The 72,089-nt window shown below is 34.4% G+C and overlaps 4 protein-coding genes and 1 pseudogene across 20 annotated transcripts in view; 3 read left to right on the top strand and 2 right to left on the bottom strand.

Annotated features, from left to right (window-relative positions):
- Positions 1-2,175, top strand: part of LOC113762072 — a 2,259-nt gene extending 84 nt beyond the window's left edge. Inside the window, exons 1-3 of the mRNA XM_027305324.1 lie at positions 1-223; positions 934-1,245; positions 1,966-2,175. The exon at positions 1-223 is cut by the window's left edge and continues 84 nt beyond it. Of these exons, the coding sequence (XP_027161125.1) occupies positions 27-223; positions 934-1,245; positions 1,966-2,035 (579 nt within the window). The 5' untranslated portion in view covers positions 1-26 and the 3' untranslated portion in view covers positions 2,036-2,175. The remainder of the gene's footprint in view (positions 224-933; positions 1,246-1,965) is intronic.
- A 1,196-nt stretch (positions 2,176-3,371) lies between these two features.
- On the bottom strand, positions 3,372-8,280 carry LOC113763057 (annotated as a pseudogene).
- A 10,894-nt stretch (positions 8,281-19,174) lies between these two features.
- LOC113762341 (chromatin-remodeling complex subunit ies6-like) lies at positions 19,175-23,478 on the top strand. The gene is made up of 3 exons (XM_027305740.1): positions 19,175-19,366; positions 20,636-20,703; positions 23,099-23,478. Exons 1-3 carry the CDS (start codon positions 19,192-19,194, stop codon positions 23,228-23,230), a joined length of 375 nt encoding a protein of 124 aa, XP_027161541.1. The 5' UTR covers positions 19,175-19,191; the 3' UTR covers positions 23,231-23,478.
- Positions 23,479-24,890: 1,412 nt separating this feature from the next.
- Positions 24,891-26,665, top strand: LOC113762718 (basic leucine zipper 23-like). Of its 2 annotated transcripts, none has more exons than XM_027306284.1 (2): positions 24,891-25,133; positions 25,348-26,665. In XM_027306284.1, exon 2 carries the CDS (start codon positions 25,388-25,390, stop codon positions 26,183-26,185), a length of 798 nt encoding a protein of 265 aa, XP_027162085.1. In that variant the 5' UTR covers positions 24,891-25,133; positions 25,348-25,387; the 3' UTR covers positions 26,186-26,665. The 2 variants fall into 2 exon arrangements, with proteins under 2 accessions (XP_027162085.1, XP_027162086.1); XM_027306285.1 differs by having other exon boundaries at positions 25,338-26,665.
- A 963-nt stretch (positions 26,666-27,628) lies between these two features.
- LOC113762598 (putative disease resistance RPP13-like protein 1) lies at positions 27,629-51,597 on the bottom strand. Of its 16 annotated transcripts, none has more exons than XM_027306117.1 (10): positions 51,360-51,597; positions 45,604-45,759; positions 39,187-39,306; positions 33,542-37,528; positions 32,549-32,709; positions 32,358-32,407; positions 32,144-32,220; positions 31,730-31,892; positions 28,579-30,372; positions 27,629-28,509 (listed from the first exon to the last, which is right to left on the bottom strand). In XM_027306117.1, the coding sequence occupies exon 4, from the start codon at positions 37,464-37,466 to the stop codon at positions 33,615-33,617; it is 3,852 nt and encodes a 1,283-aa protein (XP_027161918.1). In that variant the 5' UTR covers positions 37,467-37,528; positions 39,187-39,306; positions 45,604-45,759; positions 51,360-51,597; the 3' UTR covers positions 27,629-28,509; positions 28,579-30,372; positions 31,730-31,892; positions 32,144-32,220; positions 32,358-32,407; positions 32,549-32,709; positions 33,542-33,614. The 16 variants fall into 16 exon arrangements, 15 of the variants coding, with proteins under 15 accessions (XP_027161918.1, XP_027161924.1, XP_027161926.1 ...); XM_027306123.1 differs by having other exon boundaries at positions 27,629-28,746; positions 30,224-30,372; XM_027306125.1 differs by having other exon boundaries at positions 27,629-28,660; positions 30,224-30,372.
- Positions 51,598-72,089: the final 20,492 nt, after the last annotated feature.

Raw genomic sequence — 72,089 nt, 5'->3', positions numbered from 1 at the left:
ACAGGGAGAGTGAGGGATTATCAGCCATGTCGCTGGTGGACTACGCATCCTCATCAGATGAAGAAGAAGAAGCTGAAGCAGAAGAACAAGAACCCAAAGTTTCTGCTTCTGAACAACCTCCAGAAACAGATACAGTTGTTGCAGACGATGTAAAACGACGCCGTCCTGAGGCTACAGTTAGTCAAATTCCAGCTCCAAGTTCTACTGAAGATCACAACAACAGGTAAGTTTTTTTTTCTTGTTCTCAATTTCCTTTTTTCCTCAGCTTAGGGTTTCTATTTCCTTCTTTTTCTTAATGGGCCTTTTTCCAGTGATTTATTTTTGAATATGTTTCAATTTTCAATCCCGAAAGTTTCTTTCTTGATAATTAATTCATTTGATTTTTAGGTCTAGGGTTTTTTTAACTTTAAAATTAGCTGCTAGTTTTTTAGGGCCTGTTTGGCAAGATCTGGCCGAGAATAACAGTTGGGATGAAATGCTGAGTTTCACATTGTATTAGAAACTACGATACTCCCAGCTTCTGGTTTTAGCGGAGAGATTATTGACAGGGAAGGAAATTAGGGGTTGTTTGATGGGTGCCAAATAGGCACTGGTGAAGAGGGGTTCAGGTGTTAGTTTTTGGAAAAGTGAAGTTAATTTGGGAATGGATCACAATGCAAGACGGCAATGAATGGGAGTGTGTGAATTTAAATGGTAAATTAGGTGTAGATGAGGTGTATTAACTGGTGCCTGTTGGGCAATTGTTAGAAAACTTTAAAGACGTATTAGGGAATGTGCAATAACCCTTCCTCTGTCATTTAGGCTGAAACTTGTACTTTTCTTTTGGGGAAACTTAGAATATGGTGTTTGACATGTTATAATGATGTTAAAAAGATCAGACTCCAACTTGTGTAGTGGCTGTTTTTGAATGAAAGTTTTGTTTTCGATGTGTAGGAGATCAGGGTCAAGTGTAAATCAGAGAGGGGAAGAAGTTCCAGAACGGTTGGAGACTCCGCTGCTTGTACTCCCTGATGCTTCTCTTCTCTTAAATTCACCTGCTTTGCCATCTCACATGGGCAATCATAGCGATCATTCTTCCAGAGTTGCAGCTGCAATGGCGGAAAGTGAGTCTAGAAAGAGAGACTTAAATGGTTCATCGTCATCTAATCATACTCGAAATAAAGTACCAAGAGGGAACCTGCCCAGTTCGAGAAGAGTTCCAGATACAGTAGGTGGTCATTTGCTGCCACCTCAACTTGCCGGAAGGTGAATTTTTCTTGCTTTGGAAGTTTACTTCTTTTTCTCCGACCAATGCTGTGCCTTTTGTCAGAATGTTCCAAATTTGGCCTTTATTTAGCATTTTGGAATAGCAAGTCGCTAAGGCTGATGTAACTTCATTCGTGGAACTTTGTGAATGTGTGACATTAGTACATTCCGTCATCTCCAAAAGCTACACTTGCCATCTGGACTCCCAAGAAGAAAGCTTCCTAAGTGCTCTGAATTGTACAAGCTTTTCATTTTTTGAAAATGTTTAGATGCTATTAACTCTCTTTTTCTTTTAGAGACAATTTTTGCTGCAATATTTGTGTATTCTTGCATGTTTATAAATAGTTAGTTAATTCAAGAAATGTCATAGGATGTTTGGTTCGGTTCATTAGTGATAATTCTGTGAAAAACTATGTTACTGTGGAACATGAACTAGTTTTCGCTGAAGAACCAATGAATGATAGGCACTGATATTGCATTGACATTAAATTCACCTTTTTGTATGAATCTGAAATTATCTTTTCCTTCGGTGGACGATCGAAGCGTGTGTATGGCAGGAGATACAAGACTAAGAAGAACAGAACTGTTGACTTATTGAAACCGTTATTTTCTGCTGATACCAAATTTATGTTCTTTTGCTGCTCTGGGCCTAGACGTACTATCTATTTTTTATTCCTTTTGGTGAAGACTTCTAATCATCTTCTAATTTATATTTTACAGGAGCAACATTGTAACTGAAGACATGACCAAGCTTTTCGTCAAAAAGCATGTCAACTCCTCATCTGAATAGAATTTTGCCAATTTTAATTTTGATTCAGGATGTAAAATTTGTAGCATGTTAGAGAATAGTTATTACACTTCAGTGCATGTCACATTAACCTTCAAGAGATGTAAGATTGCATATTTGGAGACCTTGATAGAATTGATGAATGTGTTGTTTCACTTGCCATATTTGGGTGACATAAGCTCACTTAACTGTTTTGACTTTAATGGATAAGAAATAAGAATCAAGTGTTTGCTTTGCAAGAGTTGATAAATTCTCTGGGGAAAGTCTATGTATGCCTACTGGCTATCGTCTTCTGGCGCATTTGTTGCATATTTTCATGCTAATATCTGTTGCACACTACCGGCTACAGGTGAACTAGCCTACCAGTTCCGGAATTTTATTTACCAGGAGGAATTTGTACCCCCTCGAATCACTCAAATTTTGGAGGGAAAGCATTTGGCTTTAGAATCTACACTCCTCTCCAGTCCAAACTGGACGACACTTATTTAAAGATGTCCGAGTTCGTGGCCAGACAGAAATAGAGAAGTTTCTCTGCAGCTTTTATTGTACTGTTCGATTAACAAGGCTCAAAATTTATTACCTTATGGTATGAAGAACAAGAAAATTTGATTATACAGTGAATAATAAATGTAATGAATGAGCAACAAGATCTGAAGTTTTTGCAAACAAATGAGCTTTATAGGCAGCTTTATCTCTTCTTCGGCTTATAGGTGGTTGTGGAGTTGAAGTTTTTATTGAGATCTTTTCTTGCATTTTGTGTCTTATTAAGTCTGCTAGATTTTACAGCTAGGTAAATACGACAATCTTTCACCACCCTTTATTATAGTTAGCTACTTGGTTGTTCCAACAAAATTTCTGTCAAGCATTCCCTTCCCAACATAACTCTTTTCTTGTACGACCTTCATTCTATTTATCGATGCTTTAAGATGAATGAGAATGATATTGTTACTTCTACCCAAACTGAATCTTTCTTATACTAGACTTAAATTTTTTTGCAACCATTTGATTCACTGGAAAAAGTGAACCTTAAACTTCAGCCAAACAAGAATGCATTTAAACTGCAGGCTGGATGGTTCATTTGGTTACATAAACATTGAAAAGTAAGAAAATAGTGCATGAAATATCTGCAACAGAAACATATGTCAAATTTCAGCCTGAGGTCTTAAAAATGATCTAAACAGCATTAGTTCTTCAATCTTAAAAAACTAGTTGCTCGCATTCTGACATGAAATGAATCAGCAAGAAATGGAATTACATTGAGTGTACATCCAGGTCCCAACCACTGCATCTGTATGCTCTGTCCCAAATTGATCTTCTTACTTACATTTTCCCTCAAATTCAAAAAATAAAGAATACTTTTGAACAATGAAAATGTAGCTCCTAGTTTAAAATTGGAGCTCTAATCTCCTTGTAATTGAGAATATCTGGCTCAGGCTGCCACTCAAACTTTGCATTTGGATTATGTCTTTTTCATGCCAGTTCTGGTCCTGTGGGTAGTGCTTCATAGCCATCATGATGGCTGCTAGCAGTGGCCGTAGTCTTCTTCTCCAACGAAACAGGGATGCACTTGAGTACAACTCCAACGAACAAACCAGCAGCTCCAAAAAAGATGCTGGCCAACCACAAATTCCAGCTTAAAGGTACCGTATCTGCAAATGTTCCCAAGAATTCTACTATGACAACTTGGAAAGCCACTGTAGAGACAATTATCCACATGAAAATCCAGCACCCAAAAATGCCACGCAGCACATTTAGTTTTTCCATGTCGCGGCTGTTTATTTCGTTGAATATCTGGTGGTGAATGCATGGATATTCAAAACAACATTAGCAATTGGGAAGCATGACAATGAATGCAAACGCATATGTACAAGAAGTGCGAGAATAGCTTTCAGGCGAGTACTACATCAAAATGGAAGCTCATAAATGGCTTTACAAATAGGATAAGCTTCCATGTTCATTGCCTTCGTTAATCAGTGGAGAAATATGATTCTAGATGCAAGAAGAGATTACAATCGGTTGAATCTGCAGTGAGACATGGAAGCTAACAAGTAGCAAAAATTTGAGGATTTGAGGCCTCAACTGATTGGTCCTGACTGACTCTTCTGTGAAGTTTGTGGCTCAAATCTTGACAATTTGAAGAGCTTGTAAACCAAAACACTTGAAAGTAACCCAATGGATTCATGTTCTAATGGAGATTAACAAATATGTACTCTCTCTAAAGATGGACAAATTTTTTAGATGGCAACTGGCCTGAACCATGTTTTCTGCAGAAATTAAATTCAAGATCAACAGCTTCTGTAGAATGCAGAAGACTATCCTCTACGGGTTGAAGAAACAAATACGTAAAAAGGTTTTAGGAAGTACCTGGCAGAACACAAAAGTGTTAAAGATTAAGGTATTGAGAGTAGAGGTGGAATCTGGACCACTAAGATTGAAAAGCTTCTTTCCCTGAAACTGTAATACTCCAAGGACAGCCAATTGGTAGACACTCTGACCAATTATGTTCCTCCACATAATCTTTGTAATGAAGTTAACATTCCGGCCAATTGGTGTTTTCTCATTAGCCCGTCATGTGGAGGCTCTGTTGCAAGTGCTAGGGCTCCAAGAGTATCCATGATCATGTTCACCCAAAGCAATTGAACAGCAGTGAGAGGAGCAGAACCTGCATTAAAAAATTGAATTTACTATGTTATATAGTTTGGTAGATGGAAAATCTGTGAATATATGAATATTTTATGAGATTAAAGCCTAAAATTGAATGCAACCTGTGATGCAAGCAGAAACGAAATTTGTTATCAGAGCAACCACGTTTACTGTCAACTGGAATTGTACAAACTTTTGAATGTTGAAGTAAACAGAACGACCCCATTTGGCAACATTCACTATGGTTGCGAAATTGTCATCCATTATGACTACATCAGCATTTTCTTTAGCAACCTGCAATTAGAAAGGAGGTGCCAAGTCATTAAGGGAAAGCATGAAGAGGCACCATAGAATCTAGACTGAATGCATCTTTAACAGGTTAATAGATATTCCATTTTCCATTACTTCGGTCGAGCAATGAATGGTACTGCAAAACAGTGCTCATGCTATGAAAATCAAAGGTTAGGCACCTTTGGCAGTTTAGGCAAGTAAACATGCTTTCATTTTTTTTTTGACCTTGTGAATTCTTTCTTTCTTTAGCTAGTTATTGGAGCATTATGGATCTTGCAGAAATGCAAACACACAGGTACACATTTATTACTTGCTGTAAGCAAAAATCTATAACCTTGGGTACCTTTTTTTAAATTTATAAGAAAAACAAAAGTTTAGGAAGCTTATATAGACATCACATTAACTATAAGATATCAGCATAAGGGTTTGTGTTAGAAATGTGGTCAAAAGAACTAAAAATAATGCAGAAATGAAATGGTTTTACATTGGACATTGACAGAGCAAGAAAGTAATTGAGGGAATGTAAACATCAAATAGTTGTAAGGTTATCATGTATGAAGAAAGAAACTATAGACCAAAAACTTGAAAGAACTTTATCAGCTATATATACTTCTCTAATGGACCAATGAGTCTTTAAGTTTTTGTCATAGTAGTCTCATTAGATTGAACTCCTACATTAGTTGCATTAAGAAGAGTTAACAAGGGGATGAAACATGCTGCAGGAACATTTCTGCTTAGTTGTAATAACGTAACATAATAGATGGCAGCCTCAAAATAAAAAAAAAAAATAAAAGACTAAGACTGCATAATCAACATACCTCAGTTCCTGCTATGCCCATGGCTAGTCCAATATCTGCCTCATGCAAAGCTGGAGCATCGTTAGTTCCATCACCAGTCACTGCCACCACTTCTCTCAATTCTTTCCTCAAGAAGGTCACCAATTTGTGCTTGTCCAGAGGTAAAGATCTTGCCATCACCTGCAAAAGAAGAAAAAAAAACATATAGCATTTAGAGAAGTGCTTCTTTTCATACAAAGACAAAGCAATCTTGGAGATCCTTCTAACCTGCAGCTTTGGTACTATCTTTTTTATTTCCTGCAGATTCTTTTCGCGAAACTCTGGGCCTTCTATGGCTATGCCGTCATCAGTCAGTATTCCGCATTCTCTAGCTATGGCCTTTGCTGTATGAATATTATCACCGGTTACCATCCGGACAATAATTCCAGCATCTAAACAAGTCTGAACTGCTTCTCTTACACCTGGGCGGACAGGATCCTTGATTCCAACAATTGCTATGAGTGTGTAAGAGTTTTCAGGAATATCATCTGTAGAAGAATTTCCTTCTATATCTTTGAAAGCGAAGCATAGGGTTCTAAGAGCTTCACAGGCAAAGCCATTTATGACATCTGTTAGGCTTTTTCTCTGATCTACAGTCAGAAGGACAGACTGGCCATCCTTGTCAATTAATTTATCACACATACCCAGTACAATTTCTGATGCACCTTTACAAAATGCTCGAACCCCACCACCTGGAAGAGACACTGTCACAGACATTTTCTTTTTGTTTGAATTGAAAGGCTCAACCTTTAGTATTTTGGACTCACGAAATATTGGAGCCCTGTTGCCATAAAAAAGCATGCCAAACTCTAATAAGGCTGTCTCTGTTGGAGAACCTAGAACGCTTGGTTTTCCATCTTTTCCTTTCACAACCTCACCACTGGTGTTCTGAAATATAGATTGCAAAAGCGTGTGTAGTACTTCCTCTGATGCAGTAGACATCAAAGCATTTTGAGAGCTGTTACTTCCTATAATCTTACATTCTCCACATATCCATAGTCTTGTAACTATCATATGATTGGTTGTTAATGTTCCTGTTTTATCAGTGCAAATGCAATTTGCGGAACCCATGGTTTCACATGCAGAGAGATGTCTCACTAGCGCCCTATCATTCATCAGCTTCTTCATTGCAAAAGCAAGACTCAGTGTTACAGCTAAAGGCAGCCCTTCAGGTACAGCAACTACAAGAATCGTCACTGCAATAGCAAAGAAGTTAAGCAGATCCAGTGCATCATTGGTAGACCATTTTCTGATTTGACCAAGTATTGCCTTTTTTGCTATAAGCCTAAATGTGAGCACCAAAAATGTCAAAATAGCAAAAGTCAGACCAATCTTTCCTATAATAGTTGCAACCCCATTCAGCTTCACCTGCAATGGTGTCTCATCTTCTCCCCCTTCATTTAAAGTATCCATCAATCTTCCCCATTCAGTCATCATCCCAACTGACGTCACAATCATTTTACCAGATCCATCTTGCACTTTAGTACCAGATAGAAGAAAAGGATTCTCTTTTCTTATATCAACTGGTTCACTTTCACCTGAAAGGCTTGATTCATCAACTGACAAGCTATAACCTGATAAAAACATCCCATCTGCAGGAACTAGATCTCCAATGGACAGGTGAACTATGTCTCCCACCACCAAGTCATGTATAGATACCTTCTGTCTGCTTCCATTTCTGGTAACCTGAACAATTACATTTTTCTTTTCCCTATCCAGATCCTTGAATTGCAACGACTGCTTGTAATCACTGATTGCAGTGACTAAAACTACCAAGAAGATACACAAGATTATTCCTAAACCATCATACATACCTCCTGGCCATCCTTCAGTAGCAAGTCCAACTCCTACAGAGATCACAGCACATACCATGAGAATTATCAGAGTCATATCTTGCAAGGCATCCCATACAAACATCCAAAAGGGTCTTGCAGGTTTCTCAACAAATTGATTTACTCCAAATATCTTCTGTCTGTGATGAATTTCGTTGGAGGATACCCCATTTTGGATGGAAACAGATAACTTTTTTGCACACCCTTCAACTCCTCCATGTTGTTCCAAGCGTTTGAAATCATGGTTCCGCACAATAGTAGCGAGTTCTTCCGGATCAATGCCATAACCTGCTTGCTTAATCTCTTCAGATGTCCTGTATTGCTCGCCTCGACTAACCCCTGCCCAACGTAAATGAGAATAAGAAACAAAATGGAAACAGAAAAACTGAATTAAACAGAACAATGCAAGGGGCAGTTAGTAAAGACCATACCACTAATAAAATGGAATGCTGCTTTTTGAACGTACAAAGCTACCCGTATCTTTTCCTGAAGAAAAAAAGCGTATCAGAGTAAAGCCAAGGAAACTCAAGCTAGGAAGTCAGAAATTAAACATTTTATTAAACAAATATTTCAATCTTGACAAAAATAACCATATTGTTCCAAATGTTGCAAGATACTCAACCAAATATCTCAGTTGCTGATTCATCCTGCAAGTTCTGTTTATGATATGTCAAGGTCCACATTTTGGGAGATAGATCAAGCCCAACTCATGAAGTACAAGCACCCAAGTATAATCTTTTTGATGTTGGGGACTAGATCACTTTACTTCTGAAACTCCACCAAATTTACGGTAACAACTCACGGGGAGTTATGGTCACCTCCAACTTTGACCCTTCAACTTATTTCTTGACTCTTTACACCTCAAAAAGGTCGAGGGGAACAATTTCATGCAATTACGTATGCATCCCAAGTCTTGACAATAACAGAGCTGGAGGGACATTTATGGCGGCATAAGGAGGTCGGTTAACTATTAAATTTTCAGACACTTGGATTGCGTTTCCAACACGAATAATTTCCCCAGACAAAAGGGACTGATCACGATGATTTAGTGTGTGTTTTTTGAACAACAAGAGCAGTGCTACTTGGTCTTTCTGGCACTCTGTAAAATGTTTCAGAAACTCAACACCATCTTACCTCCTGACTAGTTGAGGCCAGCATAGATTAAAAATGACGAAAATTTAGCAGCAGAAAAAATTTGAGAAAAACTATTTTCTCTTCAAACCTCAGACGGATTTTGCTTCATTTTCTTGAATGAAAACAGTAAGAAGGAAAGAAAATGGGAGCCATAATCAATGGTTAGAATTTGACTCAAGTTAAATATCGTAAGGAGTGAGCTCAGAAAATTGACAATTTATTCCATCTAGATGACATAGAGATTAAATTGAATGAAATTTCCTGGGTAAATCACCCCTAGATATGAGCACTAGTTATTGTCAGTTTGATATAGGGAAATTCCTCGTGAAATCAGTAGACAGCGACTAAGAGAAATTGACAGAAAGACAGAAAATAAGTGGAAAACACAATCAAAGGAGGAAAGAAAAACCGACGAATTTTCAGTTAATAAATACTATGCATCTAAATCAAAAGGTCCCAAGTAGAAAAGTGTAAATTCAAAGAAGCTTAAGGCACTCTAGTAAATTACTCCTAATTACATAATTCATAAATGGTGTTCAAAAAACTTTAGATAGGACTCCGTTTTTGCTACAATGAATTGTTTGGATTGCAATTTTTCAAAAAAAATTTTGTATCTTTTCCGTAAATATATTTTTGAATCACCATTTTACCTTATATACATTAAATCGCTATAGTTCATTTTTTTTAAAAAAAAAACTGCAGAAAATAGCAATCCAAATAGACTCTTAATTTCTCAAGTCAAAATTTACTAGGCCCCCTCATTTCAAATCCAGCCAATTAAATGGGGTCTAGGGAGTAAGTGTCAAACTCATCTGTCTTTTTCAACAAATATTACTTGGTATATGGTACTAGAATTACAGAATGTATGACTTTTCCAACCCTTTACGGTGTCAATCTTGTATCCTTTCATGCAAAACCCGGATGTCAGTACAAAACTTCTAGTGCAAGGATCTTATTCATGGATAAGTTGTCAGAATTGATGTACACTTGCTAGGAATTCAAAGTTATTGAGTTTCCAAAGGACCAAATATGTGAAAAGTGCTACTTGCAAACTACAATTTGAATGGAGTATGATATTGCACTTCAATTTCAAATATGCGGCTCAAAATTTATCCAATTCATACCTGTCAATTCGTCAATACCGTGGGAGCCAGTACTATATATATATATATATATGCAAAGTACTTCAAAAGGTGAAACCATGATGAGTACAACTAAAAGGCAGATGCATATACTAATGGAATTAGCTCTCAAACTTTAGAAAGACAATTGATAATAGATTCAAGGTTTTAGAAATTAGCACTTGTAGAATAACAAAACAACAGAAAACATCCACAAAAAAATCAAAGCTCCATTTGTTTGCTTTTGTCCAACAAGAGAAAGAGAAATCAGATCGACTACATGTATTCTCTCTAGTACATACTTTGAGATTAATAAGAGAAAGTAAATAATCCGGCAGACGTAGTTTTTTAGGAGTGTTCGAAAAGAACTTCAAATTTCTTAGCACAACAAACTGAAAAAATGGCTACTTACTCGGGTTTTTGAAGATGTTCCCTGCATGACAGGCAAAGTTCTTCCATACCAAAGTGAAGTCTAAGGCTCTTTAATAAGCTTTGGGATTTTGTATTAATTAGGTGGAATCCTAAAGATCAGCTTTGGGTTTTGCAGGACTCATGGCAAAACTGCATGGACAAACAATTATTGGTATGATAACCAAAAATCTGTTGTTGTCCTCGTCATTCTGCTTTTGCCGTGTCCAAAAAGGCTGCTTGCATACTTCACTAAGGACCCCCCCAGAAAGCATTTTGCTAATTAAGGACAACAGTCCAAATTCTGAAATTGTAGGCCTTGCCTAAAAAAACAATTCCATGTTTTAACCTTTAGCTTTAGAAGGTTTATGTATTCTAACATTTGTTATAGACCTGCTGAAGTCTGACGCTCAGATTAACCAGATTTTCACTACCTTTTTTTTTTCGTTTCCTTTTCTTGATTTTGGTTATTAACAATTGACTTTCCTAGCTCTCAATGTTCAAGAAATTTACCAAAAGTTTCTACTCTTCTCTTCTTCTCATGTGAAATTGTGAAGTGGAAATTGCAAGGAGATTTACAAATGGACCAAAGGCTTAAAATTTTGTTGCTTACTGTTTGGACTTTCCAATTTCCATAACAACAACAAAGTGAAATCAGAGTAATCAAACTAAGGTCAAAAGGAAGAGGGCAAAAAACACAGAAAAAAGCATAAAAATCATAACAAAGAAAAAGTCAGTCCAAAAATTCATGACACAGAAGAAGATAGACAGTGAATAGTTCTCAATTTGATACGTTATGTAGTTGCAGCTAAAAAACACTCATACTCACACCCACAAAAAACACGTAAACAAGCATTTCAGAAGTGGAGCAAGAAGAAAGACAAGGAAAGGGTTCTGTAATTATATATTGAGTAAGAAAGAAAAGGGATTAAATTAAAATAAAGATAATTGTAGAAAGTAATTAAAATTGAGAAAAGATCAAATGCAGAGCAAGAAATGTTTTAAATCAACTTGAATTCAAGATAATAAGCAATTAGTACTCTAAAACGTGGCCCAAAAAAATCACACACATTACATCATGAAAAACAAGAAAACGATGTCATATAATCAAGAAGGTAAGAGGTAAAAAACCAGAAAAGTTAGTAGTGAAACCTGAAAATTTTCAAGCTTTCGCGCGTCTTCCGCACGTTTGGCAAGATCTGCAACCATTCGAAACCGCCTTCGAGGGTTTTTCACCAACCAAACAGCAGATCGCCATCTTCTTAAAGCTTCTTCAGATGGCCTCTTGGACTCTACATCAAAGTTCTTTCTCAAATACTTCTCCATTTAAAAAAAAAAATGCAGTTAAAGGCGCAAGGCAGCTAGCTTAAAGCTGATGGGTTTTTCTTTTTTCTTCTTTTTTGTTTTTTGGCTGGGATAATTGGATGGATATAAATCTTGATTTTTCAGGCATATATAGCTAATGATTGAGCTGGTGATTGATGTCTGCGTGATGCCGCGTGTGCTTGGATGGATATAAATCTTGATTTTTCAGGGCTGGACAGGTATATATAGCTATTGAGCTGGAGATTGACGTCTGCTTGATGATGCGTGTGATTGAATTCAGGAAAGTTTCAAAGTTTCTGTCCGGAAAAGGCGCCAAATAAACTGAAAGATTCGAACAATCCATGCAGCTTTTATACATTTTCCCATTATGTTTGTTACCATTTATGTATAATAATGGGCTTATTGGGGAACGTATAGTTGCAATTTTTTATAGGTTTGTGCAGGACCTTTTGGAGAATTAAATTGGCTAGTAGCATATGGTTATGCTTGTTTACAGAGAAAACAACACTATATTAACTGCGTTGCAGTTATAGTACTTTATTTAAGTTTCGTGTGCCTCCTAAAGTTTGCCGATTCAATTTGAGTGACAATATGCTTGACAATTAGTTAAATGTTAATAAAAGCTTGGGAGAACCGCACAAATGTTCCCTCAGATTTGAGCTTTGTAATTAATTAGTCATTCACTTTTAAAATGATGCGTTTTGATCCCTTATATAGACAACTTCATATTTGTTTAGTCCCTTACTTTTATAATGGTATTTTTTTATCCTTCACACATCCAAAGTGCACCATGTTTTCATACATATTCTCATTTCCAGCTATAACTTCACTTTTAATTCTAAATTTGATCTAAATTGAACCAAAGCTAAAAAAACAATTCTTAAGATAACTAACTTCATTCAGATTTCATTTGGATTAAGGGATTCGGCAAAGGATTTGAAATGATTTCAAATCCCTCTAATTGTTTAGATTAAATATGGGGGTATTTAGATTTATAAATCACCAATTATTCTAGTACTTAAAATGTATTTTAGTAAAACCCAAATATCTTTAAAGTAATCCAAACAACTAGTGTGATTTGGGTGGATTTTAAATCCTTTATCAAAAATTTCAATCCAAATAAAGCCTCTGAATTCTAAAATATAATCGTAAAATTGAAAGTTTCCAATCTCAACTATTTTTTTAGATGTTCAAACTAGGTAAAGGTTGAATATTAGATTTCTATTTAAAATTTTGTTTGAGGTGTTTTCATTGTCCAACCAAAATGTTTTCTTCATAATATAATAACTTATTATGAGTGAATTTCCAGAGGGTTGTAACATTATTCTTAATTTTGCTATGTTATAATTCTGTCCAAATCATGTAGCACTTAAGCTAAGGTAGTTTCTACTACAATTTAGTTTCAAATAACATTTTTGCTATATTTTTTCATGATATTACACATATGATCATTATACTTTTGGCATATTGGTTTTCGTTATTTTAGATGAAAATTTTACTAAACCAAGTGCTACATGATTTTGACAAGAATTATAACATATTAAAAGAATGAGGTATGATTTACACAACTCTAGAAATTTACTCATAATAAGTTATTATATTATGAAGAAAACATTTTGGTTGGACCCTAAAAACACCTCAAATAAAAATTTAGAGTTTTATAGCAATCAAATTTTGATGATTTTTCTTGAGTTTTGAGTATGAGGAAACAAGAAAAAAATTTTCTTAAGAGTAAAATTATAAGATTTTCTTTAATCCAAAAAAAAAAAAAACTATAAGATGGTTTTACCCTTTAGCTTAATCATTCATGAAACTTTATCCTTATTAATATAATAGTTTTCTAAAAAAAATAATAATTGCAGAGCCAAAAAGTTGTATATTGTATACCAATTTTGGTATACAGATTTTAGTTTTTCAATGCCAAAAGGTTAAAAATGTCAAAGAAATAAGCACATAAGGGCATGACTGTCTTTTCATCATTTAGAGGGGGCAATTTGTGTATTTCATGAACACAAGGAGTGATTTGCCACTAAAGTACATTACAAGGGGCATTTTGGAATTAAGCCTAAGTAAAACACAAATGTCAAGTTTTAAATTAATTTGTTAATGGTTCTAAAGTTCAGATGTACGTTGTGATGAGCCTAAAATTTTTTAAGAGGATAAGTGCAGAACAACAGTGAGGCTTATTTGTACAAAATGCAAAAGCTAAAGTCGCATAGACAAATTATAAGAAAAAAAGAAGTTTGGTAGTATATTTTGGATTGTGTAAAAGATGGAGGGTCAAAACGAAATACTAGAAAAGTTCTAAACTTAGAAGGCAATTCCTCATCTTCTTCTGGGGCAGCCAAGTTGAATTATTAGAAAATTAAAGTGTAATTAATAACATGACACTTGGCGCAATACTATTGATGGCATTGGGTTGGCATAGAAAACATGTCACCGAGGATCCCAAGTGCTGTGGCAGTCATCATCACATAACGGTTTCCAGATTCCTCTGCATTTTTTTTTTTTTTATGATTCCCATTTTTATTCATTCTCTCTGAAGAGGCAAAGGCCGTTCTCCGGTGGCTCTCACCATCTTTCTCCAGATCAAGGGGTTCACAAGTTAAAAAAATTTCAATTCAAATCGGTTGCTTTAAATTTTTTTATAAACTCATACAACTTCGGTGTAAATTTGCATTTAGTGATAATACCAAAAACAGTGGTAGGTTTTACATCAATCGATTTTTATTAGAAACCTGTTACCTTGTGACGCCTAATTTGGCTTTCTCTTTTGTTATTATTATTATTTTTATTTAGATCTATAAATCTTTGGAAGATGACAATTCACGATTGATAGATCTATCTTTTCCTTTCCTTTTTCCAAAATTTTTGAACATTTTTCCTTGAGATTTCAAATGTGTTATCACTTGATTGTTCGAGAGATGGAATTAGGGCTTTAGAGATGAAGAAAATTTAGGAAGAACAGGAATCAGCAGCCAAAAAAAAGAAAAAAAAAATCCTGGCCAGCTGGACCTGCTTTTGGAGGAGATTTGGATCAAATACCTAACCCATTTTCAGTTTAACTAGTCGGACCGACTAACTAGTACTGTCCGAGTTTAAGAATTTTTTTTTTTTTTTTGGTTAAAGAAAGTTGTGTTGGAGGATATGAAGAGACGTAAGATGAAATTTAAAGCTATTCAGGGTCTGTTTGGTTGGAAGTGAAATGTTTTCCTTGGGAAAATATTTTCCGTGGAAGTAATTTTCCATGAAAATCATTTCCCTTTCATCATTTTCAAGTGTTTGGTTAGCTTATTGAAAATATTTTCTTACTTCATTTTTCTGGTGTGTTTGTTTAACTTTTGAAATATTTTCACTTTTATCTCTATCTTTACTTTCTACACATTATAACTACATACTTCTTCCCATGCAAAATAAGAAACTTTATCTCATTGTTTAACTTTAAAAAATCTTGGAGAAATGTATATATGAATAAAAAATATCTCCTTAAGCAATAAACAAATTGCTGGTCATTTAGTGTCAAATATCAATCACATGCAATGCTTATTGTGACATATATCTTGCACTCTCACTGCTAAAAGTTTCTCTAGAAAAGAATGTACCTATTATACATAATTAATTACTAGCATAGGATGAGCAGGATGAGTTTTTTTTTATTATTTTGAATATACTAGGGGCAGGGTTTGGTTGGGTTGGGTGGTACGGGGGAGGGAGTGTAAGGAAGAGATCTTGGGTTCGAGTCCTCCTGTTTACACTAAAAAAAAAAAAAAAAAAGAACATACTACAAGATGTTTTCAGTAAGTTTGGAACATACTACAGGCATGATGCATGCATTTCGGAAAACAACTTCAGTAAGTTTGGAAGGGAAGTTGTTTTCCATAAGATGAGTGAAAATATTTTACATAGGAAAATGTTTTCAGTAACTTTTGTGCAACCAAACACGGGAAATTAGGAAAATATTTTTCTGGAAAACATTTTCACCCGAAACAAACGGACCCTCAGTGGCATCTTTTTGTTATCGTTATCCTTGGCAAGATGGAATTTGTTTAGCCTTTCAATTTTTTTGGTAAATAAATGGTTAACATATTTAACTTCTTCGTTTATTCATTTTTTTTTTCTTTGAAAGTTCTTCGTTTATTCTTTAAAACTTGGGGGGACTAAGGGCCCGTTTGGGGTTGGCTTATGAAAAAATATTTTTTCGATAGAGTTTTTAATAAAAATATTTATCAAATGTTTAAGTGTTTCTAAATATATTATTTGGAGATATAATTCAATAAGTACTTATTATTTTGGATAATGTGTAATTTAAAATTTTTAAATGTATTTATCTCTTTATTTAGTTCATAATATAGGATAAAAGGATTAAATTTAATATTTTATTTTTAAATCACAAAAACAACTCTAAAAGCACCAAATTTGAGTTTTTTTCTAAAAGTGCTTCTAATACCAAAAAGTTTCACTCCTAATTTTATGGGATGGTTTTTATCAAACATCCTAAAAGTACTTTTAATACCTAAAAGTATTCTTTATTTTTTTTTTTTACTAAAAACACCATAACTCCAAACGGGGACTAAATATAATTCATGATATAATTAAAAGACTAAACTAAATTTAGTTCACCATCTATTATATCACTATATAACCTTTATGAACATCCCATTTAAGTTTTTCTTTTTTCCCTTACCAACTACTAAAGGTACGTTAGAAAACAATACACAATAGATTAAAAAACGAGGATTAAAAGTACTGTACCCCTGAACTTTATCCTTAATTGCATCTTACACCCTTTAACTCAATAAATAAACACTTAGGGATGGCAATGGGCACCCGCCCCGCGGAGGGCTAACGGGGAGGGGGTTGGGCGGGGGCGGGGGGAATTCCCCCCCCCCCGCCCGCTTAGAAATGGGGCGGGGGGTGGGGGTCCATCCCCCACCCCGCCACCCCGCTTTAAAAAAATAAATATATATAAAATATATATGTATATAATTATATATATAATATATAATTTAATTAGTTACAAAGTTATGATAATGATATTATTAGTTATATGTATTATATAATGTTATATATAATATAATTGATATTATTAATTATACTAATAATTATATATGTGTACTAATACAAATTATTAATTGGTTATACTAAATTTACTAATACATTTATACTAAATCCCTAATTACACTTAATACAATAATAATTTTTTCTTAAAAAAAGCACAAGCACAATAATGAATTAGTGATTGTATTTGTGTCAAAAGTGAAAACTTGACTACTTTAGTTATATTTATTTCATCATGTTGGATTGTATTCAAATAATTTTTGTTTGATTGTTTTTATCAGTTTCAATTGTAAAATTACAATGAATAATAATTTGATGATGTGTTGATATTTTAGTACTTGATTATTTGCTAAAATTTAACTATAATAAAATTATATAACAAATTTTTATTAGCCCCGCGGGGGGAGCCGGGGACGGGAGATGGGGTGGGGGTGGAGGGAATTTGTAGGCAGTGGGCCGGGGGATGGGGGAGGGGTCCCCCGCCCAAACCTCGCCCCGTTGCTATCCCTATAAACACTTTATCTCCCTGTTTTATGTTTTAGGATAAAGTGCCTTCCATATTATTTATTATTTTATTTTGTTCTTTTTTGTCCTTGTTCTTTTGTATTTTTAAAACTTTTTTCCTTTGTCTCATGTGATCAGCTACTTTGTTGTCTTTGCTATTATTATCCATATATTAGTTTTAATCTTCTTGAACTTATTTTTTATTTATTTCTATCTTTTTTTTACTTTTGTTATTTGAAATAATAATTATCATAAAGTCTATGCTATAACAAAATATATGCCACTTATGCATATAACTATTGAATAAATCTTTCCTACACTGACGGTGTATACACTATCATCGTTGGATTCATGACATGTGTGCAAAAGTTGAATTTCAAATTCAAATTTTGCATAGTTGTCATTCATCCAACGCTGATAGTGTATACATTGTCAGTATAGAAAAGATTAATCCATAACTATTTCATATATTACTTAAATCAATACGTCTAGAGTTTAGAATAAATTCATTTTTAATAACAATAGGAACAAATTCAAATCATAATAACATATTGGTTAATCAGCTATATATAAAATAAAAGTAAACAAAAATATTAATTACTTTATTATTGGGATATACTTTTAAATATTAAATAATTTAAAATTCTAATTTCCTAATACTCTTTAAATGGTCAAATTATTACTAATATACACATTTTTTTATTATGCTAGGGATATATTAATTTTTTACACTATATAGTTTATCTTGAAATTTCTAATAGTGGTAATAAATAAAGTAAGAATGAAATTGTAAGAAAAACTAATTACAATAATACGAATAGAAAACTGAAACAAAATAGTGACATAATAGAAGTAGAAAAAAAGGAAATAGCAAAAGAAGAAAAATAAGAAATAAAAGAAAGTAGTGAAAAAGGAAAAATAAAAGAATGAATGAATAAAAAATAAATAAAATAAAATAACAAGGGCACTTTTGTCTTAAAATATTAAATAGTGAGTAAAGTGCTTATTTTATGAGTTCAGGGGGCAACATGCAACTGAGGTCAAAGTGCAAGGGACATTTAACCCTAATAACAGTACATAATAGAAAAACAAAAAAAAATCATAAAATCCCATTTTTTAGTTAGATTTCGTTTTTTCTTCATATTATATTTTATATTCTATCGAGTAAGTAGCCGTTGGAACTAAAGAGAAAAGAAGAAGGATTAAAACGGGATGTTTATTCAGGGTATGCAGCGATATAATAGATGGTGTAATGTCCATTGCATTATTTTTTTAAGCTTTCAGCAGATGATGATATGTCTTTACACTTCTCTTTTTACCTGATAACAATACGCATACCCAGTGGTGTAACAAAGATTTTTAGGCAGGGGTTGAAATAATAAAAGGTGAGTTTTATTTTTACAAATATAATTTTGAAAATTATAAATTTCTCGTTAATTTTTTCCATTTCATTGCCTTACTATCCAATTGCAATTTAATAAAAAATGTTTTATACTAAATTTATCTAACAAAAGGTTCTTTATTACAAAGATAATTTTAGTAAAACACTAATAAAATTAAGTCTACAAAACATAATAAAGAAGCCATATGCCCACTATTGAATTATAATATGCATTAGTATGTTAAATTTTTATAGTAACTCACGTTTTTATCTTTTCTTTCTTATCATCCTACACAAAAAAAAAAAGGAAAAAAAATCTATCTTTCATAAATATATCACAAAATTTTACTTTAAAATGCAAAATATTTGTTACAACTATTAATTGTGTTACATATTGAAATATAATACAAATACTACATACTTTTTGTAGATCAACTAACTTAATAACCGTAAAAGAAATGTTTAGAGAAGTTAAAAAAAATTTTCCCAAGGCAAAAGTTAAAATGATGGGGGGCCAAAACAATAACCATAAATGAAAATTGACCTAAACTTGGAGGGTTCTGCCCCTGCATATATAAATCTTGAAAACCTTTATCCATGAGGGCAATTAGTTTAGTTTGTACAGATGGAGGCAGAAGTGGTTGAAGCTGAGATTGTGTTGCCGACTCACCTGAATTTCAAGAGGGTTCAGATGTATGAAAAGTACCCAAAGGGTCAAGCTAGAGGAAGGCACTGGAAACATCTCAAGCAGATCATTCAAGCTGAGAATTATCAGAACTATCCCCCTGACGAACCCAACTGTGAGTAGTTCCCAATTACTCTAATGAAGCGCTTATGTTGTTTAATTAATTGATTACCATGTTGAATTGCCCAATTCATGGGGACCTTTCAGTTTTTTATGCTCGAATTCTTGGTGATTAAGTTCTTGATTAATTGTACCGTCTTAGGATATGAGTACTCTGAGGGGATAAAAAGGGTATCTACCTTTTTAGATTTATGTGCTTTGGTGGCTGTTATTTGCGGGGGAAGTCTAGAACTGTTTATTGAACTTCCCTATTTCTTGTTTGCTTTGTTGAAAATGTTGGACGTTCATGTACAGCAAGTGTGTGTTACGAGGCCAATTTATAGGGATGGTTAAAGGGATTTGATGTTTCCTAGAAAACTACTGGCAATCAACTTATTTACAAAGAAATCCTGTACAGAGAAATTTTGATTTGCAAAATAATTGCATTAATAAAAATGATGAACTGGGAAACTGAATATGATAATTTGGCTAAATCGAAAAACCAGAGAGGAGATATTTGATCGAGCAGAGCTCATCTGGAATTACCCTGGGTTAACTGAAAGTAATGATTTTAAGACAGGGCATCTGGCTGTCTTATTGGTTAGGTTCTTGATGGTACAAGCACTGCAGGAGTGTTAAAGATGAGATCAACAAATTTCTTGATTATGTACTGATTTTAATAGCCAATAACAATAAAACAGAGTTCACAACTTCAAAATTATTGGTGAAAACAATTAAGAACCAAATCTGACTAAATTTTTTTTAGATGACACCATTTGCTGTATGCAAAAAAGAGTGTTTTATTAGAAGACAGTAGACTGTAGTCCCATTCTTCAAAAATTGATGTTGGCAGATGAGAATGAGCACAGCTAGAATTTTAGTTGTAGCTCACTTATAGCTCACTTATTTTAAGTTTTTATGTTAGAATAGCATCCATTTCATGAATTTTGTGTTGTGATTATAGTTTTTGGTTGATCTCGATTCCTGATTCCATCTCTGCAGACTCGGGTTGTATTATGCATTAAATTTTCTGCTAAAACAGATGATGACTTTTTTTTTTTTTTTTGAATGTTCCTTGTCTTATGCTTCAACAATTTTGAATTTTGAAACAACAGTGTAAACATGAACTAAGATTCTTTTTCTTTCTATTTTCTTTTATTCAAACTTCTTGTTTGTCAAGAGTCGTGATTTGTTATGCATTTTGTTTCATTTTCTTTGAGATGCATTTATTTAAATTGTTTATTAACATTTTTTGTTCCTACTGGGATTTTGGCATTTTTTCCAGATGTTAATATTGAATCACCTCCTCCAATGCATCCATGCAAAAGAATTTGTGATATAACCGGCTTTGAGGTATTAATTTTTAACTTATTTATCTGTGTTTTTTTCTATTACTTTTTGTTTCTTCCCATGTGGAAATTCTTTAGCACTGTTATGTCGTCTCTGATGACTGATATTGGCACAAGTACACGTAGAAATTAGTTTGCCTAATTTCTGAATTATGGAAATCGGTGATCATAGATCATTATTTTTGACAACTTTAACTTTGCAAAATTAAGTGATATTATCTGAAAATAGATCTTTTAGTTGCATGTAAGATTGTTTTGTAATAAGAAATCATTCCGATGCTTTTCTCTATTCTCCTTTTTGCCCTTGTCAACTTTGGCTTTGAGTGTTTTGTAAATTTCTTTCCTGTGTAAGCTTTTATCATTTGATGTTTTAGAAGAAAGTTTATGGTATCATGAAGCCGTGAAATTTTGACAATATACTTCCCAAAATGGTCACACATTGTTTGTGGTTGCCTCTATTTCCTCGTATCTAACTTTAGTTGATTGATTCTCATGGATTTGAGCGTTTTTCATTTTTCTGTATGTGACATTAACATAAGATGATTAGAATAGCATCCATTTCACTAAGATGATTAGAATAGCATCCATTTCACTAAGATGATTAGAATAGCATCCATTTTTTTTTCCCTAGTGGCACTCCTTTTGTGTGTGTGTGTGTGTTGTTTTCTAAGCACTTAAGGCAGTTAGGGAACTGTGATGGTATATTTTCTGATGTTGCTATGAAGTTTTTCTGCTTTCCTGTTCTTCTGCATCAACCAGATTTTAGATATTGATAAACTGCTGGTCAGTGTTGTCCCTTAGTGAAATTTAGTTGTCCTTGAATGTTCCTCAAATTGACATCCACTATTCCATTGCGTATCTTTGCTTCTGTAAATCTGTTTTCTAAACTGGATGACCTGATTTTGATTTCTTATCCATTGGTGTCTCAATTGTAGTTTTTTGTGTTGATCTCTTTTCAGTAGGAGGTTTTATCTCGTTACCTAGTCTTGAAAAGGAGGTAGATTATTTATTTGGAGCCCATAAAGAAGGTTACTAATCTTCTACATGGTGAACACCTAAATTTGGGGGTTTGTTCCTGTGTATAATTCCTTCTTCTCCAGAAATAGTTTGGAGTTTCTCTCTACCTACTTTTGAAATGATACCTTACAGCACTCAGTTTGCTGTTTTATACTTGCGCAAATCTGAGCTAACATCTTTCAGAAACAACCTTGCGCTACTGTAGGTAGATGATGGAGTTTTGAAGGTTGACTCTAATCCGATCCTAGGGAATATAAAAAATTGATGGTCTTCTGCGTTTGGATGTAAAACAATTTATGGGAAATGGTTTCCCATTTCTTTGGTGTTTGGTTGCATAAAATCTTGGGGTAATTTTTCCCGACAAAATGAGTTTTGCCAGATGCAATGGAAAACAACTTGCAGGGACTTACAGGGTAACTCTACCGAAGAAGCTGTTCCAGCCACCTCCTCTTCCAAAAAATGCTTACCGTCCAGGGCTCTTCCTCTTCTTCAATTTTTCCTCTGACTCCTCTCTCTGTAGCAGACAAATTAATTCCTCTCATCTCTCTTCTCTAACACGTGTCAATGGAGAAATAGAACTTCATGTGGGCCTTCACGAATTGGTGGGTGGATCTCAAACAGGCATAGATTTTGCTGGGTTGTTAGTATCTGCTGCGAATTCTTGTTAAAATATTTGTGTTAGTCTTTTTTGGTCTCAAAGTGATTTTTTGGTCTATTTTGCCAATGTGGCAAAGGCAAAAGCCAAATATTTTTCGGGTTATGTTTTTGAGCAATATTTAATGGAAAATGGAATCTGCAGTTGCTGTATGGTTTGCAAAGCAACATTTGATTGAACTTGGTGGAACCATTTGCTTTTTCATGTCAGGGCATGGAAATATTTGTAACAAATGGTTTATCTAATGAGAATAACCAAGCTTTTTGATAATGAATCCCATGCTGCATTATGAGTTATTTTACTAGGGTTATTGAGGTAAATTTTTTTGTGAGAAATTCTAATTGCAGCTTGTGGTCTCCTGAGTATCCATGTATCTAAGGATTAATTGTGGGTTACGTTAATCTTTTGCATTGTCTTAGCCATGTTCCTGGCATACAGAATTGTTGATGCACCTAGGAGTGTTCTACGTTAGATTGGCAAATGAATTGAGATTCAGTTTCAGTGGATGCTGATTTTGGTTTTAGATGGCTCTGATGTAATAGAATTAGATGCAGGTACTCTTTACCTGGTCTGAGCTGTTGTCGTACATAACTAATTCTTGTATTTAGATTCATCTGAGCTCTCATTGTAACTTCTTCATAATATAAGCATCACACACATTTGAGTTACACCCCTAACTGCTTATTCATCCATAATTTGACATGACTGCTTCCATTCTTCCTTGCAGGCACCTTACTTTGATCCAAGGACCAAGCTTCGTTATGCTAATGCAGAGGTCTTCAAGGTCATAAGATCCCTTCCTAATGATTATGTCCAGAGGTACTTGGCACTTAGAAATGCAGCAGTTGTATTGAAATAGTTGTATGATACATCTCACTTTAGGTAGGTTGTTGAATGGTAACCTGAAAAGGGTTTTTGGCTAGTACTTCTTCATCAGTTGCCTGAAATATTTGTCGGCTACAGCAGCTATGACGCTCGGTGTTGTGTTTATATCCACCCTTTCCCTGTGTGCATGATGTGCCTTCCATTGAACCCTTTATAGTTGAAGTTACCGTTGGTTTGTCGGCCAAATGTTGATAAATGCATGAGATAGCTTTTCTGATTCAAGTGCAGATTTTTCAACTAAAGTAGAATTAATACAGGTGATAAGCCAAGCAAAGCAGTAGTTCAGCAGAAAAGAATTGATTACCCACAACCTCATCAATCTGCTTGGTATATGATACATAGCTACTTGTGCCTAGTACACTACGATCTTTTGTTCCAGGATTGTACGATCATTACCGCACTGTAAATGTTCTAGGTGGGTTCTAGGTTCTTTTACTACAGTCCAGTAATCTTAAATTGCATCATCCTTTCAAAATTAGTGAGTTAAAGCAGGACCAAAACCACATACTTGCAAAGCATATTCATCAATTGATTCGCCTCTGATTGGCTTCTTACTCGAGGGCCAGCCTCATATTTCCAGGAACTTTGGAGAGCAGCTTCAAAACTAGGAATTCGCACTGGATACTATCATGAAAATATTTAATCAAAGTCACAAATTTGATTCTTGGACAAAATGTTGTTAGCTTCAACACGAACTCTAGGATGCAAAATCCTATGAGCAGAACCACTATTTCAGATTGGAAAAGCTCCTTGACCCAAAATTCTCAATTTATTCATGTGTTGGGGGTAATGATCATGAAGATTTGGAAATCTACGTGATCATTTCCCATCTGCATAGCTAAGACAAAAGTCAAAAACTGTTGAACAAAATTATGGAGCAAAAACTATATGAACGAGATACACAATATCAGTAATATCATAATTCATAGCTCTCACAGTGGCAAAATGTGCAAAAGACACAAAAACCACATTAGGATGCCCAAAAGAAAGGGAGAAAAGATACTAATGTTCATCCCAACCCCCTCCAATAGAAATTATACAAGTGTTCCACGAGATAACACACAATCATGAGGAAAATAACCAGAGAAGAAAAAAGAGCTTTAATTTTCCAGCTGACAAATTTCTCAATAAAAAGCTAATTTTTATAGTCAATTTTGCATTTCTGTAACTTGGATTTTCTAGTAAATTTATACTGCTGTGATAGCTTCAAAATGATCATCGCTTAAACTAAATTTTTAGTTTTTACGCTTACATTTCAAATTTTATGTTTAGTTGAGTTAAATTCGAGTCGGACTTAAGAATTATACTAAATACAAAATGTTATTATAATAAGTTGATTAGTTGGTGATTATAATTCGAATAAATCATTATTAATTCGAATTCAATTTGAATACATTCATTTTTCAATTTATATTAATATTAGAAGTGTGTACACTGTTTTTAACGGCAACCTTTGATTTAGGAACATCAGCTGGTTTTCGTATAGGATAAAACCTCACACAATTAACTAGGCCACGAAATTCAGTTGCCTCTAACGAGAAACAACTAGAACGTTACACTTGCCTATGAAGAAGACAAGTGTGCACTGAAAAATAAAATTAGAATTGAAAAATAATGGACCTTTGTGTTTTGACTTTTCTTATTCTACCTGGATCACCATAGATAGATGATGCCCTTTTCTGTTACTCTCTCAGCTTGTCCGACCTGACTTCAGATTCTCTTTACCACTTCCTTCAAAAGATTTTTTAGTATAGAATCTTGACTTTATCCTTGCCTCTGGGGTTGCTGTCAAGAATTTCCATCTGGGCTTTGCCTTTCTTGTTAGATAACTGATGCTTGCTTTTCTTCATTGATAAAGGGTTATTTCCTAATTAGAGGTACCTGCGAAAACCGTATGAATTCTTCTATCTTGGCTGAGCTTCTTTATCCTTGCTTTTGAAAAATGATCTATGTGAAATTCTTTATCCTTCTATCTTGCACGTCTTTTGTTTAGATACTTTCTGGTTGTGTGTTGCTCAAATTTCCAAGTTCGTTGATTTCTTGGATTTTATGAAGTTTTACTGAACTTATAAGAATTTTAGCTTTTTTCAGGTTGCCCTGCAGTTTTTGTTTGTTGAGGAAATAAGATAGGATGGATGATAGAGAGGTAGAGCTATCACACCCTGTCTTGGTTCCTAATTCTGATTCATCTAGCAGTGTTCAAGCATCAATCTCTGTGGATTCATTTCTTGATGAGTTGTTAAGAAATGCCCAAACATGTACTCACACACATACTTGCAACCCTCCTGGCCCTGATGCTGCACATACTCACACATGTTACCATACTCATACCCAAGTCATTCCATCTGAAAGAGTAGAAAATCCTAGTGAGAAAGTAGATGGTCCTTGTGATAGTAGAAAGTCAACATCAAAGACTAGGAGGTCTTCTGGAAATAGAGAAGCTGTTAGGAAATATAGGGAGAAGAAAAAGGCACAAACAGCTTACTTGGAAGAGGAAGCTAAGAAACTGAGACTGGTAAACCAGCAGTTGATTAGGAAAGTGCAAAGGCAAGCTATTCTTGAAGCAGAAATCTTGAGGCTTAGAAGCCTTTTGCTCGATGTTAGAGGGAAGATTGATACCGAATTGGGGGCTTATCCCTTACAAAAGCAGTGTACTTCAAGCACTAAAGTTAAAGAAGGGGATTCTGGGATGCAATTTTCTGGTCTGGCAATGGAGCTTCAGTGTGAGAATGATTTAACTTGCTTCCATCCTCACGGGGATTCATCCATAGAGGATGGTGGTTTTGGTGGATGTGATAAAATGGGAGCTTCATCTTGGGAAGGAAACTGCCAGTCTGCAACTGTTGCTTGTAAAGCTAATGGACCTGCAGAAAGAAATGGTATGGACTCCGTGGAAACAAGGCTTTCATCTGCATCTCAAGCAGAGTAATCAAGAGCCAAGGCAAGATCTCAATTATGACCTTCCCGATTGTCAAGTCTTATAGAACTTCTGCTTCAGTTAAATTTATGGCAGAACTATGCTTGGTTGGCTGGGGTAATACACATCTGAAGTACTGAATATTCTGAGAATATAGTCATAAATCAGGTTAACACTCTGTTCTATAGAGAAGTATGAACCTGTAGATATTTTTGTACTCGAAAGGGAAAAAAAAATGTCGTCTATAGTATATGGTATCCTCCACGTATGAGAGCACTGATTGATGTACATAAATATCTATTTCAGTAGTGCGGTTTTCAACATTTTGGTGGTTGTATAATAGCACCCCTGAGTAGCTCTCTATGTGGTGGGATTTCTGGTAGATACCAGAATACTTAATGGATGTTATCTTTTCTCTACGTTGGTGTAATTGTGATTTGATTGTATTATGCAAAGATTCTTTGATTAGGCATTTAGACACCGATTGAAATAGAAGCTCTTTTTCTTAACACTAGCAGCTTCCTGTCTGAAGTTTCCCTTTAGCACAGATTGGTGCTGGTTCTGAAACTAGGACATTTGTATCTATAGAAGGGTTTTTGTGTAGCACAGATTGGTGCAGGTTTTGAGACTAGGAAATTTGTATCTATACAAGGCCGTACAGATGACAAGCTTGATGGATAGGGTTAAGCATCCCAAATCTTTCCACTTTGCTGAATGTCAGTATCATTTAAGGACAGAGTATTGATTGATCATTTCCTATCCTTGCAAGGATGGTTAATTACTCCAACATTTCTTTTCTGATAAGTAAGTTTTCCATGAAGATTTTGAAGTTCAACAAACGCCTGAATTCTTGAACATTTAATCCTTCCTCATAATAGATGTTGATTAAACGCAAGATATTAACCAACTTGTCCCATTCGTTGAGGTAAACAATTTTCATTGAGGTGACAAAATGGATAATCTGTTGAGGTAAACAATTTTCATTAACTAAAAAGATGTGTAGATTATACAAGAAACAAATCGAATATGGTACTTGACAAATGTTGAAGAGAAGTCGTCAAAAGTAGTTGATTTAAACTGCTGACTGGACTAGGTGAAGCAAATACTTATTTAACATGACAATCAAGCCACATTTTCACTGAACAGTAAATATTTGTGTCTTAACTTTCCTTCTGTATTTTCACAATCTGCTATTCGTTTAGTTCTTTAACACTGATTTCCATTTCCTAGTGGATGTGATAATTCGAAGTTTGAATGCAGACATAATCATGTTAATACTTCCCAAATTCACGTCAGTAATATGATTGAAACGAAACTATTCCAGGAGTGTCCAAAAACTAAGTTTTGAATCAAATAAGAAATGCAAAGGAATTACAAAATGTAGCCCTATTGTTAATTGCAAAGAGAAAGGAAAAGTTTTTCTATGATCCAATGTAAAAAGTGACTCCGGAGGAATGCACCAAAAAGGAAGAAGAAATTAATCTCAAAAGTTGAAAAACTCCTGAATTTGCAAATGCAAGGCAAGAACTAAGATGTGGCTTGCACTTTTTCAATAACATCGTTGGAGTAGACAATTAGATGTTCTGCAAGGTTGGCCATGAACAGAGAAAAATCCCGAAAGAGAAACAAGAACTAAAGAAAAAGTTGAGGAGATTTTCAGCAGAAAGGTGGGATGGTATGCACAGGAAATGATTCTCCTGTGATTTGAGGCATTGGAGCATTCGAAGAAAATGAATCTGATAGAGGCCCCTGAGGTCAAGCTCAATCAAGTTCTAAGCAATATTCTATTTAGTTCACTATTGAAAGCTATGCAGTTTACATCAGAAACCCTGAGGCCAATCTTTCCCCTCCCATTCTGCCCTTGTATAGTAATTTGAGCAATGAATACCACATTTTTCATGCATAAGGGAAGCCGGGAAGTTGCCAACCACTCTTTTTGCAGCCACTAGAGCTGAAAGCAGTCAGCTATTTCCATATCTTCAAAATGGAACAGCTATTTCCATATCTTCAAAATGGTTAAGTGTTGAAGACGCTTGTAGGTCATTGTTCTTCAGCTCTTATGCTGCTCCAAGTGAGAGATTGTAAGGGTGCAACGTGCAAGACAGCAGCCAGTATCATGGAAGCGACTCTTCTTCATCGGTGCCACTAATCTTGGATTCTCAGCGAGAGGGGAAACTCTGGATATCCACCATCAAAAGGGTATGGTTGCAGTCTAGAGGCAACATCGAGCTAAAATGCTCTCAGCCACAGGATGCTCCCACATTTTTGAACATTAATGCGCGAGGAAGGATTGCATCTTTCCAAGCAGCAAATTGAACTCCTTGCAATACGTACTTCTGAAAAGAGGCGCTAAATAATCATAGCCCCAATTCTGCAAAGAATTATCAAACACAGCAATGATTTACCTTTCAAATTTTTTTCCATTTCCTATGGGGTAAGTGGAAAGAGGAGGAGCAGGAAAGGCAACTGCAGGTGATTCCGCACTTTCTGTTCATGGAATGACCTCTTTTAAGTACCAGTTGTTTCAAGAATAGTGCTTGAATTACAGGAATGCATTCCAATTTATCAAAGGTCTACAAGAATATATGAAAATATTTACAATGAACACAAAGTGCAACATACCTAGAATATCTCGGTGCATAGGGTAAATATGAAAATATTAGTAGCAGTGGAGCAGAGTATTACAGATGGATTGTGCAGCAAATACAGAACTAAACAATTTATACCAGAGATAGAATGCTGTCAATGGTACTCCATATGGAAAAGCATACAAGGGGAAGAGATAGCAGAAACCACTTCAAATTAGTTGTCTTTTCCTTTTCAGAAAATTTGATTCTTCAGTATGTATGCTTCCTTTCTGTTTATTATTAAAACAAGTGACCTGAAGTTCTATGTTTTGGAACTCTCAATCAATTATTAGTATAAGAATTGTTGATGGTTAGTTTCAAAAAAGTTACTCATATGATGTTTATACCCTCTTTGTGTAGAAGGATCTTGGAAAGTTGAAAATTTACACAGCAATCACACGAATGCAAGGTGTAGATAAGAATGAAATATAGTCATAACTGTCATCAACACAAATATCCATCACTGATTTTGGGCTCATTTTGTTTTTGCACCCCTTTCTACTCTCTCTCCGTATTAATTTTATGAACTCTTCATCTATTTACGATTAGACACAAATAAATATCTAGCAATGGTGCCTTTTACATGCCTAATGCTACCAAGTCAAAAGGGGTAAAATACCATTGCAACCAACAAAAAGCACACAAGTCTGGACTATATTCAGAAAGGGCCATGTCAAGTCTATAGCAAGAAACATTACCTTAATGCGAGGGATAATGAAAAACTGAGGAAGCCAAAAATATTTGAAGGAAACCAACATCTTACTAGAAGTGGAAGATGCAAAAGGAAGCACTGCAATAGTTTAAAATAGGAGTACAAGGTAATGGAAATATTAACTTGGAAAAATGTCCGGATAGATATTCTGCATAGCATATTCATTCACAAAAAGAGTGAAGGATATACAGGAATTGATAACCTTAGTGGTATGCAACATTTTAATCTAAGAACAATCTTTATGACAGAGATAAAACCATAAAGAAAAGGATTATTTTTGGCACCCCCAATACATCTTGTATAAACAAAGTACTCAAAAAAGGAAATATGCCTTCCAAGACGAATAAGCAAAGGATGACATTACTGAAACCCATGACAATTTGTGTTTGAGACAAAGGAGGTATCAGGCTGTGCCATATCCCTTCAATTTATCATTTCCTCCATTCATTTCCACAATTTCTTCCCGTTTCAACTTTTTGGTCTTGTTTAACATGTCTTATGATATATAAAATTAAATGAATATTTTGAAGAAAGCTCGGTGAAAAGAGCTACAAAGAAGCAGATAACTGAACATAACTAATGCGACTTGAAGATTTTACTGAACTTCATATGATATGGAATACATAGGAAATTCAAATGACATAAAACATGCTGCTAAGTAGTAAGGTATCAATGACTGAAAACATATGACGGTGATAATATGGCTCTTACCAGGTATCCTCTCAGCTTAAGCTCAAAAGAAGCCAGCCAACTCTGGATATGAAACAACTGTTGACATCTATAGGACCCAAGATCAACTAACCAAGTTCTCCAAGAGTCAAGATATTGAAGCATCACTTTTCATCCAGTAATAAGACAACCTGATTAGATATTTTCACTTGAATAACTAAGCTTGATCTAGTTGATGCATCACAGGGTTTAAGAGGTTTACATGCCAGAAAGAAGTCCTTTTTCAATTCTGAAGACCAAGTTGATGCATCATAGGGTTTAAGATGTTTACATGCCAGAAAGAAGTCCTTTTTCAATTCTAAAGGACTTCAACTAAAATTCGAGGCCTTCATCTAAAATTCACTTCAAAGATTCCAATATTGCTAGGATGGCCTTCAATAAAAGTAGGAAAAAGTTTGTGATCACCAAAAGTTCATCACCAAAGTTCTTTTTCTGATTACCAAGGGCTAAAATAAGTTTAATGTTTAGGATTCCCTAGAAACTATCATCAGAATGATTGATGATTAGTGTCAAAAGACGACACAAGGAGTAGATAAGGATGAAATCAAGAAACATAAATATGCATTCCTACTATTTCGAACCTTTCTTTCTTTTTCTCTTTTACCCCATCTTGCAATCTGAAAATCAATTTACTCAACTCTTTCATCTATTTAGAATTAAAAAAAAAAAAAAATCTCTAGCTAGCACTGGTGCCTTTTGATATTCCTACTGCTGTCAATTCTAAACTGGTGATTAGCATCCCCATTCAACATAAAGCACCCAAGTCTAGACTATATTTAGAAGGGCCGTGACAATTCTAGATCTGAAAGCCAAGACTTACGAAAGGAATAATGAGAACATGATGTTAAGCCCCGAAAAACATACTTGCATGATAGATTTCCGCTTGTGATGTTTAGGTTGATGGTTTCCAGAGTGGTCTATTTGCTACATGGAAAACCGAGAAAGCTAAAAGATATGTGGAGGTTACCAGCATCTTAGCAACAAAAATTTTTCAATTAATCAGTAAACTTCAAATTATAAATAAAAGATGCAAAAGAAATTGCCACAATAGTTAAAAATGCGTAATAGGATGGAAGCATTTAAATTCAAGAAATCTTAGGAAAGATGTCTTGCAGTAGCATGAAAATACAGAAGAGATTAAGGAAATTCAAGAATTAACAAAAAAAAAAGAAAAGAAAAGTGAAGGTACAATGATCTCATCAGGAACAAATACTCATATAGACTGGGTGTGTAACAGTTCCCCTAATTAGAGTTGACTAATACTTGCAATAGACTTGCCTTACATCGTACTTAGTAGTGTTCAAACATTTTTAAAAGTTCCCATGACTGTGGCATAGAGAAAGCATAGATCTTGATGTCAAGGAAGCATATTGATATGCCAACAAACTACAATATACAGAAAAAATAAAGAAAAAAAAAATTTAAACTAAAAGTGCACAACTGATCACAGAAAAAGTTGATTGTTGACATCCTTGAAATATGAGCTACCTTGTGCCAATCTTCTTCTTTTCTGTACTCCAAATGTATTGTCAGCAATTAGTAGTTCTTGATTTCTAGCATAAAAAGGGAGGTCACCAGCCCCAATTCTTCAATGGCTGAAGATGAGAGCAATGATGGTCCTTAGAATACTAAGAAAGGTGTATCACCTGGACTGGGAGAGAGCAATCCATGTCATGGCAGATACATCAAATTTTGACAAGATTAGAGCACTTTATGACTGCTCCTTATAAGAAGCAAATTGTGTTTTATAGTTTAAAGCAGAATTAAAAGGATTATAAAACAAGCACATTAACAAGTCAAGCAAAATAAGCTTATAGCTTCAAACAAAAAATTATTGAATGCATCAAAGAAAGCATAGAATGCACCTGGCAAGTTTAAGAACAGTCTGACTATTGGAAATACCTTATAGAACATTGAAGGTTTTCTTTAACGAGGAAAGCATTTGTCTGCTTGAGTTGGTGGCCTTACTTGATTGGAATCTACAGCACAGAAATGAACCAAAAGCATGGACTCTTATTTTTTTTTAAAAAAAAAAGTTGAAAAGAAATACAAATGGTGAAATCTGTAGCTAGAAAGTAATATGTAATGAGATTGTTGCATCAGTAAAGACCACTACCTCAACTGTCCTTTCAGCACATCCTAGTTATTCACAACAAGCAATTCACACTACAATCACAACAAAAGATGCATTAATTAGTTGTGATTTTGCCTTTTGAGACTTCAGAGTATTATGATAGAACAAAAAACATGAAGAAAAGAAAAAGTTGGAAACAAAGGGTCTTGTAATTGTGGGAGGCAAGTCCTCACCAGTAACCAACGTCATCGTCAAGGAATTGGCTGCCGATCGACTCCTACGCAGCTGATGTGGGCAACCTTGGGCTAGTCTTGTCCTTTCTCCCATTCTAAACGTGGTTTCAGCAATTTGCAGCCCCGGATTTGGTGCTCCGTGGAGAAGGAAGAAGCACAATCTGATAAGAGTATACTGTATACTTGTGAAGCACAAGAAACAAAAGATGACACAGAAAAAATCTCCAACAGTCCCGACTTATTTTCATCACTAATAAATATTAACGAAACTCACAAATTTTTTTTTTGTTTGGACAAGGAATTATTTGCAAAAAAAAAAAAAATTGAATTACACCATAAAGACACGTTTTCCAATCATAATTTTTTTTTAATCTCTAACTATAATGTTATTCTAATTTTTTTCCCAAATAGTCTTCGTTCCAAACACGCTTATTTAATTTTGGAAGATAAGTCATCAAAGCAAGAAAAAAATGAAATAAATGTAAAAAAAATTTAATCATGTCATATTCCTCATATACATATTCTGAGAAATGTTTACCTCCTCAAGCGCTCCTCCAGCTTTCTTTGTGCTGAACTCCAGATTAAGATGATCAAATTATCAGATGTAAATTCCGACTTTTAAGTGCTAGTTCTTAAGAAATAGAAGTCGTTGATGTGGTCAAACCGGGGGGGGGGGGGGGGGGCAGTTGGCCCTGTGCCTCCCTAACAAGCCAAAAGAGTAAAATATTCCAATATTTTTTACTTTAGCTTGCCCCATTCCAAATGGTGAAATCTGTAGCTAGAAAGTAATATATAATGAGATTGTTGCATCAGTAAAGACCACTACCTCAACTGTCCTTTCAGCACATCCTAGTTATTCACAACAGGCAATTCGCACTAAAATCATAACAAAAGATGCATTAACTAGTTGTGATTTTGCCTTTCGAGGCTTTAGAGTATTATGAGAGAGCCAAAAACATGAAGAAAAGAAAAAATTGTAAAACAAAGAAGTACCTTTAATTATATGAATAGATGATGATGAGGATCTTGTAACTCTGGGAGCCCTCAGGAGTAACCGGCGTCATCATCAAGGAACTAGGTCACCATCGACTAGCAGGCAGGGGATGTGGGCAACCTTGGGCCAGTCTTGTCCTTTCTCCCATTCTAACCTTGGCTTCAGCAGTGGGCAGCGCAGGATTTCTAGTTCGGTGAGGGAGGCGGGCAGTCCCTCTTCCGGTAGGGACTGGAGTCGAGGGCAAGTATTGATGTACAGGCCTTGAAGAGAGGTGAGGTGTCGAAGAGCCGAATAGTTTAGCACTTTCAGATTCTGAAAGGAGTCCAAGTAAAGATATTGAAGCGTGCAAGGCAACCGCCAGTCCTCCTCTAGAAACGACTCTACTTCATCCCAGGGACTCTTAATGCGCAAATGCGTGAGAAAGGGAAGTTTCTCCAAACCCCACTCTGTCATGCGACTCATGAGCTTCTTGCAATTTTCGATATTAAGCAATTGTAGGGTGGAGGGCAAACCCCCTTCCGGGAAGCACTCAATTTCTGGACAATTTCTTAGACATAGATATCGAAGAGATGGAAGGAGGGATTCCATCCGTTGCGGTAGCTTTGTGAACTTCTCGCAATCCTGGATATCAAGCTCCGTTAGACTGGGGGCTGGAAAAGACAATATTAGAGCATCGCAGCCCGAGATGCTTAAGCGTTGAAGTGACGTCATCACACTGCTAGTACTAGTAGTAGTAGTAGTAGTAGTTGTCATGCCACTCTGTTTCCCAATCCCAAGTGCAGGTGCAGCAGGAACTGAGAGCATCTCAACACTCTTGCATTTATAAATTGCAACAGATTTCAGCATGGGAAACGAGGCAAGCCACTCGACTTTGACTTTGACAGAGTCACAATTTAGTAATGTCAAGTGCTCCAAGGCCCCACCACCCTCCCCGCTTGAACTCTCCAATTCCAAATTGCAGCGTCCGTGGTACCAAAGTGATTTAAGTGAGGAAGGCGGTCTACTCACGTGCGAGGGTGAGAGAGACCCACAATCATCAACCGTCAATTTCTCAAGTCGGGATAATTGGTTGGACTGTAGGGGCAACTCTTCCAAATTTTTTAGCGCTGAAATATTCAATTCCTCAAGCCTGGATAATTGGTTGAGCTGTAGGGGCAACTCTTTCAAATTTTCTAGCTCTGAAATCTTCAATTGACGAAAAGATGAAAAATTTTGTTGATTCTCTCCATTCAGGATGCTCAATTGACCATTGGGACGCACAAGATTGCCGCAGCCAGATATGTCAAGGCTTTGCAGCGATGCAAGTTGTCGGGGAAGTTCTCCAATCAGTTTGGGACAACCAATTATACGGAGTCGTTCAAGTCCATTGAAGACTTCACCTTCTGGCACATGCCATCTCTCCCACTGAGGCAGCTTCTCGATTCTCAACTTTTTCAGAGATGGGAATGGTTTGGTTGCACTGACATCTCCATAAAAATCTTGTCTCAAGAGTGATATACAACTCATTCCAACAATTTCAAGTGATTGCAAGGACTGTAGCTGCCCAAGTGCAGGCAAGGAGAAACAATTTTCACAATTAGATAGACTCAACGATTCCAAACGGCTTAGTGAAGGGTTGCATAGCCAATCTGGAAATGTTGTTCCACCATACCCTATGATGTTGAGATGCTTTATGCTTGAATGAGGTTGTAAATTATCAAGCACATCTCTCACAGCTTGTGAATCATTGATAGCACCGTTCCACTCCAAAGTTAACACGTCAAGGTGTTCCTTGCCTTCCATGTTCGCCATTGATGCATCCCTGGCACTGGAAACATTTTCCAGCCCCGAAAGGATTAGCTTACCACGTAGCATAGGAAGCTTGCCCAACTCCTTAATCGTCGAACCACTGTCCTTGCCTATGACAAAAGCAGTCAAGACTTGAAGGTTTATCAGTCTACCCATTTGTGGTGGCATTTTCTTCAATGGAGTTCCACTAATATCCAGGCAACACAAGTTAATTAACTTTCCCAAATTTTCCGGCAACTGTTCAAGTTGTATGCAATATGACAACAACAAAGTTTGTAGATTATAGAAACTACATATCCACTCTGGTAGCTCCTTTATTCCTGTTGAAGAGAGATTCAGAAATCGAAGTTGTTTCAAACCACTACATGAGCTTGGTAACTTCACAATATTCTCATAACAAGACAAAGATAGAAACCTTAAAGACATGAATTGGGGCAAGGTATCCTCTAAGAATTTGTTGCTTAGATGACTCCAATTTCGATCCGTTCTCAATGGCAAGAATGTTCTTATATTCTTAGTCCGACTCAAGAGATTAAATTTGCGAAATGTGTCATAGTAACTAGAATGGTATGAAAAATGTCTTGCACCAGATATTGTAGCATTGCCTTCCTGATGATCTTCCAACCTGAGGCAGTATTTCCCAAAAACAAACCAAGCCAAATCGTTCACAAGGTCATGCATGGAGAAAGTATGGTCAGTTGACTGATGAAATAATGACCTCATTCTCAGTTCATGAAAGCACTTTTCACCCTCATTCTTAATTCTTTTATTTTCTCCAGGATACCCTAAAAGATCATTAGCTTGCCATAACTGAATAATTTCCTCTTTTCTAATCTGGTAATCTTTGGGGAACACAGCACAATAAGCAAAGCACCTTTTAAGATGGGAAGGAAGATGAATGTAACTTAATCTCAATGCTGGCAGGGGGCCATCTGGAATATCCATTTGAGTCCACTCTTCACTTACTAAAATCTCTTTCCATTCTTCGGGGGTAGTTTTGGAACGCAAAATTCCTGCAACTGTTTTCACAGCCAAAGGCAACCCTCCACATTTCGTCACAATTTTGTTTCCTATTTCTTCAAGTTCTGCATTTTCATTGCCATCTCTATTTTCAAACGCATGCTTCTTAAATAAAGACCGGCAATCTTCCTCTAGCATGGAATTCAAATGATGAATTGACCTTTCTTTGGCCATCATCCTTGCAATTTGCTGATTCCGTGTTGTAACAATGATCTTACTTTCACGTGATCCACCATTGAATGGGCTCCTTAAATTATCCCACTGATTGTAGCTACTATTCCAAACATCATCCAGAACAAGAAGAAACTTTTTCTCAGTTAGGCCACCTCGTAGCTTCACTTGAAGGGAGAGCAAGTTATCACTCTCACCAAAAGAAATGCGGAATTCCCTTAGGATTTCTTTTGTTATCCTGGTAGCATCATATTCTTCTGATACGCATACCCATGCCCTGGTAGGAAAACTCAGTTCCACCTTCGAATCTTCGTAAACCATTCGAGCCAGGGTGGTCTTACCGAGCCCAGCCAGTCCAACTATTGGAATCACAGTGATATTGTCTCTGTCTGCATCCTCGAAGCGCAACATTTGAATTATCTTCTCTTTATCAGCATCTCTCCCAATAAAGGTAGTCTCATCAACCAAAGATGTTTCAAATTTGTGATGTGACTTTATTCTGGAATGAAGAACTTGCAAACCCAAGGGAATAATTTGTTTGTTATATCCCTCCAGCCTCGCCACTATTGTTTCTATCTCGGGCTTGATCCTACTAAGAAACTCATCACCCGAATATGTACAAGTGCTGGTTGAGCTTTGGTACTCAGTTTCTACCTTAATTCGCAGAGCTTCAGTGCTGATTCTGTCCACTAAATCCTCTGCCTGATAAAATGTATCATGAAGCTCTTCAAGCCATTCCTTGACATATTGGTTCCGTATTTCCTTGTTCTCTGCATCATCGAGCACGGCTCCAACAGTGCGTAACTCACTCTTGAGCTTCTTGAGGAGATCATCATTCGCCTTCTGATTACGAAACAAATTCACGAATTCCGGCGTAGCCATCCTATCAAATAGCACTTGAAGGAAAGCGGAGAGGAATGAGCCTCCCACTAAGGCAGCAGCCATATATCCAGGCAGAGGTAAAAGTGAAAGCGACTTGCACAAGGAAACCAACGAGAGAGAGAGACCTGCAATAATTTTGTTTGGGAAAAGCCGAGCTCAAAGACAGAAAGAAAGAAAGAACATGAACAGTAAAGCAATTCATTTGGTGCTGCTTCATTTGATCTTTTTGTTTAATCAATATGCATTAGTAAAACAGGAATTGGCAGCCAAAGATTTGATATTTTAACTAATTTGGGTTTTAACTTTTAACCTGCCGAAAGTTGTCCAACACGCGTATTTTGACTTTTGACTTTTTGGACAAATTACCTTTTATGCCCTAAGATTTGATATTTTATCACATAACCCCCATATGATTTAAATACCTATATCTAACCCCCTCATGAATTGGGTTAAAGTGTTACCATTAGTTTTTTCGTTAAAACTAACAAATGATTAATAGTAAAAAGTTTAAGTCAAACTAATAAATTGATAATTTACCCTTTTCTTATATCTTTTTTTTTCCTCCAAACATAAAAAAGGAGAAATTGAAATAAAAATAAATAAATAAGAACTAGAAAATACAATTAAAGATATTGTTTAAAAATCTATAATGATATTTGCAGTAAAAAAAGATTTGATATTTTTTGTTCCTTATATATTTGTTTTATATTTCCCTTCATTCTTTTTTTGTTTCTTATTTATGTTTTTGTTCCCTTCCATCTCTTTGTATTTGGAGAAAATTAAGATTTTGTAAATCAAAGTATAGGTTTTCAAAATCATCTCTTTTCTTTCCAAAAAAAAAAAGAGATAGAAAAGGAAAAAAGAAAAAAAGCAGTAAAATGCTGAATTTGTCAATTTATTTGTTTGACTTTAACTTTTTACTATTCACTGTTAGTTTTAATAAAAAAAAAAACTAATGGTGACATTTTAACCCAAACGATGAGAATGTGATATATATGTTTTTAAACCATAGAGGAGTATATAGTAAAACACTAAATCATGAGAAGTACAAGTAATTTACTCTTTTTTGGTAATTAATACATAGGCATAGGATAGCATTTTGAGTCCCTATTCAAACGGAATCGAACTTTCAGAAGGGGGAAAAAAGAGAAGGAAAATGGAAAAAAAGGGAATAAAGAATATTTAAACGTTTAAAAAAAATGAGAGCAGTCAGCACATAACATTTGAAACAACAAGATAGAAATTGGTAAAAAAACCACACTATTAAATAATATTTTTTTCCCTCACTCTCATCATTATTATTCGTAATATTAGTTTAACCTTTTGCAATCGTGTATAAATCCAATATCAATTTCATTAAAATCATCATATCCATAGCGAAAAAAGAAGTTTATGATGGGAATCAGAATTCAATTCATTCCAAGAATTAAGAGTTTGAAAACCAAAATTCGAAGTTGATACGAATTTGAGTTACACCAATTTCACCTCCAATTTATCTAATTTACAATATTGAAACGTTAAAGATGATTAGAACTTAGGGGGGCATGAAGGATAATCGGGAATTGGCTGAGTGTTAGCTTAGTAGTGTATTAATTGAATATTAGTTCCTGATTTAATTGAGGTTTCCTCTTGTAACACTTAATGGATGATCATAATAAAATTCCATCTTTTGTTGAAAAAAAAGGGAAAAAAAAAAGATGATCGTAATGACCGTATGTGACAAATTTTAACAGAATTCAATAGAATTTGCAAAAATTGATAAAGAAAAGAAAATGAAGCTTACGGTCAAACGGTATCGGGCTTGGTACTTAGAGTCAGTCCAGCACTCGATGAAGCTTCTCTCCCTCTCGACTCCTTTTGTGGTGATACTGAAGAATGATGCTAGGAAGGTTTGGTGTAGAACCTGTGATCAAATAAGTTCGTTGTTGTTCCGCAAATATACAGAAAATTTATGAGCAAAGAAATTAGAACGTGGTCTGAAAGAAAATAATGGAAACTGAGCAAATACATGGGCCAGGGAGCAAATGTGTGGCTAACAACTGTCCGGCACCCTTTTAATGGTGGGAAGATACGGTCATTGAATGGAGAGAAAAATTTGTCCTGTGATGTGATTAATCTACAACACTACGAAAGTAGAAATTGATTCATATATGAGAATAGGGGTGTTAATTTTCGACACAATTTGAATACATGATATGAATCTAACACCGGTTTGAATCAGAATTGAATCGAACCTGATAAATCCGAAAAAAATAGGTCGGATTCAAATCATCCACAGGTTGACCGATAACCCGTTTATAAATTAAAAATAATTTAATAAATATAAAAAAATTTATCTAACTAAACTAAGTTATTCTTTTTTCCCCCAAGGTATGATTTATTTAACTTGTGTGAAGTTAGAATTATTAAATTTGGAAAAATGATATATCACATTATTTTCTATTTTTATAGTATCTTAATTTATTTTTAGATCTGATTTAGGATAAAACACTTTTACGGTGTTTTAACTTATTTCAAATCCGTTTGGAATTGTTTTATCAAAATTTTTATTATTTAATTATGTAATTAGTCTTATGCGAAATTTATTCTGTTAGAAACTACAATAGTAAATTAATAAGTTGAAATTATGTTTCAGATTATTCGAGTGGACCTGCTAATCCGTTCATCCGAAATTTTCAGGTTCAGGTCAAGTATTCTGACCCATTTTGAATTGACTGGTCGTGTTTGGGTAAGTAGATTTTCTATTGTACTCGAATGTCAATTCGACCCGTCAACCTATTTTTGACCTAGACAGTAACTCTTATTCAATGCTCACATCTATTATATTATTATGATAAGCTTCCCTTACTCAAGGAATGCAAGTGAAGAGAAATCATGCTTAATCGGAAGCGACTTTTTCTTTAATCTTTTAAACATAGATTTATCTATATATGCCGATAGTGTATAAAATTATATTTTAAATTTAAGTTGGAATTAGTTAGCAAGCAAACAAGTAGTATATTCTCTCTTCTAATTCTTTCTTTAGATTCTATTTGCAAGAATTTCTTGTTTTAAACAGACATGGTGGACAAAATTTTCAACCAACAAAAGCAAAACAAAAACGAAAAAGAAGAAGAAGAAGAAAAGTAATGGTGGTTGGTGAGCAAATTAAACGACATTGATTCCCTTTATTTTTTTTTTATTTTTTTGGCTGACTACAATAATATTCAGGATAATTTCAAAAACCTTCCCTAAGATTTTTAACAATTTCACTGAGCTCCTCTAAAATTTGAAAAATTACGCATACCTCCCAAATAATTTAAAATGATAATTTCACTCTTAAATATTTTAATGAAATTCCTTTATTTGGTATGCTTACACTTAGAATGAGTTTTAAAATTATATTTTCATTCTTTTTCCTTCTTATTCCTTTTTTTTCGCTAATGAAACTATAGAACTACCACTATTGGCTCTAGTTTCTATTATAATCAAATATCGAACTAGTGATTTTTTTGACAAGTTAATTTTATATATTATCCAATGTTTTTGCTGATCTTTGTTTTCTATTTTTGGTATTAAAATTAACAATAAATAAAAAATAGCCCCAAAGCACTACTAAATTATGATAATCCCATTACTCCAAAAATTCATAACTTCTAAATTAATTATTTCAATATTTTCTTTTCTATCTTATAAATATAAATCTATAACAAAATACCATCAAAAGTATCATATCATAGTAATAAAATTATTGTTATAGTTGTTTATAGTAGATATGGACATAAAAAATTTGGCACACTTTCCTTATAATTATACTAAATAATCTTATAATTATATAGAAAAATAAATTAAAACTCATTACACAAGGGTATTTTTGGGTATTCATTTAAAAAATTAACCAAGTTAATATTATTTTAAAATTTTGTTACTAAAACTATCAAATTAAGGGAAGTCAGTGTAATTTTCAAACCATAGGGAAGCTCAATGAAATTGTTATAAATCTCAGGGGAGGTTTCTGAATTATCCAACAATATTCCTATAATCTAATTTATCCTATTCTATAGAGAAAAGAAAAAAAACTGTATAAAGAATTAGTAAACATACACACTCGATTAAATTAAAGAAGTATTTTGACAACTTCTTTAAAAAAAAAATTTCAAAGGATGGAATTTGAATCTCTGGTACTTAAGCCTTTTTTTTTGTTGGTGGCCACCAAGCTAAATCCCTTTGGTGGTGATCAAGAAAAGGACAAGATTGACTGACAAGTGACAAGAAATTGTCCTGTGAGGTGATTACTCAAGAGTGACTGCAAGACCTATGGAACTATTTCAAGAAAAGGAAAATAATTGTTTGGATAGAGTATTATTTCAAATAATTATATAAAATAATTACGATAATATTTTTTGTGATGTGATGTATGCGAGATAAAAAGATAGTTAGTAATATAAAAAATGAGTTAAAAATGTATTTATAATGCAAGCAAAATATTATTTTAGAAAAATTTGATATACAAACATAATGTTTATTTTCTTTATGCAAAATTTTGGCCCAAAGTAAAATAAAGGTTGTACAACACGTTATTCTGGTTTCATGACCTGAATATGCATTCTGAAAAACTCCTTGCACCCTTTTATTATGTATTTTAGCAAATTATACATGTTCCCTGATCAGGAAGTCTTGGCCAGTTAAGTCAGGATAAGAATTCAAGATCTGTAATTTCGGGTCAACATGAAAATTTTTTTGTAGGGCCAAATTTTACTCTTTTTTTTTTAAAGATCTTTTTTAACCCTCTCTTTCATGCCAATATCCTTCCCAGCTCAAAATTGTCATCTGGATTCGTGAACAAGAATCTAATATTGGAAAGAATTCTAAAAGTCATCCCTAACCTCATGAAAATCTTTCAGAATTTCAGGGGCAAATAACATAAATTTTTAGACTTGGGGACGATCTGCTCCCCTTGTTTATGTCATTTGAAGTTCAAAAACAGAGACTATTTTAGGTTGATTATGTATTAGAAAAAAGTTGATTATGGACTATGGCATCACATTTTTTTGAAGTTTATAATTTGACCAGTGATTTTGAAATGGAAGATCTTTATAGTTTTAGAACTCAAATCAATCTCCATATAAACTCAAAATTATCCTCTTTCTACAAATCTTATGGGCATGGGATCAAGAGTTTAAAAATCAAACTCATTTTCATCAATTTTAACTCCAGTTGATCCAAGATTTACACTAATAAATGCGTTAACATCACCATAGCATGATTTTTTTGGTCTTGTTTTTGGACAGATGGAAGGGGGGAGGAGGAAGTTTTCCTAGTATGAAGGCCCTATTTGTTCTACAAATTTCGCAAGGAAAAGGAAATGGAAGAAAAGAAAAGGAAATGGAAGAAAAGAAAAGTAAATTCCTCTGGAAATGTTAAATTCCTCATCATGTTTGGTTATGAGCGAAAGGTAGTAAGGAAAATGATCTCTACAAAAGTTGGTTTTTTTTTCATTTTTTGGTCCTGTTTGATTTGTGGATTTTGAAAAGGAAATCCTTTGCTTTTCTTTTTTCTTTTAAATGAAAATTAAGTAATAAGAAGTTGAATTTTGAAAAGGAGGTAGTAAGGAAAATGATCTCCGCAAAAGTTTTTTTCCCCTGTTTGGTTTGTAGATTTTGAAAAGGAAATCCTTTGCTTTTCTTTTTCTTTTTTAATTATGAAAATTAACCAATAAGAAGACAAATTTTGAAAACGAAACGGAAATGAAAATCTCTTTTTTTCTTTTAAAAAATTAAAAAATTAATAGACAATCAATTGAAATAGTGCAAATGACACTTTGCCCCCTGTGATTTAGTGTTTTTCTACATAATCCCCCTATGGTTTCACAAGCTATATATAACCTCCTCATGGTATGATTAAAGTGTCAAAATGACAGAAATGATCATTGGTAATGAAGCTAGTTAAAATATTAAAAACACCCTTATGTAAAGTTAAAAATTATCATTAACCAAGAGGAGTTATGTGTATATTTTGAAAACCATAAAGGAGGTTATATGATAAAGTATTAAACCATAAGAGGGATATATGGTAAAATATAAAATCATATCGGATTAGTGCATCATGTATTGATAAGGGTAATTTTAACATTCTTAACGGTTCCATTACGAGTGATAATTTTTGTCATTTTGACACTTTAATTCAAATCATGAAAAGGTTAATTATGTATAGTTTTTAAAATCATAAAAGGGTTATGTAAAAAATACTAAACCACAGGGGGGTAAAGTGTAATTTGTCTATTAAAATATTAAATAAGTTGGCAAAATATTTTAATTTTGATGCCAAATTTCGAACTAAAATTGTTTAGATCACCTCATTCTCAGCCTCAAACCTTCACTTGCAAACTTGAATGGAAACTGGAAACTAATTGCAAAGTCTATAAAAGAATATTAATAATAATAACAGTAATAATAAAGAGCAATAATATTTTGCAAAGACCATATGACCAGTGACGGAGTCAGGATTTTTTCCTTGGGGGGCCAAAATTTTTTCGAACAAAATTATCTTAATATGTTATGTTCAAAATAATTTCATTTATTTAAATATATGACATCTTAAAATATCAAGTGTTAACTTTAATTATAAAGGTACATCTATTTCATAAATATGTAACATAGTAATAACTAAAATTAGGACAAGATATAACCTTTGATTAAATATCTTATAATATCACAAACCATCTAAGTTGCACATTATGAGAAGATGCTCCAATATGTCACTTGTGCAAAAAGAAAAATATAACTATGCAATATAAATATAACTATTTTCAATTAGAAAAAGATAAAAGTTATGTTAACATACTTTGAAATTTCATCCTCTTTTATTAAAAGTAAATTGAGTTTTACGTTCTTTCATAGAACTAAATTGATGTACAATTAAATCGATGCTAAATTTTTGACAACTTCTTTTCTTTATTACATTGTTAGGCAATCATTCAAGAAGTTATCTTTTTATCCTGTTTTGGAGCTTTGTTTCGATTATTTTCATAATTGAGAATGCCCATTCTATAGACTATAGAATGGAGTCAGGATTTTTTCCTTGGGAGGGGGTCCAAAATTTTTCTGAACAAAATTATCTTAATATATTATATTCAAAATAATTTTCATCTATTTAAATATATGACATCTTAAAATATCAAATATTAACTTTAATTATAAAAGTATGTCTATTTTGTCATAACAAAAATTAGGACAAGAAATAACCTTTGATAAAATATCGTGTAACATGACAAAGTACCCAAATTGTACATTATGAGAAAATGCTCCAATGTGTCACTTGTGCAAAAACAAAAATATAACTATGCAATATAAATATAACTATTTTCAATTAATAAAAGACAAAAGTTATGTTAGCATACCTTGGAAATTTTAACTTATTTTCTTAAAAGTAAATTGAGCTTTACGTTCTTTCATAGAACTAAATTCATCTATAATTGAATCAGTGCTAAATTTTTGAACTTCCTTTTTTATGTACATTATTAGACAATCATTCAAAAAATTATCTTTTATCTTGTTTTGGAGCTTTGTTTTGATTATATTCATAATTGAAAATGCCCGTTTTATAGTTGCAATTGATATAAGAAAAGTGAAAACAAATATAATCAATCTGTCAACAACAGGATAGATCACTCAATTTCTTGTTTTCACCAAGCCTTCAAATAATTATTTGTATATTTGTATATGGTCAACAAGAGGATAGATCACTAATTTTAAAATTTTTTATCAATTAGGCTAAATTGTATATTTGTATATGGACCAATAAAATAATTATTTTTGTTTTAGCCCATTGATAATTATGAATTGCGTCTTTTATTATAATATATCAAATTGGGTCAATTTACTACGAATCATCAATTATATATTTATTTTTTTGAATGTTAAATAATTAGCACAATAAAAAATAAATAACTTTTTTTAAAGAAAAAATTAAATCAAAGGTGGCTAATTCACACACACACATATATAAAAACTCTCATAATATAAATTAAAATTGTAAAAAATTAGGGGGGCCAACTTTGTCTTATACATATATTTACATATCATGAATTAAAATTTTTAAAACTTAGGCCCTCAGCCCCCTGGCTCCATCATTGCATATGACACGAATTTAACAAAATGCCATGCAATTGCAAAAACTGAAATTTAAAAATGCAGTGAAGTAGAAGCAAAATGAAACTTACGGCAGCAGACTAAACAAGTTTGCTTCGAATGATTTCGGGCACACAAGCCAGACCAGAAGTTGATGAAAGCTTCTCTATCTCTTCTGCTCCTTTGTTGAATTGGTGGTAATGAAGAATGGTGCCGAGCGAAGTTGGAGAAAAGGTTTGGAATAGAGTCTGTGATCAAAGAAAGGCCAGGAAATAAGAAGATGTTTACAAGTCATTAGAAAACAATATGAAATTGGAATGTTGTCTGAAATGATGAGAAGATGATGGAGCAATTACGTGAGTAATAAATAGAAGGACCAGCCACAAGAAATTGTCCTTTGATGTGAGAAATCCAGAATAGTATGGGAAATTTATATATATATATATATATGTGTGTGTGTGTGTGTGTGTGTTCTTTCTTTATTGGGTGTAAGAAAGAAAGTCGAAGTTCCTAACCGCATAAGAAAGTGAAATGCAAGAACGAAAGAAGTAGACGCTGATTCACCCATTTAGAAATTCTCAATGATTGTACTCAACCTTTGCTTCGTGACTTTGCTCCAATTATCAGTCCATTTAATGCCAAAAAAAGAAAGAAAAGCAAGAAATCAAATTGTAAAAAATTCTAAAAATCCAGAATAGTATTGGACTTATAAATTAATTTTCTTTTCCATTTCTTTGGTTTAATGATTCGAACTTGATATCTACTTGTAATTTAATACAAAATATTCTAATCCAAAGTTGTCTAACAATAAGTTCTTCGTTATGAAGATAATTGTAAGAACACCAATAAATTCAGATTCAACTTGTATAACCAGTATTGAATTAAAAAATGTCTTACCATGCCAAATTTATATTGCAGCTCATGTTTTTATATTCGTTTTCATACCACCCTACATAAGGAAAAAAATCTATCAATATGAACATATCCCAGAGTTTTACTTTAAAGTACTAAATGAAATAGCCAATTAGTTACAAAAGTTAATTATAATACATGCTTAATAATGGGATATATTTGGAGACAATAAACAAAATTCGAAGAAAATAATATGTAATATAAAGCATTTACTAGAAAATTAAATTTTGTAGATCAACTAATTTAGGAACATTCTAAAAATATTTAGACAATTTAATATTTTTCCTAAGGCAAAAAGTTGAAGTGAAGGGGAGGCAATACCATTTTTCTATAATTCTTGTTGAGAGGGAGGGGGGGGGACGGAGGGAGGGTTAGGGGGGGGGGGCGCAGCCATCACCAGGACTTTTGACGATTTTTTTTTGGTCCAATTAATACGTATGCATGGGGGTAGCATTTGAGTCTCTGTTAAAATCAAATGAACTTTCAGACAAAAAAAAAAGGAAAACAAAACAATTAGGGAATTTTTTTTCCTTTCACATATTCTTTTAGTATATTTTTATATTTTCTTTATTGTTATAGATTTTTTATGAATTTTAAACTTAGTATAAAACCTTATTAAATGGACTAAAGACCAATTGAAACGTTTAAAAAATGAGAATGGTCAGCACAAAACTTGTGAAAAAATAGAAGACAGAAGAGAATTGGTGAAAAATATAATAGCAATTTTTCCCCCCTTTTTGTGATTATCATAATTATTAGTTTTAACTTTTTGCAATCATGTATAAGTCCAAAAACAGTCATCATATCACCTGAGGAAAACAAGTTTCTCACGTGAATCGAAATTCAATATATTCCAAGAACCAAGAGTTTGAAAACTAAAGTTGAAAGCGGATACAGATTTGCGTTACATCAATTTCAACTCCAATTTATCTAAAGTTTGCTCAAAAAAAAAAAAGTGCCACTTATGGTCAAGCAAATTTATAGGAAAACTGTCAATAGTTTCAAAATATATAATTTGACATCTTATTGTTCAAACTAAATTGAAAAGACGATGAAAATCATTAATTGACGTGAGTAGACCAAATGACAAAAATATCCTAATATATATGAGGATAAAATGCAGAAACACCTCTTGTGGTTAAACAACTTACAAGAAAGTCTCCTGTAGTTTAAAAAAATATATATTCATCCCTTTCACACATAAAATAGTTGTTCTGATTTGGTTAATATTTGTATATGGAGTAACACGATGATAAAAAAAAAAAAAACCACAATCATTCATTGCACACATAAAAGTACAATAGTCCTTTTGATGGCCTTTATGACCTCAACAATGTTTACTTTCGCTTTTTGTGAACACTCACAAATCTTGTACTGGTATCGTAGGGTCTAGTTTTATTGTCTACCCGAGAGCTTGAGATAGATATAAGCAATTATTTGCAAAATTTTTCTTCACTTTATACAAAGAAAAAGTATTGAAATTCTTACTTTAAAATTTTAAAAAAGGCCCTCTAAGATAATATTATAATAGCAAAAATCCAAATTTAAAACTTTTACCATACCTCAAAAGTAGTGTGCATAAGGTTGGTAGTTGATTTCTCTCAAGAAACTTTACTCCTTTTTCAATATATTTTCTGAAAGTTTCGGATCAAATCCAACTTGTATGTTTTGAAATTACAGAGAATTTTTTTTTTTCTATAGGTTGGGTTAACCATAGGATGCTTTTTATAAGAGACAGAATAGGTATATCGATTGAAAATTGATTATAAAAAACTGTTTTCAGGTACTATCAGTTGCAAAACAAGCGCGTGTGCCTTAGACACGTTAATTTTGACGATTTCCATTATTTTTTCAGCTTTGTTCAAATCATGAGATATCCGATTATATGTTTCGAAACTACTGAAACTTTCCTGTATGCTCGTTTAACCACAAATGCCTTTTCTACCCTTAGTTCAATATTAGTTCTTGATTTAATTGAGGCTTTCCTCTTGTAAAACTTTATCAATGATCATAATTAATTTCCATCTTTTGCTAAAAATAGGGATTGTAATTACCATATTGACGAATTTTAACAGAATTCAATAGAATTTGCGAATTTTGATAATGAAAAAAGAAGTTGAAGAAAAATGAAGCTTACGGTCAAATGGTATCGGGCTTAGTACTTAGTATGAAGCTTCACTACCTGTCGACGCCTTTTGGTGTAGACTCTGTGCTCAAAGGTCGTTGTTGTCCCACACAATATACAGAAATTAGAATGTAGTCTGAAAGAAGATAGTGGAAACTGAGCAATACGTGGACCAGGAAGCAAATGTGTGGCTAATCACTGCACTGGTGGGAATAGATGAATTAACCAGGGAGAAATAAGTTGTCCTTTGATGTGATTAATCTACAGCACTACGAAAGTAGAAATTGAATTTTATATGACAGTAACTGTAATTCAAAATGCTCACATCTATTATATTATTATGATGAGCTTTCCTCAATTACTTGAGGAATGCAAGTGAAGATCAATCATGCTTATGCCGAAGCGATTTTTTTTAATCTTTTAAATATAGATTTATCTATTTACACAGACAGCGTATGAAATTATAGTTTAAATTTAAGTTGGAATTAGTTAGAAAGCAAACAAAGAGTATATTTTCTCCTTTAATTCTTTCTTTAGATTCTATTTTGCAAGAATTTCTTGTTTTACACAAATAATTCTACTGATTAGTTTTACATCAAATTAGATATGTTGATGCTTATTGTTTGTCAATATATTTGCTGCAAAGAGGGTTACCAGTGCATTTCGCCATTGAAAAGAAAAGCTAAAATGAAGCAAGCAACTTGATAGAAAGACAGACTTGGTGGACGAATTTTACAAACCAATAAAAGCAAAACAGAAACAAAAAAGAAGAAAAAGGAAAGCAATGGTAGTTGGTGATGAAATAGCCGACATTGATTCAATTTGGTGCTGATCAAAAAAAGACAAGACAGACTGACAGGTGACAAAAAATTGTCCTGTGAGGTGATACTCAAAAGTGTACTATCTCAAGAAAAGGGCAAGAAATTTGCAAAATTTTGGCCGAAAGTAAAATAAAGGTTGTAAAACATGTTATTCTGGTTTCATGACCGGATGTGCATTCCGAAAAACTCCTTGCACGCTTTTATTATGTATTTTGACTATCTTAGGTTGATTATGTAATTAAAAAAAGGTTGATTATGGAATAAGGCATCACATTTTTTAAAGTTTATAATCTGACCAGTGATCTGGAAACGGAAGGCCTTTATAGGGTCTGTTTGGAACTTCAATTTTTTTTGCAAGTTTGTATAATATTAATTTTTTAACAACTTTTACTACAAGAACTCCAAAAACTTATCAAAGTTTTTAACTTACACACTTCAAAATACACAAAAAATTTCCTATCAACTTTTCTTCTTTTTTCTCCCCCACCTAACCCACCACGTCCTCCGTCGCCAGCCACTACCTCCACCACCGCTCTCAACGCCAGTCACCTTTTCCGGCACTGAGACCTCCCCTCCCCTCTTCTCCTCTCCCTCCCCCGCCACCTTCCCCCTACCGCTAGCTGCGATCTGGTCGCGCGACCAGATCGCAGCTAAGGGAGGGAGGGTGGTGGGAGAGGCGAGGAGAGGGGAAGAAAAACCTAAAAAGAAAAAAAAATTCATGGCTTCCATTACTCTGACGTCGGAGTGCGAGGGAGGGGAGAGGAGAGGGAGAAGAGCGGAAGAGAAAGGAAAAAAAAATGTCCCATGGCTACTGGACGACCAGATCGCAACTAGGGAGGAGGGGAGGGTGGCGGGAAAGGGGGAGGAAAGGGGGGGAGAGTGGGAGAGAAAAAGCAAAAGAAAAAAATCCATGGCTGCACGTTCTCATGGCTGCTGAGGGCGGCGGGGATGAGGGGAGGAGAGGGAGAAGAGGGGAGAGAAAAAGGGGAAAAAATTTTCCCATGGCTGCTGGTTTTTGCCAGTCTGAGGCAGAGGTGCCGGGGAAAGCGGAAGGGAGAAGAAGAAGAGGGGACAGAAAAGAAAAAAGAAAGAAAGAAAGAAAAGAAAAGAAAGAAAAAAAATTTTTCATTCTAAAAATTTTTCTTACAACTTCTACAGTAATTTATAGTAAAATTTTAGACAAACACTAAAAAATTCACCTTTCAGACGGGGCCATAGTTTTAGAGCTCAAATCAATCTCCATATAAACACAAAATTATCCTCTTTCTAAAAATCGTATGGGCATGGGATCAAGAGTTTGAAAATCAAACTTATTTTCATCAATTTCAACTCCAGTTGATTCAGAATTTATACTAATGAGCGCGTTAACATAACCATAGCATGAAGCCGCCCGCGCGGGGGGGGGGAGATTCCTAGTAATAAGGCCCTATTTGTTCTACGAATTTAGCAAGGAAAAGGAAATCAAAGAAAAGAAAAGTAAATTACTTTGGAAATGTTAAATCCCTCGTCTTGTCTGGTTATGAACGAATGTAGTCAGGAAAATGATCTCTACAAAAAAAAAAAAAATTCTGTTTGATTTGTGGATTTTGAAAACGAAATCCTTTGCTTTTCTTTTTCCTTTTTATGAAAGTTAACTAATAAGAAGATGAATTTTAAAAAGGAAATCGAAACGACAATCTCCTTTTTTGCTGAAAATTGAAAACTTAATAGACAATCAACTAAAATAAGTTGGCAAAATATTTTAATTTTGCTGCCAAACTTTCGAACTAAAATTGTTTAGATCACCTCATTCTCAACCTCAAACCTTCACTTGCAAACTTGAATGGAAACTGGAAACTAATTGTAGAGTCTATAAAAGAATATTAATAATAATAACAATAATAATAACGAACAATAATATTTTGCTAAGACCATATGACACGAATTTAACAAAATGCCAAGCAGTTGCAAAAATTGAAAATTAGTGAAGTCGAAGCGAAATGAAACTTACGGTAGCAGACAAAACAAGTTTGCTTCAAATGGTTTCGGGCTCACAAGTCAGTCCAGAGGTTGATGATGAAGCTTCTCTATCTCTTCTGCTCCTTGGGTGAATTGGTGGTAATGAGGAATGGTGTAGTGAAATGAGAAACGGTGACGAGTGAAGTTGGAGAAAAGGTTTGGGATAGAGTCCGAGATCAAAGAAAGTGCAGGAAATAAGAAGATGTTTACCAAGTCATCAAAAAACAATATGAAACCTTTGATGAGAAGATAATATGCGTGAGTGATAACTAACGAATAAATAGAAGGACCAGCGACAAGAAATTGTCCTTTGATGTGAATAATCCAAAAGAGTATGGGACCTATAGCAATTATATTATTATTGTTATTATTTGGTGCAAGAAAGAAAGTGGAAGTTTCTACCCGCTTTAGCAAGGGAAATGCAGGAAGGAAAGAAGGTAGAGTAGAAACTGATTCATCCATTCAGTAACTCTCCATGGTGGTACCCAACTAGGGATGGCAACGGGGCGGGGTTGGGGCGGGGACCCCTCCCCCACCCCCGCCCCATTGCCTATTAATTCCCCCCAACCCTCGCCCTGGCCCCCGCCTTCCACTCTCCCCGTCCCGTCCCCGCCCCGCCCTGCTTCCCTCGCGGGGCACCTGCGGGGTTAATAAAATTGTCGTCGCGAGATTAATAAAATTTTATTATAGTTAAATTTTAATAAATTATCAAATACTAAAATATCAACACATCATCAAGTTATTATTTATTGTAATTTTACAATTGAAACTCATAAAAACAATCAAACAAAAGTTATTTGAATACAATCCAACATGATGAAATAAATACAACTAAAATAGTCAAATTTTCACTTTTGGTACAAATACAATCACTAATTCATTATTGTGTTTGTGCTTTTTTTTTGAAAAAAAAGTGTTATTCTATTAAGTGTAATTAGAAATTTAGTATAAATGTATTAGTAAATTTAGTATAACTAATTAATAAATTCTATTAGTAGACATGTCTAATTATTTATATAATTGATAATATCAATTATATTATATATATTAATATACATTATATAATACATCTAACTAATAATATCATTATCATAAGTTTATAATTAATTAAATTGCATATTATATATATACTTTTTTTTTTGCGGGTGGCGGGGCGGGGATGGGGCGGGGGTATACTCCATGATTCATGACTTTGGTCCAATTATCAGTCCATTTAATGCCAAAAAAAAGGGTAAAAAATAAAAAAGTCCCCTGTGGTTAACCTAATACACAGAAAAGTTTTCTATGGTTTCAAAATATACAACACGACCCCTCATGCTTTGAACTAAATTGAAAAGGTGACGGAATCCGTTAAACTTAACGGAAATGGACGAAATGACCAAAATGCACTGATATAATTAAGCAAAAGACAGCTCAAAAAATCATTTGTTTTATTTTCTAAGTAGAGATATGATAGAGCGATTATTTGACACATTTTACACTGTTATTTTGTCCTAATTTTAGCTACTCACCGTGCTAAGTATTGAGGTTTTGCTCATATTTTATATTTATATGAATTATAGGTGATTGGTGTAAAAAGTACTTTCACGAGGCAAAATTTCAGAAGACTTTCTATTTCAAGGCGTGATCACGCTAGAGAACGAAAGAGGTACATCAAAAGGACGGACCGCGGGATTAACATGAGGAAACAAAAGGTTGTCCACGTGAATCAGACGCACGGGATCGGACCCCCTGAGACAAGGCCTTAACCTTTTGTGGATTTCTCCTGCGGCGGCTACTGAAGATATAAGAAGAGCCAGCTTCACGTCTAATGAATACTTTTAGCTTTAGTTTTCTTTTTCCGAGATCTGCCAGACGCTTTTCCTTTTTTTCTTTCTTCTCTTCGGTAGCAATTAGAACAGGCCAGACGGCTATTTTCCTTTTTGACTTTTACGTTTGCTCTGGACAATTTCGGTTAGTCTTTTGCTTTGTAATTGCGGCTCCAAAACGAAGGTGGAGTCAGGGCCTTCTCAATTGTTTCTTTAATTAATTCACCTTCCCCAATTCTTCGATAATTATTTGAATGAAATCAATCAACTCATGCGAGCTTGATAGGATGAGGAGCGGCTAATTTTCTCCTCTACCCAAAGGTCGACGTGAGGGCGCGGTCCATAACATCTGTGAGATCTAATCGAATCTTCATTATTTCTTCCAATTTGTTGCTATTCATGCGTTTTCTGAATTAATTGTTCATGGGTATTTTATTAATTGAATATCAACGGCCGGGTATTTGATTTAATTTAATAGCCTACTGTCACATTAACTAAATTGAATCCGTAATTGTTCGTTTAGTTGATACCTAGTGACAACCACCATAATTGGCTTTATGTTGGGAAAACGTAAGATCTAGTTTAAATAAACCCTCTTAGCGTGTTTATTAGTTAGGGTTGGGGTCTTCTAACTTTAATGCAATTTGGTAATTAAATTCCTACGGTCGTACCTAGGGTTGTTATCTGGTTAGAGAAGCAGTCAATGGTCGTACCTTATCTGTCGAAAAAGTAAGGAAGAGCTGGTTGTCAGAGCTTATTGATAACTATAACCAACCTAGTGATAAATGGATGAAATACCTTTGCATCGATGAGCATTTAATTGGACCGTGCCTGAACAGTTGATTCTTTGGGTAGAATTTTATTAATTGCTATTTTTAGTAAATTGTGCTTTGTGAGTTAGTTTTGAATTTTGTTTGTTTTATTTCATTTTTATTTGCCTCCCATTGAAGACCCCTCACTTGTCTTGACTCGAAAAGAAACGAATTATCCCCAGTCCCTGTGGATTCGACCCTACTCACCGCTATATGTAAAATTTACATTTTTTTCGAGTAGGTATTTATTATTGTACAGGCTCGACACCTGTCAAGATAATTGAGGGTTAAGGGGTAGAATATGTATATTTGATAAAAATTAGGCATAAAAAAAATTTTTTTAGGTTCCAATAAGTCATTTCCGTTAAGTTTAACGGATTCCGTCACCTTTATAATTTAATTCAAAGTATGAGGTGTCGTATTGTATATTTTGAAACCATAGGAGGTTTTTCTGTATATTAGACTTACCACAGGGGGTTTTTTTTGTTTTTTACCCAAAAAAAAAAAGAAAATCAAATTCTAAAAAATTCTAAAAATCCAGAATAGCATGGGACCTATAAATTAATTTTCTTTTCCATTTCTTTGGCTTAATGATTTGAACTTGATATCTACTTGCAATTTAATGCAAAATATTCTAAACCAAAGTTGTTTAAAAGCAAGTTCTTCGTTATGAAGATAATTATAAGAAAACACCAATAAATCAAGTTTACAAAACATAGTAACGAAGTCATATATCCAGTATTGAATTAAAATGTGTATTAGCATGTCAAATTTATATTGTAGCTCATGTTTCTATATTCTCTTTCTTATCACCGTACATGAAGAAAAAAATCTATCAATATGGACATATTGCAAAGTTTTACTTTAAAGTACTAAATGAAATAGCCAATTAACTACAAAAGTTAATTGTAATACATGTTTAATAATGGGAAGTTTTGGAGACAATAAACAAAATTCTAAGAAAATAATATGTAATATAAAGCATTTAATAGGAAATTATATTTTGTAGATAAATTAATTTAGTAATATTCTAAAAATATTTAGAGGAGTAAATCTTTTTCCTAAGGCAAAAGTTAAGTGAAGGGGAGGTAATACTACTATTTTTCTAAGATTCTAATTTGAAGGGGAGATGTGCATGGCTCCGCCCAAGTACTGAATGTTGAAGTAAATCCCAACTAACTGTATCATAAATTTTCATTAAATCAACTTAAAAATACACCTTCTCTGTGATAACCTCTTACATTTTGTCTATTGCTGATCAAATTAGGCAACACAGCCTTTAACCTCTTAGTTAGGACTTTGGAATAGCATTTGTATACTACATTACAGCAGAATACAATCAAAACTCTTCAGGGGCTAAAGGGAATTATCCAAAAGTTAGCGTTGGGGGGGAGGGCGGCTGCCGCTATTGCCTTCCCCCTTGTGGGTGCCTCCAACCCAAGTTCTGAATGTTGAAGGAAATTTCATCAATTTTACAGTTGTCAATTAATCCAAGGACCAGGACAAGAAACTGTCCTTTGATGTGACTAATCCAAAGAGTCTGGGACCTATTGCTTTTTTTTTTTCTGGGTGTAAGATAAAAAGGTGGAAGTTTCTACGCGCTTTACAAAGTGAAATGCAGGAAGGAAGGAACGTAGAAACTTATTCATTCATTCAATAATGGCAACTCTCAATGATGGTAATCAACCTATGTGATTCATGACTTTGCTCCAGTTATCAGTCCATTTAATGCAAAAAAAATAAAGAAAAAAAATCTATTAGGTAATATTAATTTAGTAATATTCTAAAAATTTTTGGAGGAGTAAATCTTTTTCCTAAGGCAAAAGTTAAGTGAAGGGGAGGTAATATTTTTCTAAGATTCTAATTTGAAGGGGAGATGTGCATGGCTCCGCCCAAGTAATGAATGTTGAAGTAAATCCCAACTAACTATATCATAAATTTTCATTAAATCAACTTAAAAATACACCTTGTTGAATCACCTTCTCTGTGATAACCTCTTACATTTTGTCTATTGCTGATCAAATTAGGCAACACGGCCTTTAACCTCTTAGTTAGGATTTTGGAATAGCATTTGTATACTCCATTACTACAGAATACTATCAAAACTCTTCAGGAGTTAAAGGGAATTATCCAATAGTTAGCGTGGGGGAGGGCAGCTGCCGCTATTGCTTTCCCCCTTGTGGCTCCAACTAGAGGTACCATCGAACCGAGTCTAACTCGAGTAGCACCATACTCGAACTCGATCAGAATCAGTACTACTCGAACTCGAGTTCGAGCTCGAATGAGTAAAAAAATTTGGACTCGAACTCGACTCAATAAAATAAAATTAAACTCGAACTCGACTCGTTTGAACTCGAGTAAGCTCGAGTAAATATCAAGTCTGATCTACTCGACCTCAACCTCGAGCTCGAGTTTTGAAATAAACCTATAAATTTTTTTCAAAATATATAATATAAATATAATATGAAAACTCGATTAAACTCGTCGAGCACTCGAGTATTTATTTTTGAAACTCGAACTCGACTCATTGAATGTAACGAGTAGCTCGAGATCGATTTGATCGAGCTCGAGCCAAACTTTTTACCAAACCGCTCACAAACTCTTCGCGAGCGGCTTGACTTGCAAATCGATCTCGAGCCAAACTTTTTACCAAATCGCTCACAAACTCTTCACGAGCGACTTGATTTGATTGCACCTGGCTCCAACCCAAGTGATGAATGTTGAAGGAAATTTCATCAATTTTACAGTGGTCAATTAATACGAGGAAGGCTGGGAAAGAATTATTATAGAGTCTGACTGTAAGGCGGTGATCGATAAGATTGAGAAGGACACGAAAGATGTTGTTACGTCTACTGTCTTGCAGGACATTAAACTGCTACAATATAACTTCGAGGAATGTTGGTTTTCCTTTGTTAGAAGGGACTTCAACTCTGTTAGTCACTCTTTAGCTAAGTTTGCTCTAAAGTTAGATGCTGTTGTTGATTGGAAAGCTAACTTTCCAGTTTGGTTGCTTGAATGTGCTCAAGCAGACGTAGAGGAGCAGTTGCTTCAGAATGTGTAACTTGTTATTTGATGAATGAATTGTTGCCGTTTTAGACAAAAAAAAAAAAAATTAATACGAGGACCAGGACAAGAAACTGTCCTGTGATGTGACTAATCCAAAGAGTCTGGGACCTATGGACTCCTTTATGATAGGAACGCATTGGCCGTTCCTACGTAGATCTACTGTGCGTGTCCAGACGAGAAATCGACACATCAAGAACTGGCCATGGTTGAATTATTTGTGGTCCAAAACCATTTGGACTAGGAAGCACAGACCACGCGCTTGGCAAGGAGTACTGGGCAGGCCTGAGAGAAAAATCCTACGCTACAGCAACTGCACTTGCAATTCTTCATTCGAATTTAATTAACTTTTGTCTTCACTTCTCCCAATTTGGTATTTGCAGCACTTTTTATGAAAAGGCTTCCCATGCTCCTAAATTCTAATGTGATCATTCAAATGTTCACTCATGCTCCCTAACCATTTTTATTTTATAACATTACTAGTTTCGTTCCTAATTTATTTACAACGGCGCTTTGTACTTTTCATATTTGTTATTTAAGAAAAAAATTTTATAGGGCAACTTAAAATGCTAGTGTATAAAAGTGAATATAATATTTGTAAGACAAGGATTCAAATTAAACACATTAAAAATGGTTAACTTATAACAACTTAATGTTTAGTTGTAATGGAATATTATCCCGTAGTTGAATTACATTTACTCTAATTAATAGTGGTAAGTCAACATATGAGCGAAGGATATGTAGTATACAATAGGTGCAATTGCATATGTGATTGTTTCACGGCTAAAAGGAAATTCAAAAGCAAACTAATACCTGATGAACTGAATTTCTGTTCAAGGTATTAAATGCTAATATCAATAATTTTGGAGAGCACTTACAACGCTATGATTACATGCATACTACTTTGGACTACATCCATTTTCAAAAGGAGAGAGCATAAGAATTAATAAAAATTTATAGGAATGAATGGCTATTTATACAAATTAAAAGATATTTAAGCCAAACCCAAAATATAAAATTTAGAATATTGAAAATAAATCAAATTTAATTGAATTGCAACAAATAATGATTGATTTTTGCATAGTTGTACTACTCGTGTTCCATTATTATAATTTACATTTTATATTTTATACAAATGAGAGTTTCATTCAATATGATGGTTAATTAACTTAAAGTTGCCTTTGAATGATCAAAACATACATATAGTAGTCCTCTGTAAAACATTTTTAAAAAAATCTAACCACTATCCATGAAAAAAGACACACCAAAATACTCAAAATACCCTCACATCAATACCCTTTTCTTCATCAACCACACAACACATCCTTTCAAAATCTCAACTAATATAAGTACTTTTTGACAAGTCAGTGTAACCTCAAATGAACCTTAAGAAAGACTCAAGTCCGCAAAAATAACAAAGCAACACTATGTCAACAAAAATAACAAAGCAGCACTGTGTACTTGTATATAATAATAATGAGAAATATAAGGAAAAAATATAAATATTAATGAAAGTAGCTACTTAATACTGATTTGAATTATTTACTATAAACAAAACCTTATCATTAGCACTGAATTTCAATTATGAAATATCTAAAATAGTACATGAAAAGAATAGAAACTGGGTTTCTCTAACGAGATGCTCAATGGGCACTCGTTAATATACCCAACATTCACATAATCTACCAGATATATACACATATTAATAATTATTATTTTTTCTTATATTTATATACTTTCTTTATTTAATTTTACATACCATCCTTTCTATTTATTTATTTTTCCTAATTAATCATACATTTCTAAAAATATGATACCTAAAATATATCCTAATGAGTGCCTAAGCCCAAAAAAAATTATATATTCGGCCTTGTGTAGTTGTATTTTTTACTTTATTCTAGTACGTACTTGTTTCAAAATAGATCATAGCAAAATCCAAAGGAAGATTTTAAATGTCTGTATTAACTTTTTTTTAGCATTATTGATAGACACTATCCCTAAGGGTGAGCATGGTTCGAGTACCACCTTGTGCACCATTTAATTGACCCGATCGGCACCTTGTAGGTTAGTCATTTTTTTATCCTTACCAGCCCCGCATATCAGTGGGTATCTTGCTGAGATAGAATCAGATTAACGAGTACCCGTTCTGGCTCGCTTATCATTTAATTTTTTTTAAAAAATAATTTATACTAATTTAATTTTATATTTTACATATTCATATAAGATTTAATAAAGAATTTTTTTCAAAAAAAGTCTCCCACCAAAAAACAAATATGTGAAGAGAATACAAGAAAAAGGAAAAAAATTAAAAGAATTTAAAATCAATAAAAATTTAAAATAAGTAGCACCTTTTTCAAATATATATTCCATATTAATTAAACTCTTTTCTAAAAAATATAAGATCATGACATCTACAAATGAATCTTATAAACAAACTACAGTCTTTCATATTTGTAATACAATTTGTTGAATGAAATTACTCATTTAGCTCTAAAAATATTATTTATAGTATATATATATAAATAAAAAATATATATGTGGGCGGGTAGGGTATCCGTTAGTTTTTAATTATGTGACCCTAACCCGCCCCATATCTAAGGTGGTACTCAATCCTCTTTCAACCTGATAAAATAATATGAATTGAATATCCTAATTTTTAAATCAGATCAAATTGAATATGATGGATCTTCAGGTTAGCAGGTATTTTTTCCCCCTTAACTGTCCCAAATAAAGAACATGAAATGTAAAAACTACCGTCATTTGTTTATTTCTTTTTTGAAATAGATATTATTTTTAAAATTTGATATTTCCTAAGTTATTTTTTATTTTGTTCTTGCCAAATTAATAGTATGTTTTTAGGTAGTGCCCTACCAAAAAATTAAAGTGTTATCTTTTCATACATAAATTTGTTCTTTTGATTTTTTAACTTTAGACAATATAAATATTGTATGTTTATAAATTGGACATTTTAATTTAATGTTTAAATAGTAGTTACATATTTAAGTTAGAATTATCAAAGGTAATAGTACATATTTGTGTTGGAATTACCTAAAAGAATGACTAGAGTAAATGTTAGTTCTTTTTTGAATTTGATAGTAGGTTTTATCTTTTATATTTGATAAGTTGTTTTCATTTTGTTGTTACCAATTTGAAGGATTTCAAATATTATTTTCTTATTAGCAACAATCATTTATAAGTGTGGTATTGTGTTAGTAAGTCAAGTTTTGTTAATATTTTTAGAAATGTTATTCAGTCATAAATGTCTATATGATAAGTATGTAATTTCAAATTGTGCTAGTATTTTAAATGTTGTTAATATTTCGAAAATATAACTAACTTAGAACTGCGTACATGGTAAGCATGTAATGCAAAGATTGAAAGTTATTTATTTAATTAAAAATAAATAAAAAATATGAGAAAAAAGATGGGGAGTTGGGAGCTCTCTAAAGAGGTCTATACTAAAATTGTAAATAATTTGTGTTATTATTTAATTATTATAGAGTCCTGGGAATTGTAATTAAATTTTGTATTATTAATCTAAAATTTTGCAAATATTATTTGGATAAGTTTTACATAAATTTGAAACTATGACTAAGGGCCAACTAGATATGGGGAGGAATTGGAAATTTAATTTGCATACTAGTAACAAACAAAAGAATTTGAAATGGTTTGATTGTACCAAATTGTGGAGCCAATGTGTGTGAATTAAAATAAATGTAAAATTCTAGGAAAAAGGGATTGGGATTTTGGAGATATGTGAAGGTTTCTGATAAAAAAACCCTCCACCTATTACATATATATATATATGGATAAGACAATAAGTAAAATTCTCAATTTGTACAACAGGATTGAGGGAAAAAGTATAATATTTACATTTTTACAACAGTCATGTGTTTTTATTTATCAATTTGTCAAACCATTTATTTAAATTTATAATATCCTATATACAAAATTTTTTTTGCAAATGACAATACATGCTATATGTCATCTGAAGCTAAGGAAAACATTAAGGCAAACAATTTTACTTGGAGAGAATTATTGATAAGTTGGTTAAACCAAACCTTTTCTGCCTAAAAGAAATGTTAAAATAAAGACAGGTTTTTTCATAAGCTAATTTAACAAAAATATTTCCTACCTAAAATATAGGGATTTAAATATGTAAATTAAAAAAACTATAATCATTAGATGACATTAATTAAAAAAATAAAATAATTCAAAATCCTTGAAAAATGACACATGTTAAAGTATACATATGCTATTTGTCATTTGCAACTAAGGGAAACGTTAAAAGTAGTAAATATAGTAAATTTTACTTAGAAAAGGTTATTGATAAGTTAGTTTAACTAGAATTTTTATGTCTAAAGGAAATGTTAAAATAAAATATTTACTTAGAGCGGCTTTTTGATAAGTTAGTTTAATAAAATATTTTTTTAACTAAACAAACTAATAACTATTAAATTACATTAATTGAATTGATTAAAGAGTAAAATAATTCAAGAATATATGTCATATTATTAGAAATCTTTTAGAAAACATGGACTAATAAATTAAATTTCTAGTATAATAGATTTCCATGTATTTATCCCATTACAATCTACACACAACTTTCAATTTTTTACTCTTCTCATGCTTTGGTCGAAACCGTTTCCTCCTCCCCATTCATTCATGTGTGTCCAGCTTCCACTATCACTATTCTCCGCGGTGGCCATAATTAAAGTTTCTCACACTATCTCGCCCACATTGTGCTCCTACGGTAGGAACGGTCAATGCGTTCCTACCATAAAGGGATCCCTGGAAACCTATTGCAATTTTTTTTCTTGGTGTAAGATAAAAAAGTGGAAGTTTCTACGCGCTTTACAAAGTGAAATGCAGGAAGGAAGGAACGTTCATTCATTCAATAATGGTAACTCTCAATGATGGTACTCAACCTGTATGATTCATGACTTTGCTCCAGTTATCAGTCCATTTTATGCAAAAAAGTAAAGAAAAAAAATCTATTAGGTTCCAAAAGCCAACTGTAAAAAAAAAAGGAAAAAATCCAATTGTAAAAGATTCTAAATTTATCACCCAGTCCCTTAATTGGGTATTCTTTCGTGAAAAATATTTTTTTATTAGTTCTAGAAAAAAATACATGAGATTTACTTCTCATCCTATTGCACCAAACAACGGACCAACTCTATATTTCAAATTTAATCATCCCCCAACTGTTTACCTATCAATAATTCTAGAAGCACGTGGGCACTGATAAAAATGGTGATAATTTAAGCCTTGTATTATATCCCGAAAATTTCAAGGAAAAAGATGGAAAAGAAGACTAAAAGGCTCGTCAATTACAAAAGTGAATGAACAATGGACTTGTATTACTTGCAAGAGGGTATCTAAAGTACAATGGGATGACAAGTTGACAACCAACAATTGTCGCGTCGAAATTCTCCACCGAATTGTTCTTTTTTGAAATTTTTATAGAAAAATTTACTGTAACTATTTGATGCATATGAGGTAAAAGGATGATTGAAAAATGTGTTTATAAAACACATAAATTCATTTTTTGTTAAAATGTACAATCCAAACAAGGCATTCATTTTCCCAAAAAAGAGAAAAATAACTCATGCAATTTGGCAATGCAAATAACTTCAAACCGTGCATTTTTTTTGGATTAAAGAAAACTTGTAAAATCTATGCCAATTTTATTTTTTTTCTGATGGAGCAAGTTAGATAAAAGGCATTTAAAAGGCTGAAAGATTCGTTAGTTTCACAAGTAAAAGTTTTTAAATTACTGAGTTGTCCAACTTAACAACATCATTTTCTCGAAAGAGTACTTTGCATAATAAATGACTATGAAATTATACTTTTTGGTAGCACTAAACGTCTTTGAGATGATGCATTTTTTTGTTTTTGTTTTAAGGAAATGTTTGTAGTGCTATGGTAATTACTTTTACATATGGTTAATTAATCAAAGGACTTTTGAAATTGAAAATGTTACACATTTTACAAGTTCTCTTTTTTGTTTTATATAAGTGAGAGGGTTCGAATATAAAAACTCTTACTTATACTTCCTCTTTCTAAACCATCAAACCTATCCCTCCACCAGTTTTACAAATTCAAATAGCAATACTGCCTAAACCAAAAATCATTTTTCAAGTTACTACCTTACATAATTACATTTATACCAAACGACACAATTATGGCAAAATCCAAAAATGGAAATCTTTTTTGGTCAGAATAATCAGCACATAATCATATGGCCCTTTTCCATGTGACTTAATCAGCTTATCTACTCTACTCCTCCCACCGCCCTAACGCGGTTTTCTATTATTAATTATTATTATTTATTTAACCAAACCAACCTTCCTAGTTCTGGTACTAGTTTCTTTCTTATCTGCGGCAGTGATTTGGATCTACTAAACATGATTTTATCCTAAAATTTTTCTTTGGGTCTACCTAATTTTGGAGATCGGAGTTTTTATGATTTGCTAATATCTTGCAAGTCTAATGATTAACGTTGAAGTTGAAGTTTCAGGATGGCAAGATTTTGAATTCAAGTTTCACAAATTGTAATTTCTGTCAAACTTTATATTGGTATTTATTTCAATAAGCTTCCGTTTGAGATTGCGATAATTTATAAAGACACAATTTTGACACAAGTGTTTTTATTATAAAAATGTTTTTCCAACTAGTACCCTCTCGTTAACATACCTAATATTCATCTAACCTATCATGTATACATACATATCAACAAATTATTACCCTATCTTGTATTTAAATACTTTTTCTATTTAATTTTACCCAACCTCCCTTGTTTTTATTTACTTTTCCTAATTAATCTTTCATTTCCAAAATTATGACATCTGAAATATGTTTTAACAGTGTCCTATGAGCACCCGTTAGACAAACCCTAAATAAAAATACTTGTAAGTTACCAAAAAATGAGCTCCTTAAATTAAACAAGTGCACTATTGCACTATTTGGATTTTTAACAAGGAAGAACTATGCAAGCTTCTTTAATCTCCTCTTCTCCCATTATATAGGTTAGTATAGGTGTAGAATAGATGTTGTCATTGTCCCAAAAAAAAAGCTTCATTTGTGGGATAATTTTATTATTATTACTACTTGCAGAAATTTGCCCACTTTGAGTCCCTCTTTAAATTGAAAATGAACTTGAAAAAGAAAAAAAAAGGCAAATGAAGAGTGAATGTCCTCCTTTAATTCCATCTTTATATTTTATTTTGCAACAATTTCTTGCTTTACAAAAAGTCTCCCCATAATTCTACTAACTTGTTTTAACTACAACAAATTAGATGGTCCATTCTTATATTTTGTCAATATACTTGTTGCAAATAGGCTGTCACTAGTAGCCAATATGGATATTGTCGCGACACAATCGTTAGATCAAGATCGAGGAGGGAAAAAAAATGAATGACGTCCAATTATCGAGTTACTTCTATTGTCAAATGTACTGTATATATGACTTTTCTCAGGCAAGAATTACTGGACTCAAGGATGTAGAAAGTGTCGTAAATGAGCATTCCTGACAACGATGATTCAATTTCCAGTGCATTTCCCATTGAATAGAAAAGATAAAATGAAGCAATCAACTGATGGAAAGATAGACTTGGTAGACGAATTTTTTTCAAACCAATCAAAGCAAAACAAACAAACAAACAAAAATGAAGAAGAAAAGAAGAAAGAGAAAATTAATAGTGGTTGGTAAGGACATTAATCGGGTGAGACACTCCCTTTGCGCAGCTGAGCATTTGTGTGAAAGCAGCCAAAGACTACTAGAAATTCTGCTTTTTGACTCTGGCCAGTCGGGTTAGGATAAGAATCCAAGACAACCAATGATCTCACAGATCTTTTGGCTTTGGATAGGAATTGAAGACTTTGTAAATCATAAATGTTGATATCGTTTTCCATGGACTAAAAGAAGTGATACATGAGTTTTTCTTTTTACGTTGGGAAAGATTCAGTACGAATCTTGTTAGAATTTTCTATACCCTAACGTACGATTAGGAGTAGACTATTGCCGTTAGGGGAAAAAAAAAAGGATGAAAGAAAACGTTAAGAACTCGCAAATATTTAATTTTTGTTAAATATAAAACCTATCAGTTTCCCTTCCGTAAAAATATTAATGTAATACTTTTTTAATTTTAGTTATAAACATTTATGTATTTAATATAAATTAAATGATTCAAAATAAAATGTCCATAAAGAGCCAATACTTTACTCATCTAATGGATGAAAGCCATAAAGAATTAATACTTTATGTGCCATTTCTTTTTTTTAATATTTAATTTATATTAAATAAATAACCTACCGATTTTCTTTTTGTAAGAATATTATTGTAATACCTTTTGAATTTTACTTATAAATATTGAGATATTTATCATAAATTAAATGTTTGAAAGTAAAATATCTATAAAAAGCCGGCACTTTAAATGGATAACGCGTATTTGCCCATAAATTATACCCACTAAAGTTTATTAATTGTTAATTGATTAGTAGTACTTTGTCATTCATTGGTGACAGGGTGTCGAGCCTGTGCAATAATAAATACCTGCTCAAATAAAATACAAATTCTGTATATAGCGGTAAGTAGGGTCGAATCCACAGGGACTGGGGATAATTTAATTTCTTCTCAAGTTCCAGATATGGGGGGTTTTTGAAAATGAGAGTAACTAAATTACTTGGAATAAATTAAAATAAAATAAAATAACTACAACTCAAATAACTAATTATCTGTAATGGTACAGAACCAGTTGGAGGCAATGGTGACAGATTTATTACAGAAATCAGTGAATAATACTCAATCAAATAAGGAAACAACTGATATTAAAATGGTTTGGTAATTCAATATCTCAATATGAACTTGGTGAATGAATACAGAATGGAAGATAATGGAATCAGAGATAGAAGGGGAAAGAGAGTGAAGGAATAAAACGTGAGAGGAAGAGAGGGAGATTGGCAGAGCCAATCTTTCCTTACAGAAATTGGAAAATGACAAAAAGCTTGCCTATCACTAAGATTTCTTCTGCTTTTATGGTTTTTCCCGGCTAACTAACTTCTAAACTAACCAATGAGCTGAGGACAAGTGGATTCTAGAATGATCCGTCCCACTTGCTTCATAACAGAAGCATAATTCTGTTTTGGAGCCAAGGAAAGCGTGTTTCCATAATCGCGCCTTTCCTTTCTTTTGGTTGATTGATCGCGCCTTCCTTTTGCCGTAGACCACGCCTTCACCTTTCTTCAAGCTGAACTGGAATACTTCTGCACTCCATGACAGTACCCCCTCCTTTACAAATATCTTGTCCTCAAGATTGAAACTGGGGAAACTGTTTCTCGATATCCTCTGCGAATTCCCAAGTTGCCTCTGCTGGATCTGTTCCCCACCAATGAATCAGCCATTGCACTGCAGCAGCATTCCCTTTCTTGACTATTCTCCTGTCCAGCACAGCTACGGGCTCTACCCTCAAGTGCCCTTTTCCATCAACTTCTGGTAACTGCAGAATAGGTGTAGTCTGCTCTCCAACTTTCTTCTTCAGTAGTGAGACATGGAAAACAGGATGTATTTTGGATCCTGTTGGCAGCTTCAGCATGTATGCAACCTCTCCAACCCTTTTTATTACTTCAAAGGGTCCATAGTAACGTGCTGACAGCTTGGTGTTGCTCCTCATAACTACAGAATTTTGCCTGTAAGGCTGTAGTCTTAAGTACACCCAGTCTCCAATTTCAAACCTCCTTTCACTCCTCCTTTCATCTGCATACCTTTTCATCCTTTCCTGAGCCTGTGCTAGATTCTGTTTTAGTACAATGTCAACCTGATGCCTTTCCCTTAGATAGTCCCCAACTACAGCCACCTTGGTCTGAGTGTAGGGTCCCAAGGCCATCTGTGGAGGTGCCTGCCCATACAGAGCTTTAAAGGGTGTCATTTGAATAGCTGTGTGGTGACTGGTATTGTACCACCATTCTGCCATGGCCAACCAGTGATTCCACTTCTTGGGTTCCAGATGTGAGAAGCATCTGAGGTACATTTCCAGTACCTGATTCACTCTTTCTGTCTGACCATCAGATTGTGGGTGATAAGCTGTACTGAGGTCCAGTGTAGCTCCCAGTAGTGTAAATATCTCGCTCCAAAATAGACTGGTGAAGATCCTATCCCTGTCTGATAGCATGCTTTGGGGTATTCCATGTAACCTGACTATCCCATCCATGAACATTCTAGCAATTTTTGGGGCATCAAAAGGGTGTGATATACTCAGGAAGTGAGCATACTTGGTGTACCTATCGACTACTACCATGATGGTGTCTCTCCCCTCTGAGTTAGGCAACCCTTCAATGAAATCCATGGTGACATGGCTCCAGGGAGACTGTGGAACTGGTAGTGGCTGCAGTAATCCTGGATATGACACATGCTCATCCTTACATTTCTTGCAGACATCACATTCCAAAATAGTTGTCTTAATGTCCCTGTGCATGCCTGGCCAGTAGAACAGCTGTTTAGCCCTCAGGAAGCTAGCTTGTATGCCAGAATGTCCCCCCAACTGTGAGCCATGTAGAGTGCTGATCAGTTTTCTTCTTATCTCTCCCCCAGATCCCACAACTATTCTTCCTTTGAACTTCAGGACACCATTCTGGTAGCTGAGGTTAGGAATTTGATCTGGCCTCAGTAACACCTCCCTGATGCTATCTTGTGCCCAATTATCCCCTTGGTAGCTGCTAAGCACTTCTTTGATCCATTCTGGCACTACGGTTGATATCGCAGTACAGTCCATTCTTTGATCACCTCTCCTAGACAAAGCATCTGCTACTACATTTTCTTTCCCTTTCCTGTAGTGAATCTCATAGCTCAGCCCCATGAGCTTAGTTAGCCATTTCTGCTGCAGGGGGGTGGTAATTCTTTGCTCCAATAAATACTTCAAACTCTGATGATTTGTGTTAATGATGAAGTGTTGACCCTCCAAGTAGTGTCTCCACTTGGTGACTGCTGTGACAAGAGCCAATAGCTCCTTCTCGTAGATGGATAACCCCATATTCTTAGGCCCCAACCCTTGACTGATGTAAGCTATTGGTCTCCTTTTCTGCATGAGAACTGCCCCTATGCCATTGTAGCAGGCATCAGTCTCCACCAAAAAAGGTTGGGTGAAATCAGGTAAGGCCAGAACAGGAGTGTCACTCATGGCCCCTTTGAGCTTCTGAAAAGCTTCCTCAGCTTCTCCTCCCCACTGAAAGCTGTCCTTCTTTAGCAGTGCAGTCAAAGGCTTGGCTATGCTACCATACCCTCTGACAAACCTCCTATAATATCCAGTTAGGCGTAGGAATCCCCTTAGCTGCTTAACATTCTCTGGTCTAGGCCACTTCACCATTCCTTCTATCTTCCCAGGGTCAGCCTTCACTCCCTCCTCTGTGATAATGTGCCCCAAGTACTCCACCTGTGTCTGAGCAAAAGCACATTTGCTCCTTTTGGCGTACAGCTGGTGCCTTCTGAGAATATCCAGAACCTCTGCCACATGCTTTAGATGCTCTTGCAAACTTGAACTATATATTAAGATGTCATCAAAAAATACCAGTACTGACCTCCTCAGTTGTTTTTGGAACACATGATTCATTAAGCCTTGGAAAGTAGCAGGGGCATTGGTTAGCCCAAATGGCATCACCTTGAACTCATAGAGTCCCTGATGGGTTCTGAATGCAGTTTTGGGAATGTCTTCAGTCTTGACCCTGATTTGGAAATACCCTGCTCTCAGGTCTATTTTGGTGAAGTACCAGGATCCATTCAACTCATCCAGGAGCTCATCAATGAGGGGTATTGGGTATTTGCTCTTCACTGTCAGCTCATTCAATTGTCTATAGTCTACACAAAACCTCCAGGTGCCATCTTTCTTTTTAACTAGCAGGACAGGGGATGCAAAGGGGCTGTTACTAAGCTGAATGATGCAATTTCCCAACATCTCCTGCACTAGTTTCTCAATTTCAGATTTCTGGACGTAGGGGCATCTGTAAGGCCTTAACTGGAAAGGCTTGGATCCCTCTTTCAAGGTGATAGAATGGTCATGACTCCTTTCAGGGGGTAGCCCCTGAGGTTCCCTGAACACATCCTCAAACTCCTGCAATACCTTCTCCATTTCTGGGGGTATGGCTTCAGATTCTGGTACCACCTCAGTTACTGCTTTTAACTGAGCCATGATCCCATAGGTTTGTTTCCTAGCCCACTTGTGCAATCTACTTCCTTTTATCAGCTTTAATTGTACCTGATGACCCTCCCCCTTCAATTCCACTTGTTGTTTCCCTTTTTTGAATCTCACCCTCAGCCCCTGGAAGTCAAATTCCATGGGACTGAACCTGGCAAGCTAGTCTACCCCTAATACCATATCACAACCTCCCAACTTCAGGGCATTGAACTGGTGTTGAAACTCATATCCCTGCATTTTCCAGACCACTGGCTTAGCTAGGCTCCTGGACTGAATCTTCTCTCCATTAGCTATCTTGACTACTAGGGAAGGTCCACTACTGATTAGTCCCAAGCTCTTGGCTAGTTGTTCATCCAAGAAACAGTGAGTACTTCCACTGTCAATCAATGCAGTGATAGTTCTCCCTTTTATGGTCCCCCTCAGTTTAATCGTCCTATGCTCACCACCCCCAGCCAATGCATGCATAGAAACTTCTATGTGTTCATCCTCCAGTCTACCCTCAATGCAGTCACAGAACACTTCAGGGTCAGTCTCCTTTTCCCCCTCAGTGGGTGCAAAGTCCTCACTTTCATCATTGACAAGCAAAAGGTGAATGTGGAATTGTTTACACACATGGCCAAGTGTGTAAGGTTCAGCACACTTATAGCACAGTCCCTTCTCTCTTCTGAGGTTGAACTCACTAGGGGTGATTCTCCTGAATTGGTTCTGGTTGCTGTTTGGATATTTTTGATTTTTGATGGGGTATTTGTCTAAGGTTCTGGAAGCAGCAGAGCTCCCCTGGTTATGGCTTGGGGTGTGGAATGGGGTTTTGTGTGTATGAGTAGTGCTGGGTAGGCCTTTATGTATTTTCTGCATGGCTTTTAAATTCTTTTCTTGTAATTTAGCTGCTTCTATTGCAGCAGCCAGAGTTAGGGGCTTAGCCATTTTTACCATGTTAACTATTTCCTCCTTCAAGCCACTTAGGAAACATGCTTTATAGTAAGAGTCAGCCAAATGAGGGAGTGAAGGCATTACCAGTGCTTTAAGCAGCTCAAATTTTTCCAGGTAGTCAGCAACAGATCCCTCCTGCTTTAGTTTGTTGAATTCTTCAATAGCCTCCTCTGGCGTGCCTTCACCAAATCTCTCACATAATGTAGTGGCAAGTTCAGTCCATGGAATGACTCCCCTGCCACTGAATACCCCATGGAACCAGGTATCCGCCCTGTCCCTTAGGTACAGCTCAGCAATCTCAGACTTCATGTTCTCTTCCACTCCATTGATCTTAAAATACTTGTTAGCCTTGCGGATCCACTCCCTTGGATTATCTCCTGTAAAGTTAGGCAGCTCCATCTTAGGCACCCTGGTGTAAGATCTGTTCTCCCTCCAATCTGATCTGCCCTGACCTTCCCCTTGTGTTTCTCCTTTCCTGGGGCCTACTATCGAACTGCTACTTTCTGTATCCTTTTCCTTGCCGTTCAGTTTGGCCATCATCTGAGCCATCATAGACATCATGCTCTCATACTTCTGATCCAGATTTTTAAGGGTCCTTTCTGTACCTTCTTGCCTGTGTTCTAGTACCTTGACCACACTTCCTAGCTCAGACAGATCCTTCTTCAATGCTTCATCTTGTGACTTAGCCATCCCAATGGCTCGTAGCTGAGCTCTGATACCACTGTAATGGTACAGAACCAGTTGGAGGCAATGGTGACAGATTTATTACAGAAATCAGTGAATAATACTCAATCAAATAAGGAAACAACTGATATTAAAATGGTTTGGTAATTCAATATCTCAATATGAACTTGGTGAATGAATACAGAATGGAAGATAATGGAATCAGAGATAGAAGGGGAAAGAGAGTGAAGGAATAAAACGTGAGAGGAAGAGAGGGAGATTGGCAGAGCCAATCTTTCCTTACAGAAATTGGAAAATGACAAAAAGCTTGCCTATCACTAAGATTTCTTCTGCTTTTATGGTTTTTCCCGGCTAACTAACTTCTAAACTAACCAATGAGCTGAGGACAAGTGGATTCTAGAATGATCCGTCCCACTTGCTTCATAACAGAAGCATAATTCTGTTTTGGAGCCAAGGAAAGCGTGTTTCCATAATCGCGCCTTTCCTTTCTTTTGGTTGATTGATCGCGCCTTCCTTTTGCCGTAGACCACGCCTTCACCTTTCTTCAAGCTGAACTGGAATACTTCTGCACTCCATGACATTATTACAATAAAAATAATAATGGACGAACTCTAGCCAAGAGACAACTTCGGAAATGGTTCACTTAATTCGATCACAGATGCAAGGATTGTTCTAGTTACTATCTGATAAATTAGTTATAGTTGTCATACATGCGATAAACAACCAACTCTTCCTCAATTTGTCGATAGCCAAGGTACGACCGTTGACTATTTCTCTAATCAGGAAATAACCCTAGGTACGACCATAAAAGTTCAATTCCCTAATTGCATGAATAATTAGAAAAGTCTAATTCTAACCAATCAACACGCTACGAGGGTCTCTTTAAGTTAGCCCGTTTATCTCCCTAACACAAACCCAATCATGCCAGTTGCCACCAGTTTAGAATAATTAAACAATTACGGATTTAACTACCTTAATTGGCTTCAGGTTATTGAATTAATCTAGAATCCGAACCCTGGATAATCGAATAATAAAACAATCATATGAACATAAAGCAGAAGATAGACGAATACCAGTGAATAATGAAAATAAATAAAAATTAATTCGATCTCACAAATTTATTAGAATCAAGTTCTCCGTTGTTCCTCGACTAGAGCGAGGGAATTAGTTCATATTTGATGAACGAAACCCATACAGAAGGGAAGCGAGAAACGCAGCCATTATCCTTTGAAATCTGGAA

This window comes from Coffea eugenioides, chromosome 2, assembly GCF_003713205.1.
Source record: "Coffea eugenioides isolate CCC68of chromosome 2, Ceug_1.0, whole genome shotgun sequence".
In the NCBI taxonomy this organism is placed as follows: Eukaryota; Viridiplantae; Streptophyta; class Magnoliopsida; order Gentianales; family Rubiaceae; genus Coffea; species Coffea eugenioides.
This window is presented reverse-complemented; position numbering and strand designations above follow the sequence as displayed.

Excerpts from the sequence above, each read along its gene's own strand:
- LOC113762341 (XM_027305740.1), top strand. The coding sequence starts at position 19,192 with ATGGAGGCAGAAGTGGTTGAAGCTGAGATTGTGTTGCCGACTCACCTG. Across the intron at positions 19,367-20,635 it reads TCCCCCTGACGAACCCAACT|ATGTTAATATTGAATCACCT; the intron begins GTGAGTAGTTCC and ends CATTTTTTCCAG. Across the intron at positions 20,704-23,098 it reads GTGATATAACCGGCTTTGAG|GCACCTTACTTTGATCCAAG; the intron begins GTATTAATTTTT and ends TCTTCCTTGCAG.
- LOC113762718 (XM_027306284.1), top strand. The coding sequence starts at position 25,388 with ATGGATGATAGAGAGGTAGAGCTATCACACCCTGTCTTGGTTCCTAAT.
- LOC113762598 (XM_027306118.1), bottom strand. The coding sequence starts at position 37,466 with ATGGCTGCTGCCTTAGTGGGAGGCTCATTCCTCTCCGCTTTCCTTCAA.